Source organism: Neoarius graeffei, chromosome 18 (genome assembly GCF_027579695.1).
Source record: "Neoarius graeffei isolate fNeoGra1 chromosome 18, fNeoGra1.pri, whole genome shotgun sequence".
Classification (NCBI taxonomy): Eukaryota; Metazoa; Chordata; class Actinopteri; order Siluriformes; family Ariidae; genus Neoarius; species Neoarius graeffei.
The window spans coordinates 171,586-243,674 of NC_083586.1; the positions used below are offsets into that span (position 1 = coordinate 171,586).

At 42.6% G+C, this 72,089-nt stretch overlaps 1 protein-coding gene across 1 annotated transcript; it reads right to left on the reverse strand.

The window, feature by feature from the left end:
* Window positions 1-11,149: 11,149 nt before the first annotated feature.
* On the reverse strand, window positions 11,150-54,067 carry LOC132866551 (histone-lysine N-methyltransferase PRDM7-like). Its single transcript, XM_060899377.1, has 4 exons — window positions 53,919-54,067; window positions 25,609-25,780; window positions 17,382-17,653; window positions 11,150-11,224 (listed from the first exon to the last, which is right to left on the reverse strand). Exons 2-4 carry the CDS (start codon window positions 25,766-25,768, stop codon window positions 11,150-11,152), a joined length of 507 nt encoding a protein of 168 aa, XP_060755360.1. The 5' UTR covers window positions 25,769-25,780; window positions 53,919-54,067.
* Between the last annotated feature and the right edge of the window lie 18,022 nt (window positions 54,068-72,089).

The window sequence follows — 72,089 nt, forward strand, 5'->3', positions numbered from 1 at the left end:
TTAACATCAGCATGTCCGAATCTCATATCCTCGCTTTAAAACAGTGCACGGTTCAATTTGTAGAGTTTTAGCTTATTTGAGTCAGAAAAGCTGCTAACACATCCGGTAGCATGTATTCGTCATTCAAAACACAAGTGCATGCTCTAACCAGAGTTCAAAATAGGTTTATTTTTGGCTAAAATGAAATTATTCTGCATGTTCTCTATTCAATATTTTACATTTTCTAAAAAAATAAATAAACCAGTTGAACACCATTCATATCGATACAACCAGTGTGTTTATGCTTAAATTACTAAAGCACAAATTGTTTTGTACAAGTTCTTCATAGATCTAAAACTCTTACGGTAATTTTGCTCTCAAAGTGCACCAGTTTGATACATTTAACTTTAAAATAAACAAAATTATCTCACAGGGGAGCATGCCCCCAGAGCAAGGGCCACTGACCCTAGTTTCACAAAATCCTAAGGGAAACACTATTATTCTTTTTTTTTTTTAATAACTACTGCCAGAGGAAAAGCTACCGTACCTGTTCTTTTGCAAGTTAGGGTAGCTGTGAAAGAAATCTCTCTCAACTCAAATGTAGAAGTAGGTGACCGTGATTACGCAACATATCCTAGAAGCATGTTGATCTCGTCTCGTCTCGTCTTCTTCCGCTTATCCGGGACCGGGTCGCGGAGGCAGCAGTCTAAGCATGGAAGCCCAAACTTCCCTTTCCCCAGACACCTCGGCCAGCTCCTTGGGAAGAACACCGAGGCGTTCCCAGGCCAGCCGAGAGACATAGTCCCTCCAGCGTGTCCTGGGTCTTCCCCGGGGCCTCCTCCCGGGGGGACATGCCTGGAACACCTCCCCAGGGAGGCGTCCAGGAGGCATCCGAAAAAGATGCCCGAGCCACCTCAGCTGGTTCCTCTCGATGTGGAGGAGCAGCGGCTCTACTCCGAGCTCCTCCCGAGTGACTGTGCTTCTCACCCTATCTCTAAGGGAGCGCACAGCCACCCTGCGAAGGAAACTCATTTCAGCCGCTTGTATCCGCGATCTTGTTCTTTCTGTCATTACCCAAAGCTCATGACCATAGGTGAGAGTCGGAACGTAGATCGACCGGTAAATTGAGAGCTTCGCCTTTTGGCTCAGCTCCTTCTTCACCACGACGGACCGGTAAAGCGACCGCATCACTGCGGAGGCTGCACCGATCCGCCTGTCGATCTCACGCTCCATCCTTCCCTCACTCGTGAACAAGATCCCGAGATACTTAAACTCCTCCACTTGAGGCAGGACTTCTCCACCAACCTGGAGAGGGCAAGCCACCCTTTTCCGGTCGAGAACCATGGCCTCGGACTTGGAGGTGCTGATTCTCATCCCAGCCGCTTCACACTCGACTGCAAACCGCCCCAGTGCATGCTGAAGGTCCTGGTTTGAAGAAGCCAACAGGACAACATCATCCGCAAAAAGCAGAGATGAAATCCTGTGGTTCCCAAACAGGATTCCTTCCGGCCCCTGGCTGCGCCTAGAAATTCTGTCCATAAAAATTATGAACAGAACCGGTGACAAAGGGCAGCCCTGCCGGAGTCCAACATGCACTGGGAACAGGTCTGACTTACTGCCGGCAATGCGAACCAGACTCCTGCTCCGTTCGTACAGGGACCGGACAGCCCTTAGCAAAGAGCCCTGAACCCCATACTCCCGAAGCACCCCCCACAGAATACCACGGGGGACACGGTCGAATGCCTTCTCCAGATCCACAAAGCACATGTGGACTGGTTGGGCAAACTCCCATGAACCCTCGAGCACCCTATGAAGGGTATAGAGCTGGTCCAGTGTTCCGCGACCAGGACGAAAACCGCATTGTTCCTCCTGGATCCGAGGTTCGACTATTGGTCGAATTCTCCTCTCCAGTACCCTGGAGTAAACTTTCCCTGGGAGGCTGAGAAGTGTGATTCCCCTATAATTGGAGCACACTCTCCGGTCCCCTTTCTTAAAAAGAGGGACCACCACCCCAGTCTGCCACTCCAGAGGCACTGTCCCCCACCGCCACGCGATGTTGCAGAGGCGTGTCAACCAAGACAGCCCCACAACATCCAGAGACTTGAGATACTCAGGGCGGATCTCATCCACCCCCGGTGCCTTGCCACCGAGGAGCTTGCAAACCACCTCAGTGACTTCGGCTTGGGTAATGGACGAGTCCACCTCTGAGTCATCAGCCTCAGTCTCCTCAGTGGAAGACATGACGGTGGGATTGAGGAGATCCTCAAAGTATTCCTTCCACCGCCCGACAATGTCCCCAGTCGAGGTCAACAGCTCCCCACCCGCACTGTAAACAGTGTTGGCAGAGTACTGCTTCCCCCTCCTGAGGCGCCGGACGGTTTGCCAGAATTTCTTCGAGGCCGACCGATAGTCCTTCTCCATGGCCTCCCCGAACTCCTCCCAGTTCCGAGTTTTTGCCTCCACAACTGCCCGAGCTGCAGCACGCCTGGCCTGCCGATACCCGTCGGCTGCCTCAGGAGTCCCGGAGGTCAACATGGCCCGATAGGACTCCTTCTTCAGCTTGACGGCATCCCTTACTTCCGGTGTCCACCACCGGGTTCGGGGATTGCCGCCACGACAGGCACCGGAGACCTTGCGGCCACAGCTCCGAACAGCTGCGTCCACAATGGAGGTAGAGAACATGGTCCACTCAGACTCAATGTCCCCCGCCTCCCTCGGAAGCTGGGAAAAGCTCTCCCGGAGGTGGGAGTTAAAGACCTCCCCAACAGAGTGCTCGGCCAGACGTTCCCAGCAGACCCTCACCATACGTTTAGGCCTGCCAGGTCTGTCCAACTTCCTCCTCCGCCAGCAGCTCCAACTCACCACCAGGTGGTGATCAGTTGACAGCTCAGCCCCTCTCTTCACCCGAGTGTCCAAGACATAGGGCCGGAGATCAGATGAAACGACTACAAAGTCGATCATCGACCTCCGACCTAAGGTGTCCTGGTGCCACGTGCACTTATGGACACCCCTATGCTCGAACATGGTGTTCGTTATGGACAAACCGTGACTAGCACAGAAGTCCAATAACAAAACACCACTCGGGTTCAGATCGGGGAGGCCGTTCCTCCCAACCACGCCCCTCCAGGTGACACTGTCGTCGCCCACGTGAGCATTGAAGTCCCCCAGTAGCACAATGGAGTCCCCAGTCTGAGCACCCCTCAGTACCTCTCCCAGGGACTCCAAGAAGGCCGGATACTCTATACTGCTATTTGGCCCGTAGGCACAAACAACAGCAAGAGCCCTCTCCCCAATCCGAAGGCGCAGAGAGGCGACCCTCTCGTTCACTGGGGTAAACTCCAACACATGGCGGCTGAGCTGGGGAGCTATAAGCAAGCCCACACCAGCCCGCCGCCGCTCACCACGGGCGACTCCAGAGAAGTGGAAAGTCCAGCCCCTCTCGAGGAGCTGGGTTCCAGAGCCCAAGCTATGCGTGGAGGTGAGCCCGACTATCTCTAGCCGGTACCTCTCAACCTCCCGCACAAGCTCAGGCTCCTTCCCCCCCAGCGAAGTGACATTCCATGTCCCAACAGCCAGCCGCTGTGTCCGGGGATCAGGTCGTCGAGGCCCCTGCCTTCGACTGCCACCCAATCCACATTGCACCAAACCCCTACTGCTACCTCTGTGGGTGGTGAACCCACAGGAGGTCGGGCCCACGTCACCTCTTCGGGCTGAGCCCGGCCGGGCCCCATGGGCAAAGGCCCGGCCACCAAGCGCTCGCATACGAGCCCCAACCCCGGGCCTGGCTCCAGGGTGGGGCCCCGGCTGCGTCCTACCAGGCGACGTCACAGTCCTGGATTTTTTCTCCATAGGGGGTTTTTGGTGAACTGCTCTTGGTCTGGCCTGTCACCTAGGACCTGTCTGCCTTGGGAAACCCTACCAGGGGCATAATGCCCCCAACAACATAGCTACTAGGATCATTCAAGCACACAAACCCCTCCACCACAATAAGGTGGCAGTTCTAGGAGGGGAAGCATGTTGATGTTCAAAAATAAACTTGACTGGTAGTGAACTAATGTGGCAAGTGTGTGTGGAAGGAGAAATCATGAGACGGAGAGCTCCGCTTTTGAATATAAAAGTGTGTCATTGCATATCGTACAACGAAATTGGACGCCATCCTACCAGTGCAACATCTGCTTAGATTTAATTATTTATTTCGGTCATTTCAACTTTCAATAACATACACACTGGTTACATACATATCAGCAAGAAAGACCGAAAAGGATTAGACTGAAGCAAAAGCTAATTGCATCTACCCTCATCACATTTCATAAATTAATAAATCTTTTTTTTTTTACGCCAAAGGAATTAAGGAAAGAAACAAAAAGGAAAAAAAAATAAAATAATAGTAACAATAGTATATGTTACATTTTGTTCAATACAATTTTACAGCTTTCAATTTCAAATGAACACCAAAACATACACATTGGATTTTGACGTTTTCGTATTCTGTAGCGTTACATATCAAGTAGCTGGATCAAATTTAAATCAAACCATTTTTTTCCCAGACATATTTCATATCTCAGTTTTGTACTTACTGATAATCTTATACGTTTGTATGCTTTTTTAAGGCCTTTAAGCATGCTACACAGTTTTTCATTTTCAAGACCATTCCATAAATTAAACTCCTGTTATAGATATACACCTCTGTTTCACATTTGTTCTGAACTTTGTTTTAACAAACATATGAGTTCCTCTCAATTCATTAAATTCAAATTCATCATTCAAATCATCTCTCTGATTTGAAAAAACCTCTGAATACAGTCAGGGATAGTTTTGTTTTTGATTTTAAACATAAATTGAGCAATTTTGTAATCCACAAAATCACGAAATTTAAGGCCATTCAAGTTTATAAACAACTGATTGGTTGGTTCACTATAACATACGTTGTGTATGATCCTAATAGCTCTTTTCTGCAATATGAAGATCGGGTTTGTGATTGTTTTTCATGCATTTCCCCAGACCTCCACACAATAAGTTATGTATGGAACAAGCAGAGAATTATAAAGTGTGTGCAATGTTTTTTGCTTAGAATGTGTTTAGTTTTATGAAGTATTGCAATAGACTTGGACATTTTTGTTTTTACATGTTTAACTTGACAGGTAGTGAACTAATGTGGCAAGTGTGTGTGGAAGGAGAAATCATGAGACGGAGAGCTCCACTTTTGAATATAAAAACGTGTCATTGCATATTGTACAATGAAATTGGATGCCATCCTACCAGTGCAACATCTGCTTATTAAAAATAAAGAAATAAAATGTCCATATAATATATATTAACAACTCAAAAACTCTAAAAGACATACACGCACAAAACATTCACACACACTGCTGTTTTTTTTTTTTTTTTAAATTGCACGGTCCCTTTAAAACAAGCACTGTTTAGTGCAGTTATGGCTCTTGGGTAGAAGCTCTTTTTCGGTCTATAGACCCCTTACACTGACATCACATTTACGTTAGCAATGGTCACTACCCTACCCTATACCTGGGGGACAAGCAAACTTTGTTTACATACTGTTCACATACTGAAGCCAAGCAAAGATGTCAGATGTCCGTTGCTGTTGTCTGAAGAAAACTACAGCGAAAAAAGCTCTACTAACGGATTACTTGGATAATCTTAGTTATAAAGAAGTGAAGGATACATGGAAATTAGAGTTTATTAGTGGCTATGATCTGTACAAAATTCCTCAAAACCAATGGAGTGGCGGTGCAGATTTGTGGCCTAGTGTTAGCTACATGTTGGAATGTACTTTCTTTTTCCGGAAGAATCCGGACATGGAAGAATAGTTTAAAAAAAAACCCACTGCACACCCCACTACATAAACAAGAAAACCTTTGTGTAAAGAATTTTTACCGACATCAGCTTTAGGGAACAGAATGCTGCAAAAGCCTGAGCATTTACTCTCAAAGGACTACTACTTGAACTGTGGGCTAGATGGTATTCCCGGCCCGCCATGTCTCAACAACTTCAAGGACATCAAGTTACAGAGTTATTTGCACTCATTTATACATTGATATTTATGATTTGTTAAAAAAGAAACAAATCTCTGAAGTATTATTATTTGTAAAATAACGTTATCTTGCTCTAGACTTTCAAACAATGTTGTAAGATTTTATTTTAATTTTATCTAAAAGTGGATGGTACAATAATTACAAATGCAAACAGAATCGGCACATTCCAGTTGCAGCTGTAGTCATATAGCTAACTATAATCATATAGCTAACTATAATCAGAGGTGGAAAGTAACGAATTACATTACTCGCGTTACTGTACTTGAGTAGCTTTTTTGTGTACTTATACTTTTTCAAGTAATTTTTCAAGAGTGTACTTTTACTTTTACTTAAGTATGTTTTCTTTTAAGTAGTGTACTTCGGTACATTTTACATCACAACCGTTACTGAGTAAAATAAATAAATAAATAAAAAATAATAAAAGGCTAAAACGGAGAAGGGGAAATGCGTTCTGGAAATAAATCACGGGAAGGACAGTTGTCGCGCGCGCAAGAGTCTCACACAGACGATGGCGGACATACACCGGCGCTTTAAGGGGGGGGCTTCGGGGGGCTCAAGCCCCTGGGCCACAGCCAATCAGGGGCCTTGTAATATTAATAAAACAATAAACTGTCGGAATCGTGGGCCTACATTAACGTACAGATAGAAATAAGGTTAGAAATAAATGAGCGCACAGTAGCCTGCTGTAAGAGACATGGTGGATGTGGTTCGCGAAACGAACACCCACAACTGTACCAGAATAAAATGTAACAAAATGTAACGTCACGCACGAAAGCGCGCCAAAGACTGCAGACTACAGAGACACAAATTTAGAGGCTTTGAAAGATGAAGCGTTCACATGTTAACGGGGCGCATAAAAGGAAAAAAGAGAGAGATGCAGGTAATGATAGAATCGTTGCCTAAAGTCACAGACTTTTTTAAGGTAAGGATCACCAATCTGTTCAGAATATCAGCTACTTATCAGTTATCAGCCTACCAGCAGCTAGGCTATGTGCAGCTAGGCTAGATATGCTATGATCTGTCCAACAGTAAAATAAATCAGTTGTGATTTGAATACGTGTCGTGTGATTTGAGTTATAATCCTGTTAGTATAATAGCATATTTCGATGGGGATAATAAAATGTCTAAAACGGCATCTACTGAAGAAATTGATGAAAAGATTGTAGCCTATAATTTTCACAGTTCGGGCAGCAGACAGAGTAAGCATACTGAGGGGAATAGCAATACAAAGCTAGCGCATATCCACATTTCTCGCTAGCTGTGTTGGGTGTGTTGTTAACCTGTGTGGATTTAAGTGAAATACTTGAGAAGTTCTGTGGTCAAGACAACGTTTTAAGGTAAGGACACTTGATTATTAATGTTTGCCCGCCGTGGCTTGTTGTTGACGAAAGGCCCACATGATTTTGCCTTATGCAGCTACTGCTAGCGTCATGCTTTGAACTAGGTTAAGCTCATTTGCGCTAAAGGATGGGTTTATTGAAGGACTTTGATGTAGCTAGTTTCTTTTTAAAAAATCGTATGCTCAAAACAGTATGCCCGTGTTCATCATGTTCAACTTTTTTCTTGATGGAGTGCGTGAAATATTGTTGCAGGTGGTATTTCGATGCAGTCATGTCAAAAAGGCAGTTGAATGCACGGTCTTATTCAAGGAGAAGGAAGACTTGCATGATGCTTGAACATAGATCGGTAAAACAGACCCTAGTAGGACTTGGTTTCGTGTATTTCGGTCTGTAGAGTTATGAGTTTGGCCGCTGTCCATGGTGTTTACGTTTCATGTGGCCGCCGAGCCAAGTACTTTCATCATCATCATCATGTTCCCCTGTCAAAAGTTAAACTCTCTAGGGGTGCTTCTGCTGTAGCAGTTGCAGCAGTTGCTCAAAGTTTGATTTGTCCATCATCATACGTCTTATCTGTTGGGTGTCTATGCCCAGCAGATTTTCCCATTTCATCCATTTGTAACCATTTTTATTAAACAGGAGCTGCTTTTGCACTTGGTTATTGCCCATCCGGCAAACGAGCAATATATTTTAGTTGTTGTACGTAGCAGGATAGTTTTATATCCTGGGTTCCTGTCAGTTTCCGGAGGTCAGCATTGGACATCTTGTAGCTCCAGTCTGTATCTTCATTTGTAGTGTTCTTTTGGTCAGGGGCAATTTCGTTTATATCCACCTTTAATCATTTTCCTTAGGAAGCCGTGCCACACTACCTCAATTTTGTGAATTTCACTGGATGATAGTTGCCATGCCTGTGCCATGCCAGCAGTACAGGAGACGAGATCGAACGCATGCCACTAAGAACTTTATACGGGTTTTTAGTAGTATTCAGTGGTCGGTTAGAACGTGTTTCAGTTCATTCCATTTCATGAATGCAGCACTTATCCTAGCATGCAGGAAGTGTGAGGATTCATCACAGTTGCTGACATTATAACCAAGATATTTAAAGGTGCGGACGTTTTTAATATTAGTGCCGCCAAGGGAAATGATACTTGGTTTACATTTGATATCCTCATTGACGTTAAAAGCCATTGTTTCCGTTTTGACATATGATATTTGTAAACCAAAGCGGGTGTAGGTCTTATCATACAACTGAAGAATATTCTGAAGCTCCTCAATGGATCCAGCGAGTATGGCCTGATCATCTGCGTATAGAATCTCTGTTATGCAACCCTCTCCTGATGCTCGTGCTTTCGTACGCATTTCTCTTGTGGATACCTCATTTGGAATGCAATATCTGAACTTGAAGCCTGTATCTGGGTACAGTTTTGATATCTCATGCTGTGCAATCCTGACAACAAAGTCCATATAGATATTAAAAATTGATGGCGATTCTAGGGCACCTTGTCTTGCAGTGAATGTTTGTTTTCATGCCGCCGAGCTATTTTTATGTATTTTATTTTTTAAAAGGACTTGTCTGTAGGTGTGTGTGTTTTATGTTTACAACACATAGGTCTACATTAGCGCACGCGCGCTTGTGTGGTTATCTCTGGCCATGCCCCTGCGTGAAAGTTACGCAGTATCTCGCTCAACACATCCGACCACAGAGGGAGAGAAGGACGCGTGCATTATCATTACAGAGCCGGTTCTGATTATTACCACGGACAGGACAGTTCCTGTCCGTGGTAATAATCAGAACCGGCTCTGTAATGATAATGCACGCGTCCTTCTCTCCCTCTGTGGTCGGATGTGTTGAGCGATGTGAGCGTGGGCCTTGCGCAGCTACGCTGAGCCAAACGTAACCTATCGTAGGGTTCTAGGCTAATTATGCACTTACACTGTAAATGCTTGACACGTATTGCAAATAAAATAAGAGTGTTTTCCTGGCCAACGGTAAGGGTAGGGTTGACAGGTAGCCTATGAGGGGCCTAGCCCCTGGGCCACGGGGGTTGATAAAGCGCCCCTGCAGACATGGAGGAGACTGAGGAACCTGTGGTGGACGACCCTGCAGAAAACGCAATTTCTTCCAGTAATGAAGTGCACCCCTGGCCCTACATACGTGATCACTTCAGCTTCGTAGAGAAAAGGGGTGACAGTTTCATTATGCAATGCAGATTATGTGTGCCCAAGAAGACAACCATTGCGGCATACAAAAATTTGATGTCTAATCTGCGCAAGCATGTTGAGGTAAGTATTGTCATTAATCACGGGTGCAGATAGAGGGTGGGACGGGTGGGATTCGTCCCACCCAGATTTAAATTCACCTCGTTCGGTCCCCCCCACTTATAGAGAGGAAAAAACGTCTATGCTGTCTTTCTTTGCATAAGGCAAACCTCACGGAAAAATTAAAAGACTAATTACCATTCGGTTTATTGAGGTGCACAGCAGTGTATACATAGTTGCAACAATTCACATAAAACAAAACAAAGACTAATATTCGGTTGGTTGAGCTGCGCAGACTGCACAGGTTGCGAGCTCGAGCTTGGTTGCTATGGTTACCCACAACAAGTTTGACAGGCATATCGGGGTTGGGGTTGGTTTGCTGGCAGCTTTGTCCCCCCCAGTTTTTTGTCCCTCCCAGTTCAAAAAACGTATCTGTGCCCCTGATCATAATGTTTCCTTTCCATAGTAAAACCAACAATAGGCTGGTTATATTCCAAAAATAGTGGATGGCATTGCTAATGTTGAAGTAGCAACCTGTTGGTACTGTAACATAACGGTAACTAGTCTGTTATTTGGTTGGCTAATCATGCAAGCAAGTTAGCTCGCCAACCTGACGTGATCAGTCCTCCTACCATTCTACATGCAACAGGCCAGAAAGGAATACTAAGCAAAACAAATAATGTTTGAATTGAATTGTTCAATAACACACAGTGCACACAGGCAAGCTACGAGATTTCGGTGCAACATTTCACTTTCATATTTCGTGTACAATGCTTTGTGTGTGGTCAGGGCGATGTAAACGACATGTGTGTATTGACCTTTTTTGTTTGTCTCAGTTTTAATGCAGCATTATCCTAAGCATTCAATTTGATACACTTCCTTTAAATAAAACATCTAGGTTGAGATGTACATATATCCTTGTTTCCTCTTCTTTTTCATTTTTGCACAACACAATGGAGGCAGAAAACACCCATTGTTAAAAGTAACGTTTTACTTTTACTCAAAGTACATTTTAAATTATCTACTTTTTACTTTTACTTGAGTAGATTTTTTGTCTGGTAACTTTACTTGTACTTAAGTAAAATTTCATCAGAGTAACAGTACTTGTACTTGAGTATAATATTTTAGTACTCTTTCCACCTCTGACTATAATCACCCTTGTAATAATTTCAATAAACTGTTCATGTTCGGTTCCCTCTTCATTTATTCTCTATTCAAAAGGCACAACTGAGTCACACAGGTTGATAAGTGTGCAACAGACAGTAACAATTTTATCCAAAATAGTTTTTCCTGCCTTAGTCGATTTATTTCCATTTCGCATGCCTGCAGCTGTTGTAAAGTTCAGTGCGTTTGTGTAGAACTCTCTCAAACTGTAGGTTCATTACTACACTCTGGCTCCAGGTTGACATTTTGCACAGGACTGAGTTCCTCTGATAACAGAAGCAAAGCTTCAGCGCTTTTTGCTCTTAATCTTTTCTGTTCTTTCAGGATGCATCAGGAGCATGTCGCTCCTTGTTGGGTTCTTTAACGAATTACGTCAGCATTGTTTGTTTGGTGCCCAATCTGGGTTTTCCATGTCGAATGAGGAAGTTGGTTCATCTGGAAGAAAATAATTTGATTTTGTCTGAACACTTTCATGAAGAAGCTAATTCAAATGTGAGCAGAAATAAAAGGAGATTCTTAAACAAACTCTTCCATACTCTGCTGTGCCTGTCTCTTTTTAAAAAAATACATTTTAAATAGTCGCAAATTTCTCTGCAATTTTCAGGCTTAGCTCCTCTTGCTGTATTCTCTTTAACCACTCATTTCTTCATTGTTCTTGAAGCATTTGCTTCTCTTTGTTAACATTTTTCTTCATAACAGGGAAATGGTAATATCTTTTATCTATTCCTCGATTTAAATGATTGGAACAACCAAAAACAGCGCAAAAATGAACCATATTTAAGACTGGTTAAGCCTTGCTTACACGAAAACTGGTGTCTTTTCACCTGGGGGTCAATTATCATGTGATGCGTAACGTCATGTGCAAGGGGTCTATTTGTCCATTTCTTAATTGACCTGAACTGCCTGCCCAAGGGCAGCAGTTCAAACAGAGAATTTCTGGGGTGGGACGGATCTTTTAATATACTGAGGATTCTTTTGAGGCAGCAGGAACTGTAAAGCTCTTCCAGGCAGGGAAGAGGGCATCCGATGATCATCTGGGTGGTGGTGACAACCCTCTGGAGAACTTTTCTCTCTGCTCCTGTGCAGCTGACAAACCACACACTGATGCAGTATGTAAGTATGTTCTCTATGGAGCAACAATAGAAGGACACAAGCAGTTTTTGAGGGAGGTCGTTCACCATGAGGATCATCAGGAAGTAAAGTTTCTGCTGTGTGTTCTTTATCACTTGTGTGGCATTAGAGCTCCAGGTCAGCTCCTCCTCTATGTGCACCCCAAGGAACCAGAAGTCCAGGATCCTCTCCACATATTGCGCACTGATGAGAATAGGCTGAAAGTCCATTTTCTTTTTCCTGAAGTCTATGATCAGCTCCTTGGTTTTGGTGGTTGAGGACCAGGTTTGTTGTCTCAGCACCACCCAGACAGCTGCTCAACCTTGTGCTGATAAGCAGACTCCTTCCCCCCAGAGATGAGCCCCATTATGGTAGTATCATCCGCAAATATGATGTTGTCATTACGGGAGCGAGCAGGGTGCAGTTGTAAGTGTAGAAGAACAACTTGTTCAATCCTAGATAAAGCCGTGGCACAGCAGTTATGCTCCTATTTACATAGGAATAACATCCATGAAATGTACCAGTCAGGATTTAGACCTCATCATAGCAAAGAGACAGCTCTGGTTAAAGTAGTAAATGACCTACTGTTGGTGTCTGATCAGGGCTGTGTCTCGCTGCTTGTGTTGCTTGACCTTAGTTCAGCATTTGATACCATTGATCATTCCATTCTTCTGAATAGACTAGAAAATGTTGTGGGAGTTAAGGGAACGGCCCTCTCCTGGCTCAGCTCTTATTTAACTGATCGCTATCAGTATGCTGATGTAAATGGTGATTTTTCTAGACATACTACATTTTTATATATATATCTCAGGGCTTTACATTAGCACCCGCCAAATGCAGGTAAAATTCGGCTTTGGCGGGTAATAACTTTAGTCTCACTAGCCACTTTGGCGGGTGGTTTATTCTGTGGTATGACAATATATTTTAATTGTAGTTTTCTCTGAAGGCATCCGACATAATAAACACATTGCAATGTAATATTACGTGCCTACAATTCCCATGAGCACCTGCGTAAACATTCTGACAACATGTTAGAATTGTTCAGAATGTTCGTTAACGTCTCAGATAAAATCAAATGATACGGTAACCTGCGGTTAATGAACAAAGCAACAAAGTCACTGACAACTGACAAGCACACTGTGCGGCAGCATATAGCTGGAGTTTCAAACCCTGCTGCTCAGGAAAAAAGGAGCAGAAATGAGCAGGGCCAGAGCAGTATTTTAAAATCACCGCGGTCTGTGATGCGCAAAGCGCGTGCCGAAAAATGTTTGCCATATTTAAATGAGAGGGGTGAATTACACACCACACAAGAGATTTCATCTCATCTCATTATCTCTAGCCGGTTTATCCTGTTCTACAGGGTCGCAGGCAAGCTGGAGCCTATCCCAGCTGACTACGGGCGAAAGGCGGGATACACCCTGGACAAGTCGCCAGGTCATCACAGGGCTGACACATAGACACAGACAACCATTCACACTCACATTCACACCTACAGTCAATTTAGAGTCACCAGTTAACCTAACCTGCATGTCTTTGGACTGTGGGGGAAACCGGAGCACCCGGAGGAAACCCACGCAGACACGGGGAGAACATGCAAACTCCACACAGAAAGGCCCTCGCCGGCCACGGGGCTCGAACCCGGACCTTATTGCTGTGAGGCAACACAGTGCTAACCATTGCACCACCATGCCGCCCAGATTGGCTCGTTCATAGCAAAACCGAAAATACCCTGTACTGCAAAGACTGTAGAAAGTCTGGCAAAGACAGGCATCAGTAATTTTAAACTCGAAACTATCAAGGACCACGAAAAGTCAAATGCACTCATCGGTACTATAACATCAAAACCAGCGAAGACGGCTGGTTCAATACAGGGCAGCATTGCTTTCAGTCCCTGGCTGTCATGAAGTCGGCTGAGCTGGAGAGGATGGAGCTGCTGTTTAGAAACGTTCAAGTGATTGTAAAGAAGTTGATCCCGCCCCAGCTATCAATTTATGACCTGCTGGAAGCCTCAGGTCACGAAGACCATTTTTCATGGACCATTCAGACTCATCTGATGATGAATGTAATGAGGACATTTAATGTCTCTCTCTACACATGTTCACACACACACACACACACACACACACAATTAATAGATAATACATAATATACATAATAATACTTGATAATACACATAATACTTGCATATCAAAACATCAAATGTTTTTCAATGATAAATGTTTAGAATTGGACTTTTAATATTAGAATCAGTTCAGTTGTACTGAATGTTATTTTTCATATACGATATTTCATTTTGTAAGGGGCTTGAATTTGAGTTCAATAAACAGAATACTCTGCTTATATTTTTGTCTGAATTGGTTCCATGTTTTCATAGAGGGAGCTACCTTAACAGCACTGAATACTTGAGTGCTACTGTAGAGATACATTATACGTTGCCATTCATGATTAAATCTAGATCTTCCGAACTTTAACGTATCATGGTGAAGAAAAAACTGCAATTTCCTGGCAACAAAATTGTGGCTAGTGAAAAGGCTGAATGGTGAGTGACTCAGGAAAACCACTAGCCACAGTGGCTGGTGAGCAAAAAAGTTAAGGTAAAGCCCTGAGATATATATATATATATATATATATATATATATATATATATATATATAAAACCTCTGGGTGATATTATTCATAAACATGGTATTAATTTCCACTGTCATGCTGATGACACAGTTGTTTCTACAAAACCTGATGAGAGACACCAGCTTAATAGAATTGAGGAATGTGTGAAGGACATTAGACACGGGATGCTTATTAACTTCCTTCTGCTTAACTCTGACCGCATGCAGCTAGAAGTAAGTTTTCTGATTCCACAGTAACTCTGGATGGCCTTTCTGTTTCTTCACGTGCAGCAGTAAAAGACCTCGGAGTGATTATTGACCCCGGACTTTCATTCGAAACGCACATCAATAACATTACCCGGTTAGCTTTCTTTCATCTCAGAACTATTTCTAAGAGAAGAAATTCAATGTCACTACACGAAGCAGAAAAATTAGTTCATGCTTTTGTTACCTCCAGGTTGGATTATTGTAATGCCTTACTGTCTGGATGTTCCAATAAGTGCATAAACAAGCTCCAGTTAGTTCAAAATGCAGCAGCAAGAGTCCTTACTAGAGCTAGAAAATATGACCCCATCACCCCTGTCTTATCCACACTGCATTGGCTCCCAATCAAATTTCACATTGATTGTAAAATACTATTCTTGACCTTGAAAGCACTGAATGGTCTCGCGCCATAGTACCTGAGTGAACTTCTGCTCCTCTATGACCCACCACGCCTACTTAGATCAAAAGGTGCAGGCTATCTGCTGGTACCTTGTATAATGAAAAAGCTACATCAGGGGGCGGAGCCTTTTCTTACAAAGCCCCACAGTTATGGAACAGCCTTCCAAGTAGTGTTCGGGAATCAGAAACAGTCCATGTTGAAGTCTAGGCTGAATGCATATCTGTTTAGTCAAGCCTTTTGTTAAGAGTGTTTATGAGGGAAAGGAGTAGATCTGGAGGGTCCTCAGACAGAGTGTTTTGGTAAACTGGGATGTATGGATGCTGTCAGTTCCCCACTCACTTGCTCGCTCGAGTTTGTTGATCCTGTAGTGGCTGCTGCTTTATGTCCCGGGGCTCCCTCATGCCTGTGCTACCTTCTGGCTCTCCCCTTTTAGTTATGCTGTCATAGTTAGTTGCCGGAGTCCCTGCTTGTACTCAGTGCAAAATGTATACTGTTCCTACTCATCAGGTGACATTGGGCATACCCAACAACCTGTGTTTTCTCTCTTTCTCTCCCCCTCCCCCCATCTGAGTTACATGGGACTTCGTAGATGCTCTGGACTCTTACAGTAATGCTTTTATGGCTGAGGACTACAGCTGACTTGCTAACTTTAGGACTGCAGTTGTCATGAACAGTTCTGCACTCAAGTTTCCATCAATGAAGAGTTAGAACATCAACAAAACTGATTTCATGTTAAAAATGTTAGAATCACATTGTCTCTTATCACCCAAATTAGGGGTCGACCGATAATCGGCCTGGCCGATATATCGGGTCGATATTCTGCATTTTTAGGGTAATCGGTATCGGCCATAATTTCCACCGATATGCCGATAACATGCCTTTTTGCAGCCATTTCATTCCTAATGCGACTGTCACTGCATGTCCTTTCCTGCACTCACCTCTCGGAGTTCAAGAACACGGTCCCGCCCGCCACAACATCTGATTCGTTTGGCACAAAAGATATAGCCAATCGACACGTGTAGCTCAACGCTGTGAACTGTTTCAAGGCGGCCGTACGGGCACTCGGGCAGAAGCGGCACAAGGGATACAGCCAATCAACACGCGTAGCTAAACGCTGTGAACTGTTTCAAGGCGGCCGTATGGGCACTCGGGCAGAAGCAGATCCCACTTCAAGGTAAGGACACGCTGCTTTTGCCGCAATAAGTCACAAACACACAAGTTGCAAAAGCACAACATCATTATATGTTTACATTCTTCATCTACTACTCGTTAAAATTGTCCATTTGCATCTGTGTAGCCAGGCAAACTTAGCTTACGGAAGGAAGCACTTGAATTAGCCTACAACCAACTACTCTCGCTGAAACTACATGTGATGCTTCCTTCACTACAATATAATCCTCCTAAATTGGGAATATTAGGCTTGGGCATTAAAAGCATTAGAATGTAGATGGTTACTTGTTAAGTTGTTACATAATAGAGAGTGATAGCCTACTTTATGTTTGATTTTACTTTTTAAAAAATGCTGCAGGCAGCTCCCTACACTTGATTTGTTATTTAAAAACTACTTGAAGTTGGTAAGTCTTACTTAGTTCTTAGTGTAAAAGAATCCAGAGTGTATTTTCATTTATTTTCCACTGAAAATGGTGAGCTGTAATATTGTAGGGAGTGATTTATTTTTTAATTGGTGAATATTTTATTATTATTTTATTTCTCATTTTATTCTAACTAATGTTTGACTTTATTGTACAAATGCTGCTGGCATCTCCCTGCACAAAATTTCATGTTCAATTTTACAATTAAACATACATTTCATGGATATGAAGGTCTCATCTCATTATCTGTAGCCGCTTTATCCTGTTCTACAGGGTCGCAGGCAAGCTGGAGCCTATCCCAGCTGACTACGGGCAAAAGGCGGGGTACACCCTGGACAAGTCGCCGGGTCATCACAGGGCTGACGCACAGACACAGACAACTTGAGCACTGAGGTGTTACTAGTATTTTTATTAACAGGCAAGTTCCACCACACTGGCTAAAAGAACCGATGTCGGACCGCATTGTGCTCAAACTTGCGATTTACACCACATATGCGATATTACTCCACATATCATCTGCAAGAAGAAATTGATATTAATTGGAGCTACCTTCATCTAGTCATCATATTTTGTTACATAAAAAGATACACTCTTTATAATAAAATTTATGACAAACTCACAACCAAGGAGTCTCCACTGTTCTTGGCTTCCTCTCGGTTCACCAGCTCTCCCTGGCAGGGGCCGAAGTGTGCACCTACTGGAACAGTCTCCCCCTTATTAAACACTCCCAGGCCTGCATCAGGAATACTGGACTTCTGGATTTCTAGCCCAGGAGGAAGTGTTTGTCTGGCTCGGTCAGGGACTCCCATGGGAACAGGAGTATCGGGGATGAAGAGGGGTGGTCCATGAACCTCGCATTTGTTGAGGAAGAAGGATTTGCAAACTTCACAGTCTAGGAGTAGAGAAAACACAACAGGAAGAAATGAGGCCCAAATGTGTGTGCAATCTGTGTGTGTCTATCTAAGACCATATACGGTACAATAGTACTGTATAAAGATTATCCTAAGAAAGTTTGCCAGTAAGGTTCACTGAGCATCTGGTTGAGACTAGGTGTCCATCAGGACTGGGATCAAACAGGACACAACAAAGTACCAGTATTGGCAAAAAATATGGAAACACCTACCAAAATGACAAAACACCACAATTTGACCTTTTGTTCTCAAGTTCTTTTAAAGGTCTGATGACATGTTTTTGACATCTTTGGCGATGTTTTATAACATAAAAAGTAATTTCCGATGATCCATATATTAATTCACGAAGGCGCCTATTTTACAAGTTATGATAAAAAACGCGGCTATTTGGGCAAATTTGACGGGGCTGCAGCACCCAGGAGACGAATGAGGAGGAGGGGATATATGACATCAGCAAAAGAATCTTCCTCCTCACTTACCAGTTTGTTGTTGATGCGACAGGTGTTCAGTTTGTCATTTTTAGTACAACCCTGATTCCAAAAAAGTTGGGACAAAGTACCAATTGTAAATAAAAACGGAACGCAATGATGTGGAAGTTTCAAAATTCCATATTTTATTCAGAATAGAACATAGATGACATATCAAATGTTTAAACTGAGAAAATATATAATTTAAAGAGAAAAATTAGGTGATTTTAAATTTCATGACAACAACACATCTCAAAAAAGTTGGGACAAGGCCATGTTTTACCACTGTGAGACATCCCCTTTTCTCTTTACAACAGTCTGTAAACGTCTGGGGACTGAGGAGACAAGTTGCTCAAGTTTAGGGATAGGAATGTTAAACCATTCTTGTCTAATGTAGGATTCTAGTTGCTCAACTGTCTTAGGTCTTTTTTGTCGTATCTTCCATTTTCTGATACACCAAATGTTTTCTATGGGTGAAAGATCTGGACTGCAGGCTGGCCAGTTCAGTACCCGGACCCTTCTTCTATGCAGTCATGATGCTGTAATTGATGCAGTATGTGGTTTGGCATTGTCATGTTGGAAAATGCAAGGTCTTCCCTGAAAGAGACGTCGTCTGGATGGGAGCATATGTTGCTCTAGAACCTGGATATACCTTTCAGCATTGATGGTGTCTTTCCAGATGTGTAAGCTGCCCATGCCACACGCACTAATGCAACCCCATACCATCAGAGATGCAGACTTCTGAACTGAGCGCTGATAACAACTTGGGTCGTCCTCCTCCTCTTTAGTCCGAATGACATGGCGTCCCTGATTTCCGTAAAGAACTTCAAATTTTGATTTGTCTGACCACAGAACAGTTTTCCACTTTGCCACAGTCCATTTTAAATGAGCCTTGGCCCAGAGAAGACGTCTGCGCTTCTGGATCATGTTTAGATACGGCTTCTTCTTTGAACTATAGAGTTTTAGCTGGCAACGGCAGATGGCACGGTGAATTGTGTTCACAGATAATGTTCTCCGGAAATATTCCTGAGCCCATTTTGTGATTTCCAATACAGAAGCATGCCTGTATGTGATGCAGTGCCGTCTAAGGGCCCGAAGATCACGGGCACCCAGTATGGTTTTCCGGCCTTGACCCTTACGCACAGAGATTCTTCCAGATTCTCTGAATCTTTTGATGATATTATGCTCTGTAGATGATATGTTCAAACTCTTTGCAATTTTACATTGTCGAACTCCTTTCTGATATTGCTCCACTATTTGTCGGCGCAGAATTAGGGGGATTGGTGATCCTCTTCCCATCTTTACTTCTGAGAGCCGCTGCCACTCCAAGATGCTCTTTTTAGTCATGTTAATGACCTATTGCCAATTGACCTAATGAGTTGCAATTTGGTCCTCCAGCTGTTCCTTTTTTGTACCTTTAACTTTTCCAGCCTCTTATTGCCCCTGTCCCAACTTTTTTGAGATGTGTTGCTGTCATGAAATTTCAAATGAGCCAATATTTGGCATGAAATTTCAAAATGTCTCACTTTCGACATTTGATATGCTGTCTATGTTCTATTGTGAATACAATATCAGTTTTTGAGGTTTGTAAATTATTGCATTCCGTTTTTATTTACAATTTGTACTTTGTCCCAACTTTTTTGGAATCGGGGTTGTATTTTATATTATATATATGACGCGGTACGCGGTGGTCCGGATCACCGTATTTTCCATACAAAACGAGGGCATTAATTAATTATTTTTCCTGGATTGTGGTCCGGTTCACCGTATGCTGTATTATATTACGATATAAATAAAAACTTACCAAAATCATACTGTGTTTGTCATTTAATACGAGTTTTTTTACAAAGTCGTACATCATTTGTTATTTTTTCTCAAACCGGAAGAGAAATGCATGCGTAAAACACACGCGCAATAAAAGATACCAGTTCTAACGCATGTAAAAAAGCGGGAGCTGCCACGAGGGAAGTGAAAAATAATTTTACCAACTTTCGTCATTATGTCTCAGGGTGGTTATGAACAGCTTCTAAGGAATAAGAAAAAATGTGCTAGAGACTACAAAGCAACAGAAGAAAGGGCAAAGGAAAGAATTTATTCTAAATTAGGGGAAGAAGTAGCTGAAAATTTAAAATTTATTTGTCTTCTGAACTTGGTGGTCCGGACCACACCTGAAAACGGCGTGGTCCGGACCACAACGGTAGTCCGGACCACCGCGTACCGCGTCATATATATATATATATATATATATATATATATATATATATATATTAGTTATTATGCCTTCGCGTTGTGTTGCCGGCTTTTGCTCCAAAACCCACAAGGATGGGGTAAGTTTATTCAAGTTTCCCAGAAATCCCAAGCTGCATGCGAAGTGGGTGAAGCAAGTCAGGCGCACTCGTGACAAGTGGGAGCCCTCACCAACATCCGTCCTGTGCTCTGAACACTTCGATTTGGATTGTTTTGACACCCTTCCCAGCTTAAAAGAATCTCTTGGGTGTGCAGTTCAGCACAAACGTGTGTTACTACCATCAGCAGTGCCTACAGTATTTCGGAGGGGGTCTACTAGTAGCTATGCCGGATCCAGCAGTCGCCTGGGACAAGGTGACTCCTCCAAAGACAGTCCTCCTGTCAGAACATGTGTTGAGAAACGACATAAGATAAAGGTACGTAGAGCTATAGAGTGCTCCAACATGATACTAAAAATAGTAACACTGCGGTCTGTGCGGCCATCTTGGAAGTCACTCGCTCCAGAGCGCTCATAGAGTACACATCATGTGTTGATCTCTTCCGAATAGAATCTATGATAGCCTACCCTCTTTACCCTTTGCCTCTCGTTGCTAGGCGGCAGTTACATGAAAGCCAGTCAAATTTCTGCAGCCCCGTCAAATTTGCCCAAATAGCCGCGTTTTTTATCATAACTTGTAAAATAGGCGCCTTCGTGAATTAATATATGGATCATCGGGAATTAATTATTCATTCATGCCAGGACTTTGGGCTGGCCAATCAAGAATTGCCAAGCTGCCATCTTGTTCTTTGTTTTGTAAATACTGTTTAACCATCCCAGCTGTGTGTTTTGGGTCATTATCTTGCTGGAAGATAAAGTTGTTGCCAATGAGAGCTCTTCCAGAAGGCACAGCATGATGGATAAGGATTTGTCTGTAGTTGTCAGCAGTGAGGGTCCCATCTATTTTGTAGAGATGACCAACTCCATTGTAGGTGATGGCTCCCCATACTTGCAGGACCCCTCCGCCATGTTTTACTGTGGGAGACATACAGTTTGCCTTGTATCTTTCTCCCTTTCTGCACCTGACTTACTGTTGCATAGTGTTGCCAAATAATTCAAAAAATTTCTTCTTATCTGAGAACATGACCCTTTTCCACTGCTCAGAAGTCCAACTCCTGTGAATTTTTGCCCAGTTAAGTCTCTATTGCTTATTTCCACCTCTCAACAAAAGTTTTGCGCACTGACACGACCTTTGAGGCCTTCTGCTGAGAGCGTCTTCCTAACCAGGTATGGGGAGACATCCTTGCCTGTAGCATCTTGGAGGTCCTGTGCCAGTTCCTTGCTGGATTTTTTCGTCTATCGTAGGGATTTAGTCTTGAGGTACTGGACATCAGCTTTAGTCAACTTTTTCTTCCTTCCTCTGCCTGAAATGTTCTTGAAGTTCCCAGTCTTCTGGTGATGCTTGAGGCATTTCCAGACAGCACTGTGGGTCACATGCAGTTTCTTTGCTATGGCTCATTATGAATGGCCCTCCTCCCGCAAAACTTTCATCCTAATACGCTGCTCTTCTGTAGTTTCTCTCTCTGATGCCATTTCTGCCCGTTGCCTGGCTGTAGTCAGAGGATAAATACTTTGTCTAATGAATTATTTGTAGAGACCACATGATTTAGTTAATGGTTTTCACCTGTGGAATAATTAGCATATCATGGTAGGATTGCCCAACAAGGAGTGATTAAGGTGTTTTTTGGGGCTAAACTAAACAAAAAGAGATACTATTTCCAATATTTTTATTATGTTTAATCACACAACGATGGCCAAAACTGCTAGTATTTTCATGGGTAAAGTATAAAATTGTGGTTAAAAGGTGTCTCTGTATCTTCATAATGTATTTCAGTTGCCTTCAGTGCAGATTCTGATGTCATTTGCACGGATTAAGTATGCAAAATCGATCTTTTCCTAGGCATTTCCATATTTTGTGCCAGCACTGGATACGAGTATGAGGGTTTTTTTTACTTCCTTGTGGGAGTAAACAAATGGTCAGATACGAAGCTTGCAGGGCAAAATAAAATGAATGTTCATTAACATGACTGTGGCACTGCATGACGTATTTACAGTATTCTCTTAGGACTTGCCTGGTCAGGGTTGTTTTAAATTCAGCTACTTGTTTGCTTATCTTCTGGGCAACAGAATTTCCCAAATTTGTCATGAAAATCACATGCAGGTACAAACAAAATTAACTGCGGCACGGTGGTGTAGTGCTTAGCACGGTTGCCTCACAGCAAGAAGGTTCTGGGTTTGAACCCAGCGGCCGGCGAGGGCCTTTCTGTGTGGAGTTTGCATGTTCTCCCCGTGTCTGCGTGGGTTTCCTCTGGGTGCTCTGGTTTCCCCCACAATCCAAAGATATGCAGTTAGGTTAACGTGGGGCGGCCTTGGGCTGAGGTGCCCTTGAGCATGGTACCTGACCCCCGACTGCTCCCCGGGCGCTCTGGTGTGGCTGCCCACTGCTCTGGGTGTGTGCGCGCGTGTGTGTGTGTTCACTGCTTCAGATGGGTTAAATGCAGAGGATGAATTTCACTGTGCTTGAAGTGTGCATGTGACAAAAAGTTTCTTCTTCTTCTGTCCACACAGTAAGTAAGTAAGTAAGTAAATAAATAAATAGTCCAACGCGGTCCAACGGGGAGGAGAACTTGCAAAACTTCACACAGACAGCAACCCGAGCTTAAAATCGAATCCAGGACCCTGGAGCTGCGCCACTGTGATGCCCTGAAATCCGTATATTTGGACTCCTGTCTCTCACACCCACTGTCTCTTATTGAACATTCCATTCCAGAGGCATAATGAGGGGCATACTCTCTGTCCCCTATTAAATCACAGCTGGTTGGGATCTTCTGCGAGCTTATGCATGTGGGGGACAGAGCACATAACACTGTCCTCCAGGTGTGTTTTGCTATCATGTGACACAGCATGAGCTGCAATTGAAAAAGAGGAGTTTGATGGCTTTACATGTCTTGGAGGAAGTACGTGTTAGCCTTCACTCACATGGTTAGAGAGACCTGGCTAGTGGGTGGATACTAGCAGGTGACCACACTGGACGACAAATGGGTGGAAGAAAGAGGGGGGGAAAAACCTATAATCTTCTAATGTGGTGAAGACGTTACGACACATTTATTTAACATTTATGGAAGGAGACCCAGGTATCGGTCAGCAAGTTTCCCAAGATGGAAGAGTCTTCAGGACAGAGGACTTTGTGCTTTCTGGTTTCTCAGTCACACGACATCCCACATTTTTTTTTTTGTCGTCTCAGAATAAAACACAGGAGCAGAGCCTAATCTAGGAATTTGAAAATAGGGGACAGAAAATATTAACATGGGTAAAAATATCCCTCATTTGTTCCAGTTAGTGGGGACAGAAAAATAAGTAATACATTGGTAGATATTTTCAAGAGTACATCTATAAACAGAACAGTTTTATTAATAAAACTAAATACATGTAACAAACATTCATATCAGATGTTAATCTATATAATATAATTATGGCACTATACATATCCTTTAATACAGTGATATGAAAACCATATCAGCAAACACTTATCCACAGTTTATAGTATTGCACAAACATTATGATCAGATCTGAACTTTAAAAATGTAAAGATTTTAGATCAAAAACTATATGAAGAATTATATACTGCAAAACCTTACAAATATGACTAGTTTTCTGTTATATGACTAGGTTACTGTTTTACTAAAAATCATGTGACTAGCCTATTTTTACCAATTTGACCACCAGTAGTATGTTGCATATCAAATATGACTAGGTTAATATTACATCATTTGATATAGTTAAGTCTAAAATCCATGTAGTCTTGCCACTATTAATTAATAATAAGATGAAAAATCTGACTTTCTGAATAAAATAAAATCACTATCAAATATTTAAAAATGCTATCATATTTGTTTTGTTCAGACCACCTTTCATGAAAGTGAAAAACATTAAACAATCTACCTATGTTTAAACTAGATTGTGACATAAATGACTGGAGATAATCTCAAAATTCAGACTTCCTAAAAAGTATATAAACTATCATTTACAGTCTTACAGTACCTACAATTACACAAGAACAGATTAAATACATTTCATAATATTTTTAAATTTATATTTAAAAAAACTTACATAATACCAAACATTATCAAACTAATTGTATATTGGCATTAGGAAAATATCAAATTCAAACTTCAAAAACCATTATCAATCAGAATCAAATGACTTACCATGTCTTCACACTGTCATATAATTACTCTAAGATCATATTTGTACACAAACTTATGTTTGGATGAGACAGAACGATATGCCATGTGCTTTTGGGTATTTTTAAAACACTTCACACGACTGGTTGAGATACACTGTCTTCCGGTTCAGTGACCAATGATCATAGTTCACAAAACTGTTTTACCCGCTAAATAAACCATTCAGAATACTTCAGTCCTTTCCGATATTTTCCGATTGGTGTGTAAACAACGCTATATTTACCACAGTGCTTGCTAGCTGGTGCTGACAAATTGATACGCACAAGATTCAGTAAAACGCGACTACACGCTCTCTACTTATAAATGCGCGACAAAATGAATAGATAGGTGATATCACTCTCGTGCCCAAAAAGTGGATGTGCGACAGACAGATAAAAAATGTGTATTATCGCGTATTACGCGCCCTAGATTAGGCTCTGAGGAGTGGCTAGAGAGAATGACAGACATTCTGCAACATTAAATGTAAACAGAAACAAATTAAACATTGAATGTGCCATTCATAAATAAATTCAAAATTGCAATAACAAGCAAATCACTATGGTTTGAGGGGAATCATACATTTTGGGCCATGCTGTAATATGAAAATAAAACCATGCAGCATAGATTTTTTTTAATACACACCCATCGTGTAATATTCCATGCATTTTTTGTTCAGGTTAACATCCTCGGTTTATAACGACTAAAGTATTTTAAATAAATAAACAAATAAACCAACAAAGTTTCTCTCACTCCTCACTACCATGTTACACGCTCTATAAACAAAGTTCATACTTTAATCAATAAAAAAATCTAAATTTCAATGTCAAATTGTTGATTAAAATTATAAGAGAGACTGAGGCTACATCCCAAATGTACTGTATTGCACTTTTAGTGCACCAGATAGTGTGCAGGGTAGTGTAACAGTGTGTGTTACTGAGCACCAGAGTGGCCTAATGTCTTACAGAGATAGTCTTTATCGTCAGGATCTTCCACTTTAACGGAGAGACCTTCAGGTGGGTTGTCGAGATCGTCTCCATAGCTGTAGATATTCAGCTCCAGCGTCTCCTCTTTCTTCACACAGGCTTCTGAGGTCTCTCCATCCATGGATGTCTCTGTTTTCATGTCCTCACACAGCTAAAGATCAAACAAATCTGTTAGGGCAGGACGGTATCCATCCCACTCGGGAAGATACTGCTCTCATTTCTCACAGCATAGCTCATAGTCTCAGAACAGGCCTAGTTAATCCACGACAATCCAGAGCCAAGGACAGGGAGCAGACTAAACTGTCTGTCTGCTACCTGCACAGAATCATCACACAGGTTTCATTACATTGAGACTGTGCCTGTTCCCCGAGCTATACAAAAAAGTAGAAATACTCAAAGTTTGTTCTAATAATCTAATTAATATAAAATTAGATCATACTGACTGTACAGCCACTGCCAGCACCTTTGACCTACTGTAAAAGGTAAGACTTTTAAATATTTTCTCTGTCTGAAGCATGAACTGTTAATGAACTTCTTACTGATCAGCAGTTTAAATGTACTGTGTTTAAACAGAAACATGGATTAAACCAGGGGTTTTCAAAGTGTGGGAGAGTCAGCCCCCCCTCGGAGAGCAAATAAACAACAGCCCCCCCCCCCCCCCCCCCTTTACAATTTTTGTTGTTGCTATACTTAATGTTCCATTCGTATTTTTAAAAAAATGGTTGTTGTACACATTATTTTTTTCTTTTTCACATTTTAAACATCTGTGCTTTTTAAAACATCTTGTTTTACACATTTTAAACATCCCATAGCATCGTTAGCTAGCATCTCTTGGCAGACAACACACTGTGGCAGTGGAGCATCTTCAGATCCAGTCCATGAAAATCCAAACTTTAAATAATCGTGGTCATACTTCCTTCTTTTTCCAGTCCCCCAGGATTCCGCGGGCCTTTTTTGTGATTGTTGCGGGCTAAAATGTCTGATGTTGCGGGGGGTTCCAAAAAAATTGCGATGAAAATTGCGGTGTTTTTTAGGTTTTTGTTGCGATTACATTGTGGGAGGAAGTGAAAGTTGCGAGAAATTGTTGCGATTTTCTCTTTTTGTGATTAAAATTGAGTGATATGTTAAATATTAAGTTATTACTGAAAAACTATTGATTAAAAAAACAAAGAGAAATGGTCCTATAAACAACTTTACCAATATAAAAGATTACCAGGACTACAAAAATGCAGAAAAATAGGCTTTACTTATCCAAATGCACCTGTTGGTTCAAAAGTTAAAGTGCAGAGAACCTCACAGCACAACATGAAGTTACCTTAACCCTTTGATGCAAAACATGGGTCAAAAGTGACCCGGCTGAGTTTTTATCTTCTATATCTTTGCAATAAATTAATTCCATCATTCAGTATTCAAGGTATTCCTCAATTAACTTGTTTTTGATCATCATACATCCTTATTTTAATTTTTCCTTTCTTACTTTTTGAATAAAAACCCTTTTTGTATCACTACCCTTCTAATGCAACATGGGTCAAAAACGACCTGCATTCATTTTCCAGGTTATTTCATGTATGGCTGAGTGTTTCTATGATATACTTTTGAAATAAATTCATTTTGTCATTTACTTTTCCAAATATGCAGTAAATGTCTTGTTTTTGTTTAGCACAAATCATCATTTTTATTTTTCCTTTCTTAAGTTATGAACAAGCACAACTTTTGTAATTCTACATCAAGTTTACACAAATGGGTCAGAAACGACCCGCATGCATTTACTACAGCGTTTGGTGGGAACTGTGAATTTTGCTTGTGTCAGACATTTCACAGCTCAGCACAGCGCCCTTTGCCCATCTAATACATGTAAGTAATGTTTTTCAATTGTTCTAACATTACCTTAGAAAAAAATTGATTATGTTTAGGTTACCTTGAGAGTGAGTAGATTACTTGTCAGAAAGTTACAAGTAATTACTATTAGCTACCGAGCTGTTGACATATTCTACTTTAGTTAGCTAATTTTATTGTAGTTGGCTTAGCTAACTACATAGTTAATAAATAAATAACTGGCCCCATTCACTGCTAAAGTAATTACTTGAAACAAATTATTATTATAATATTAAGACATTTAATTTTAAATCACACTTGGATGACCCATGTGTAGTAATATAAAAAGTATTTTTGTTCATAAAGTAGGAAAGAAAAAATTAAATTAATGATTTGTGGTAATTAAAAACAAGATATTTAAAGAATACTTGGAATATTCAATCATAAATTGATTTCAAAAGATAGAGCAAAGAAAAACTCAGTCAGCTTGAAATAACCTGGAAAATGAATGTGGGTCATTTTTGACCCATGTTCTGCATTAGAAGGGGTGTGCATGTTTTGCATCAAAGGGTTAAAATATAATATAAATGCCTCAGCTTTTATGTAAGAAAAAAAAACCCTATTAATACTAGTACTGTGTGCAGGCAGTCTCTCCTGAAGACTAAATTAAACAATAATTATAAACTAATAAAATAAATGGCTCAGGCTTCATAGAAGAAAAAAACAATTTGAACAGAATCTCACAGTATGATGCTGAAGCTGCTTAAACAATGGAAAATAAAATACCATTTTGGCAAAAATGTTGGCATCCATTAATTTCTTGTATTAAGTAAAAAAAAAAAAAAAGTGCACACAGTCCTTCACTGTAAACATAACACACTTCAGTGTTGCCAGATACTGCTGACGTTTTCCAGTCCAAAATATGTTCAAAACCCGCCAAAATACACTTGAAATCGTCCAATCTGGCAACACAACGCACATGCTGCTTCTCTTGAACACACGGAAGTAAGGCGGAAGGTAGTTTGTCGACGTCACCTCAAGACGACGCCAACAATTGGTCAAATTTGCGGGAAAGTTGCGGTGATTGGATATAATTGCAACACCACCCTGAATTCGCGGGGATTGGTTGAATTTGTGCTGAAGTTGCAAACCGCAACATCCTGGAGGCTCTGTTTTTTTGCTTGGCCCAGACTTTGTCTCCTCACTCACTGTAGCTTTAGGTACTAAAAACCGATCCATTTTGTCTCTCACGTTGCGCGCCCCACACTTTGAAAAGCCCTGGATTAAACCAAAGGAGTCTGTAGCATTAAATGAAACTAGTCCTCTTGGTTGCAGTTATATACACCAGCCTCGTCTAACTGGCAGAGAAGGCATCGCGATTCTTTATAATGATTATCTCAGCATGACACAAAAACCTGGACAGTTAGTATGAAGAACTTCAAACGCATTTGTGGCAGTGGGGGCGTGGCTTAGGTGTCAGTTTGTGAATGTAGGGCGGGGCCAGGGAAGGTGAGTGGCAAAGTCAATGCACCTGTTGTCAATTAAATGTGTGTGTGTGCACGCGCATGTGTTTGTTGCAGTGACTGTGGAGAACAGAAAAAGAGGGAGAGAGCAGAGAGAAGAGATTTCCCCAGACCAAAACACAACTGTGTGTACGCACACGTCTGTGTACCTAAACAGACGTTAAAGCTGAAAAACAACACGAAAATAAAAAAGGTGTGTGTGAACGTCATCTCTCGCCTGCCATGCTTCTGTACTCCACCCACATGAGGGACGTATTAGAGTGGTGCCGAAACCCAGGAGTACAGAAGGGAACCACCACATGAAGTCTTCCCCATTGAAGGATCTCATCCATGCCCTCGCTACTGCCCAGCAGAACCAGAATCAAGCGCTGACCGCCCTCCAGAAGGAACAAGAGCAATGCTTTGAAGCCTTGATACTGGCCCAGCAGGAAGATCGCCAAGCGATCCGGCATCTGCTTGTGTTGTCGGGGACCTCGACCGCAGCGGACTAGGGATCGACCGATATGTTTTTTTTCAGGGCCGATACCGATTATTATGGAATTGGGATGCCGATAACCGATATGTGCAACCGATAAATGTAAACATTATAATTCACATGAAATTAAACATAGCACACACTGACACAGACCTTCATATCCATGAAATGTATGTTTAATTGTAAAATTGAACATGAAATTTTGTGCAGGGCGATGCCAGCAGCTTTTGTACAATAAAGTCAAACATTAGTTAGAATAAAATGAGAAATAAAATAATAATAAAATAAATATTCATCAATAAAAAAATAAAATCACTCCCTACTATATTACAGCTCACCATTTTCAGTGGAAAATAAATGAAAATACACTCTGGATTCTTTTACACTAAGAACTAAGTAAGACTTACCAACTTCAAGTAGTTTTTAAATAAATCATGTGTAGGGAGCTGCCTGCAGCATTTTTTAAAAAGTAAAATCAAACATAAAGTAGGTTATCACTCCCTATTATGTAACAACTTAACAAGTAACCATCTACTGTACATTCTAATGCTTTTAATGCCCAAGACTAATATTCCCAATTTAGGAGGATTATATTGTAGTGAAGGAAGCACAGTTGCTCTGCATGTTAAAAGCTCTGGTTAAAAGGAGCGGCTGCTCCTTTAAGAGTCTGTTCAGAGAACGGAAGTCGGAGTGAGGGGGCAGCCGCGGAGAATCACTTGCGCAAGAATTATAAATACTAGTGGAGTACATTACAGCGCAATGTGAAGTAGCATAAGAACATTTAAGTCAAGAGTTTAATTGATGCATTTCGTTCATCAGCGTTTATCCAAGCAAGTGTGCATCCACGACACAATTAATTACTGAGCCCACAACAAGCGTCCTGACAAACTCCCTACAGTATTACATAGCCGACTAGCACCATATCACACCTGGCTTGTTTAAATGTTCAAATAGCGCTTTATAAAGTTACCCAACATATACAAGTGCAATGCGCTTTTTGAGCACGAGTCACGTCATGAAGTTTACTCATCACCATAACAAATAGCCAGTAGGCTTGCGCTAGCCTACAGAGCACAAACACTACATTTTATTTCATCTTCCCTTGACCACCTCTCTGTATGGCTGTCATTCTACTGTTCGAGTAGAACTACTGACACCTTCACAACGTTTCCAGACGGGGATTTGAAAATGACTGCAGCCTACATTATGCTGAGGACTGCTTACTATGGACAACATTACATGTAGTTTCAGCGAGACTAGTTGGTTGTAGGCTAATTCAAGTGCTTCCTTCCGTAAGCTAAGTTTGCCTGGCTACACAGATGCAAATGGACAATTTTAACGAGTAGTAGATGAAGAATGTAAACATATAATGATGTTGTGCTTTTGCAACTTGTGCGTTTGTGACTTATTGCGGCAAAAGCAGCGTGTCCTTACCTTGAAGTGGGATCTGCTTCTCCCCGAGTGCCCGTACGGCCGCCTTGAAACAGTTCACAGCGGTTAGCTACGCGTGTCGATTGGCTGTATCCCTTGTGCCAAACAAATCAGATGTTGTGGTGGGCGGGACCGTGTTCTTGAACTCAGAGAGGCGAGTGCAGGAAAGGACATGCAGTGACAGTCGCGTTAGGAACGAAATGGCTGCAAAAAGGCATGTTATCGGCATATCGGTGGAAATTATGGCCGATACCAATAACCCTAAAAATGCAGAATATCGGCCCGATATATCGGCCAGGCCGATTATCGGTCGACCCCTACAGCGGACTCTCCCCACAGCACCCTCACAAAGATGGGCCCGTACAATGATCTGGAAGGCTTTAATTGCTCACTTCAAGCCAGCAGCCGAAGTGTGGGGGTGGCCAGTCGAGCAGCGCGCAGCATGCCTACTTCCGCTCCTGACTGGCGAGGCACAGCCCGCCACACAGCAGCTCGCTGCCGGCATCCAGCTCATATACACCGACCTGAAGAGAGCCATCCTGCAGTGTGTCGGCCACTCTCTGGAACAACATCGCCAGTGCTTCTGGACACGGACATTGGAGGAGGTCAGCCGGCCGTTCACATTCGACCATGAGGGTGAGGGTGGAAGACCATGACACTAACAGGATCATCGATCTGGTGACACTGGAACAGTTTATCGCTCAGCTTCCAGAAGGAAAGGCAGACTGGGTCCAGCGTCATCACTCAGCGTCCCTGGAGCAAGCCATCAAGTTGGTGGAGGGCCATCTGATGCCGGTTCCGACAGCAGGCAGATGGGTCGCCTCTTCTCCCTTCTCTTCCCGTCCCCACCACAGAGACGGGGGCTGGCTCCCCACAGCTGGCCCACCGCACCAGTGGTGTCCTCCCGTATTCTCCTTCCGCATCTGTGATTGAGGAATCACACAGTGACTGGAGCAGCCCGGCGGTCCTGGTACCCAAGACTGATAGATCGGTCCGGTTCTTTGTAAACTATAGAAAAAAAGTCAACATGGTGTCTAAATTCGACACATACCCAATGCCTCGCATTGATGAGTTGCTTGATCGGTTAGATGCTGCTCACTTTTATTCGACACTGGATTTAACAAAGGGATATTGGCAGATCCCATTGACTCCTCTATCCTGAGAGAAAATGGCCTTTTCCACACCGTTTGGATTACACCAGTTTGTCACACTTCTTTCTGGGTTATTTGGGGCTCCTGCCACATTCCAGCAGCTCATGGAGAATATCCTCAATCCCCACACTGCCTATGTGGCAATGTACCTTGACGACATTATCGCGTACAGCAATGATTGGCCTCGGCACCTTGAACACCTTAGGGCTGTCCTAGAGTCACTGAGGCATGTGGGTCTCACAGCTAACCCGAAAAAAATGTGCAATTGGGTGGGTGGAAGTACGGTATCTGGGTCATGGGCAGGTGTATCCCCAAATTGACAAGACTGCTGCGATTGCGGCTTGCCCGAGGCCCAAGACCAAAAAGGGGGTGAGGCAGTTCCTGGGGCTGGCTGGCTACTATCCTAGGTTCATACCCAATTATTCAGATGTCACCAGCCCACTGACTGATCTCACTAAAAAGGGAGCACCAGATCCGGTCCAGTGGACGGAGCAGTGTCAACAGGCTTTCACCAAGGTAAAAGCTGCAGTGTGTGTGTGTGTGTGTGTGTGTGTGGGGGGGACTTTTACACTCCCCTGACTTCTCTCTCCCCTTCATTTTACAGACAGACGCATCGGACAGAAGGCTGGAGGCCGTTTTGTACCAGAAGGTGGAGAGCAAGGAACTGTAAATCAGCTGCAAGCTCTCGATACACGAAAGTATGTACAGCACCATTAAAAAGGAGTGCCTGGCCATCAAGTGGGCGGTCCTCACCTTCCAATACTACCTGCTGGGGTGCCCCTTCACTCTCTGTTCGGACCACGTGCCCCTCCAGTGACTCCACCGCATGACGGATGCCAATGTGCGGATCACCCATTGGTATCTCACCCTCCAGGAGGTTACATGGTTACATTCGAGGTGGTCCACAGGCCAGAGCACAGATGGTGGTGGCAGACTTCCTGTTCCATTGACGGGGGAGTCCACTGCAGGATGGATGGCTCCCCGGCCCGAGTCGACCGGTGGGGGTATGTGGCAGTGGGGACATGGCCTAGCGGCAGTTTGAGAATGGAGGGCGGGTCCAAGGTTTCTTTATTTGTACCATACTATAGTCCTGGTAAATTCGTTGTGCAGGCAGGAATTCAGCGAACCCAATACAAAATAACAGCTACGTAAAATACATTGTAACAGACAAGACAACAACAGTACACACATCCTAACATATACAATCCTTAAAAGTGTGATCTTTAAAAAGTGCTTCATCATCAACTGTTCAGTATGAACAAAATTATTCACCTCTGGGCCTTACTGTTCAGCAATACAATTGCTGTTGGTAAAAAGCTCTTTCTGTACGGTTTTGTCCTTCCCTTAGGGACCCCAAAACGACGACCAGAGCAAAGGAGCTGGAACTCACCATGCAAAGGGTGTGAGCCATCTTTAAGAATACAGGTAGCTTTATGTTGTAACTATGTCAAAGAGAAGACATGGTGGGTTGAGGCTTCCCAATTAGCCACCCAGCCCATTTATTTGGTTCAGGGAGTTTTTGTCCTGTAGTGACAGATTACCAAACCAAGACACGAAGGCAAAAGAAAACAATGACTCAGTAAAAGCACAATAAAATAGGGTCAGCATAGTTTTAGCAATGTTAAAACGGAACAATTTTCAAAGATAAAACAACTGATGATGTCCCCTCTTGCATACTGTTGCAGTTCTTGTTAAAAGTCAATTTATCATCAATGACAATCCCAAGATACTTGTAATTATCCACGCGTTCAACAGATTGGCCCTTGATCTGTGAAGATTCTCAATCATCCAGGTCATAGTAAACTGTGGGTGGTAGAAATGGGCAACTGGACTTGCTTGAAGATTCTTGAAAACGTTTCACCTCTCGTCCAAAAGGCTTCCTCAGTTCTGTCTGACTAAAAATGGCTTCTTTAACTCCTCACTCATACCAATGATCCTCTCTGGCTAAAATGCGTACATTACAATCCTGAAATGAGTGTCCTTTGTTGTTAAGATGAATGTAGACAGCCGAGTCCTGGCCTGAGGAGCTGGCTCTCCTGTGTTGGGCCAAGCACCTGTATAGCGGTTGTTTGGTCTCACCAATATACGAATCCATGCAATTCTCACTGCACTGAATTGCATACACTACGTTGTCCTGTTTGTGTCTGGGTATTCTGTCCTTAGGGTGGACCAGTTTCTGCTTCAGGGTGTTACTGGGTCTGAAATGTACCGGAATGTTGTGTTTGTAGAAGATCCTCCTGAGTTTCTCAGATAGACCAGAAATGTAGGGAATGACAATGTTCTTGCATTTGTTCCTGTTATCATCCTTGTCAGTTATGTTCCTTTTTATGCTCTTTAGGAAAGCCCAGTTGGGATAACCGCAATTCTGAAGTGCTTTCTTGATATGATTCTGCTCCTTCTCTTTTCCCTCTAATGTTGTAGGAATGTTCTGAGCCCTGTGTTGCAAGGTCCTAATGACCCCCAATTTATGTTCCAGTGGGTGGTGAGAGTCGAAAAGTAGGTACTAGTCTGTGTGTGTGGGTTTCCAGTAGACCTCGATACTAAGGCTTCTGTCTTGTCTAATGTGTACATCACAATCCAAGAAGGCTAGATTATTCCCACTGACATCCTCCCGAGTGAAGTTGATGTTGCTATCCACTGCATTGATGTGTTTCGAAAAAGCTTCCACCTCCTGGATTTTGATTTTAACCCAGGTATCATCCACATATCTAAACCAATAGCTGGCCACTCCTGAAAAAGTGGTCAAAGCTATATGTTCCACTTCCTCCATGTATAATGCTTCTGTCTGTAGAAAGTGGTAGTCAGGCAGAGGTCAAGCAGGGTGCAAATCTGATCCGTGGTGAGTTTCGTTCTATCCAGTAAGGAGCTATCCTGAAGGAATCGTTTTCTTACAGATTCGACTGCTTCTGTGGTGGGAATGCAGGTGAACAGAGAAGTGACATCGTAGGAAACCATGGTTTCATCTGAATCTAGTTTGAGGTCTGCAACTTTAGAAGCAAAATCTTGGGAATTTTTGACATATGGTGTATTCCCAACCAGAGGAGCCAAGATGGTGGCTAGGTGTTTAGCAATGTTATATGTGACCGAGTTTATACTGCTGATAATAGGTCTGAGAGGAGCTCCTTCTTTGTGAATCTTCGGGAGTCCATATATGAGAGGCACGGCTTCCCCAGGGTACAATCTGTAGTAAAGAGATCGGTTGATAGCTTGGTCCTTTTCTAGTTGTTGCAAACAGCGAACAACTTTCCTTTTGTAACCACTTGTGGGGTCCCTCCTCAATGTTTCATAAGTGGTTGTATCACTGAGGAGACCGGTCATCCTGGAGTGGTAGTCCGCTGTATTTAGCACCACTGTGCATCTCCCTTTGTCAGCAGGAAGGATGGTGATGTTCCGGTCTCTTTGAAGCACTGTAAGAGCCCTCCTTTCTTGGCTGGTGAGGTTGGAGGGGGGTGCTTTCGCACTGGATAGAGCAGCTGATATCTTCAGTCTAAGTTGTTCTGACTCCGTGTTGGTCAGGTTGTTGTTCCTGATGGCTGTCTCTGTGGCTGTGATGATCACAGCCTCCTTTCATTTCCGTGTAAATCCCCGTTGTTCGAGGAGAGGGAACTCTGAGAAAAAGCACTCTTTGCTTGCCATATTGTGTCTCTTCCCTGCACCTGAGCACCGTTACCAAGGCGACGAGCTCCACTCAGGGAGCAGAGATGGGAGGGGCTGCTCTCGCTCTCTCACACACACACACAGGCTCACAGCATCTGAGCCTCATAGCCTGCGATAGCGGCTGCTATGCGCACTGCAGCACACTCACGATTTCCCACAGGGGAATTGTCGTCTCTAGTTTTGTGTTTACTCCCCCCCGCTGGCTACTTATTTGTCATGGCTGGCAAGTATGAGCCTTAGTGGAAAGCCCTGCATAGCAAGTCACACATTCACACAGTACAACTCCTGCAATAGCGACTGCTACGCCCACTGCATCACTCTCACGATTTCCCACAGGGGAATTGTCTAGTTAAACTTATTCATTCAGGGATGTGTTCTCTCTCCCTTACTTTTTATCCTTTATACAGATATGTGTAAGAGTGTCTATGAAAACAGGCACATTTTACAATTTGCAGACGATACCGTCATTGTAAGTTTGTTACACAGTAATGAATACAGCCATGGTCCAGTCGTGGAGGATTTTATTAGGTGGTGTGATCTTTCTTTCTTGGTGCTTAATAAATCCAAAACAAAGGACATGATTATTAATTTTAGAAATCAGGCTCCAAACCATGATCCCACAGTCATCAAGGGCCAATCTGTGGGTGGTAGAAATGGGCAACTGGACTTGCTTGAAGATTCTTGAAAACGTTTCACTTCTCGTCCAAAAGGCTTCCTCAGTTCTGTCTGACTAAAAATGGCTTCTTTAACTCCTCGCTCATGCCAACGATCCTCTCTGGCTAAAATGTGTACATTACAATCCTGAAATGAGTGTCCTTTGTTGTTAAGATGAATGTAGACAGCGCTACAAGGCTCCCATGAACACGTAATTTTTTGTCTCTAGTGTAAAAAATGTGGACAATAGAGCGAGTTGAAAACAAGTGATTTTGTAGTAAAATCGCTTTCAGGATTATAATGGGAGTCTATGGGGCAGCGCGCCTGTCCTCTTGTTACTTTCAGGCTTCTCATTCACAAACTGTAAATCCTATCGTTTAGGTAGACACATTGTGTGAATCAAGACAAGTGTGACTCCCACTTTTGAGAAAATTGTGTGTGTAGAGTGAAATTTGTGGCTGAAAACACAGTTTAAATGAGAAAGTTTGAGCTACTTTTTCAAGCTCTCTACACTCTAACTTAACGAGCTCCACTGAAGTGTAACGCCATAGACACTAGGGCTATAACGATACACCCAACTCACGATTCGATTCGTATCGCGATTTTTGACCCACGATTCGATACGCCCACGATTTTTTTAAAATGTTTTTTTAAAGTAGTAAATTTGACTTAACATTTACTTACTTACATTAACTATTTAATAACAAATAATTCAGACCACTGCAGAGAATGAGTAATATGTATGCAAAAATGAACAAATGTATATCCAAAGATTGTTTTAGTTCTCAAAATAATACTGTTGAGCCGGAAGCTCTGTTTTTTTCAGTTCTGAAAAAGTCATTTTTCCAAATCGTGTAAATCCGTTAAGATTTTTTTTGGGGGGTGGCTCTCTCACAGTCTCACTCTCATAGGGCCAATGATTTTCTGTGATCGCGGAAAACAGATGGAAATTATGGAATTTTTATGGTGAAACATTGCTCGCGTGTCAAAATGTAACTGCCGCAGAAGGCTTCCGCCCAAGCAGACATGCCTTCAGTGTTGCCAGATATTGCTAACGTTTTCCACCCCAAAATATGTTCAAAACCAGCCATAAAGCACCTAAACCTGCCCAATCTGGCAACACTGCATGCCTTTCCGGTCAAGTGATTGTGATTGGCTTGTGGCACACCTAGCCAGCCAATGAGCTGCTTGTTTACAGATTCGCTCCCCGCGTCGCAACCAGAATGGCGACCGCTTAAAAGAAATGAATGCTCTGCCAGTGGTGAGTGTGGACATTGTGTGACTCGCAGAAGATTGTCGCAGGTTGGCGAAAAAACGACTTACTAATAGATATAAAAAAAATAAAATTTAAGTAAGTTTAAAATGTAATTTAAATAAAAAGTATTCATAAATTGAAGTTTGGAAGCGCCTCTGTTTTTGGGCTGAGGAGAAGTTTGAAAGGGTGTACCACGATTCTGCCTTCTTGTATCGCGATACGGATCGTGGCTCTGCGTATCGCGATTTCGATACGCATATCGTTACAGCCCTAATAGACACCCATTATTAAAGTCTGAGTTTCTCCAGAATTGATCGGGAGTAAACACAAAAACTCCTGTGCACGCAGTTCCAAGGATTAAACGTATTTTCCACAGACCATTTATTTATTCACTTTACTCAAAGTAAAATGGCAGTAAATCTTCTTTCTTTTCTTGCGTATTGCATCATGAGGCGTTCCTGGCTTGTAAATCTCTTATTTTCGGTGCATGACACATTCACACAACTGAGCATGCTATGAATTAACAACGACAACGGTCTGCAGTGGGGCTACACAATTAAACACTCAGCGAACATTTCTCCATTTGTGTATGAAAATACACTCCAACCACTCAGTTTGGTTTCATTTACAACCAGCGGTGTCTTTTGATGCCAGTACGTAATTGAACGAGAGAAGACTAGTTTACCGGAGACAAAATAAGCGTTATCTCTGCTTCTGTTCCCTCCGATGTCGCCTCCGACGGCCCCGACACACTACTGCCTCCGCACACACACCGCATGTCGGGGCCACGGATGAGTTACTCTCCCTTGATCAACGAAGTCGGTGGGGAATTTGTGATTATCAGTACAAACAGCGCGAATCACAACTTAAATGAGTGCAGTTCAGCTTGACATTATTGTCAGTCCGTTAGATAAACATTTAAGTTTATTAAAATCGAAAATTAATATTTAGAGCCTGTGGGCTACAAAAATAAGTCATTAAAGTAGTCGGCTGTATGGCCGGCAGCCGGCGCTTGTGGAAAGCCCTGCTATGATGCTCAGATGCTATGATCATGTGTGTGTTTGAGAGAGAGAGCGAGCAGCCCCTCCCCCATCTGCTCCCTGACCGGAGCTGGTTGCCTTGGTGACGGTGCTCAGGTGCAGAGCAGCGACATAAGATTACAGGCAAAGAGAGCTTTTTCTCAGATTTCCTTCTCCTCGAACAACGGCGATTTACACGAAAATGAAAGGAGGTATTCACAAAATTCTTTCACATTGAGTGCTACAAGGCTCTCATGAACACATTGATGTAATTTTTTTTGTCCCTAGTGTAAAAAATGTGGACAACAGAGTGAGTTGAAAACAACTGACATTTCTGATTTTGTAGTAAAAGCACTGTCAGGATTATAATGCATACATGTCAACATATACGGAATGTCCGTATTTTATACGGATTTGATTCAATAAACGTAGTATACGGGCGTACAAATAAAGTTATACGGATTCTTTAAAAAAACTTCAATATTTATTTAGAGTTATAATCAATTCCCACGATGATAAAAGAGCGCATAACATTTACAAACGTACTGTACACCACAGAAAGCACAGACAGCCAGTAAAGAGTCTTATGAAATTGCACGTTATCTTGTGGTAGCGAGACTTCGTTCCACTTTTGATCATGCGCACACCGCATTGCGAGAATCCTGCCAACCGTGAAGTAACATTTTGTTTGAAACACGTATTTCCACCTGAGCGACTTTCAATAGCGACTGAAAAGATTCTGAATGAGCACTCCAGCAAAGAAATTCAAAACACAATACAGCGGTAGGTTTCTCCCTGTGTAAAGTCAAACTGGTTTTTAATGGTGTTTGTTTACATTTGGGAAACACAGGGGAAAAATGTGTTTAGAAAACTGGAAAAAAAGTGTGTTTGAAAGTGAGATCACTGCAACTCAGCTGATTGACTGGAATGAGCATTGCTAGTTAGCGGATTATCAATTGCAGCTGGGCTCGTTGCAGCTGAGCGTGAGCTGCAAACTGAAGGCTCATAGGTGTGTTAATCAGCTGATTAGTTGTGGGGTGGTGGGAGACTAGTAAGAGTTACTTTAAAACTGTTGTGCTTCTGACCTACTTGAGTTAACACTGTGCAAATGTGGCATTTGGGAAACTGGAGAGGCAGCCGGTAAGCATTTGTATTTTGTTCTGCTTTATTTAATGTTAAAATTTACTGTGCTGCATCTCCGTGTTTGGTATTTGCTTTGACAATGCGTGGCCATGCAACAGTGTTGGGCTTTCTATTTGAATACACGCAGTGTAGTGTTTGTACTCCATTGTTGGTGTCTTATTGTTGTGTGGTTAAGTATAAACCTGGGCACAGATTCCTTCATTGCAATATTTATCTGCATTATATGGTATTGGTAGTTGCAGTGGATTTGTGGGCTACTTAAAGCAGCTGTGAATGGCCAAATTGAGCGTACTGCTATGGCTTGTGTGGTTGTATTGGTTCTTCTGGTAGTTTATTTCCTTGTGATTTTAATGTGTATACTAAGTAGTTAAATCTTATTTTTCTACAGTCATATTTAAGTGTTATCTGGGTTGTAGTTTAAAATATTTATTCTCATATGTCTATTTTGCATAAGTATTTAAGGCATATTTGCATAGTGCATTTCTACATGTGTATTTTGCAAAGAAGCATTGCATTTTTGCATTTTAACTGTTAATTGTTGTTGTGGTTTTTCTATTTTTATATTTTCAAAGGTTTTTCACCTAAAGAGAAAATTAAAGACAAAGCTAAAGGAAAAGTGTTAAGAGCTAAAGAGAGAACTAAAGACTTAAAAAGCTAAAGACCTGTTAACTGTTTCTACCATCTACCTGCCATTGCAATTTTATAGATGTGCCTTGAACTTTAATAAAAAGAAAAAAAAAGAGGAAATGGAAACAGTTGTCTTGTCGAATCCTTTGAGTGAAGTCCAGTTACCCTAAACCTCCACCAGATGCCACAATCCTTTATTCAAGTTGGGGAAATTGCACAGAAATAACCAAACAAAACCGACACGGCTTGACACCCTGAATGGAAGGACCTTTTCAATGGCATAATCCAACCGGCAGCCTCCAAAAACAACGAATACGCACACTGCACACTGTGTGCGCGTGACATCAAAATTGCAGCATCGGGAGTGTATGATGTGAAAGAACATTTCAAATCGAAACTAAACATCGGCGGAATGCAAGCCAAAGGCAAAATCAGCCACTGATGACAGTATTTGCGCGCTCAAAAACTGATATGCCAACAACTGGAAAAGACAGAAAACACAAGGTAGTGGGAGTTTTAGTTCAAGTTAGGCAGTGCTCTGTTTACCCCACAGTAATGCTGACTGTGAGAGAGTTTTCTCTCAAGTCAGGAAGATACACACAGAGAGCAGAAAGAACCTGAATGCAGACACACTGACCTGGCCTACTGCAGTGTAGGATCAACACAGCTAGACACCTGCTGTGACATGCAGCCTAGTGAGGTATTGGTGCAGAGTGCTAAAAAAGCTATCATGGAGTACAATTCAGAACATTAGAGTGACACTTTATGTTTTTGTCAAACATTGGAGCTTTGTATTCATTCTGAAGGTTTATTGTTATTAATATTGAATAAAAAGTAACTGGGATATATCATTGCTAATTATCATTCAAATTTTAGGTAAATTATTTTAATTTGCATCTTATAAGGATTTTATAAGGGAAATAAGGATTTTGGAGGTTGGTTATACAGGTTTGATTGACCAAAGGTTGACATCAGGCTTGTGCAAAATTCAGAATTTCAGAATTTAATTCAATTCAGGAAGTGAATTTGAATTGAATTTGAATTGGCTCCACCCCCATAGGATATGGAATTGAATGTGCATTGGAATTACAGGAAGTGGAATTTTAAATTCATTGCAATTCAGAGAAATTCATTCTAACCACATATCAGTGAGAATGTGATACTTAGCATGTGTTTTTCTTCCAGATTGGAATAATTATATCGGAAACACAATAAATGCAATACAGAGACTATTATTAAGCATACATTCTTATATTGAAAAGCAATATTTTCATTTTAAAGTAATCAAATAACACAAAGCTGTGGTGAATGCAATTATTATTTTATTTACTTCATGGGCTAACAGTGTTTCATTTAATGATCATCAGCTCTTCAAACGTTTTATCATTGAGGCGGCATCGCTCTGGTCGGAATATCTTTCCACCAACACTAAATATCCTCTCAACAGGTGCAGAGGAAGCAGGTATGGCCAGATATATGCATGCAAGTAGAGCAAGGTTTGGGAAACGATTTTGGTTTTCTTTCCAGAACAACAAAGGGTTGGTACCCTCTGCCAAACATGCGACACTCAAGTAAACTGGGAGCTCATGTGAGGATGCATCAATTGGCACAGAAGTTGTTTGGGTATCCATGTAGGAAAAGAGTCTGGGACATTTGACATTTGCGTGGTTGGGTATTCATGTCAGAAGTGGCTTTTGGACGTACAGAATCAACTTTTGCAGCGAGGAGGTTTCTGATTGTGTTCTGTTCTTCACCGTTACACCAGTCTAGCTTGAATCTTGGATCAAGAGTTGCAGCCATCTGGAAGCACTCCATATCTTCATATTTTCCAAGTCGCCTCTCGAGTGCGGTTTGTAAGGTGGACAGAAACTTCTTGTTCCCAGTAATTTTGGCATCTTTAATGGCATGTCTCAGTCCTCTCACACAAGGAATAACATAGCTTGATGTTACAGCTTTCTCTGCCTGACAGCGGTCTGTGACCTCCTCAAAGGGTTCTAAAACCTCAGAGTTCCTCAATGATTTTAAGTTCGTATGGTGATAGCTGAATTGGGCAGTGGAGCTCAGCAAGGACATCATTTGGAACTTTAAGAACTGACCTAAGCATCTTCAACTGGCTATTCCAGCGTGTGGCATTGGCAGGCTGAAGTTTGTGCATTCCCTCCAGGGCCTCTGCAGCATGAGTGAATTTGTGGCAAAATGCAACAAACTTCTGAACCTTTCCTAGGAGGCTTTTTATGGAGGCAGTATCATCCAAAGCATCGGACAGTACCAATTGGAGAGTGTGGGTAAAACATGGTAGTCTCTCAGGTGGAAAGTACATCATTTCCTCTTCTACATTGACCACCTCTACACTGGCATCATCCTCCTCCTCATCTTCTCCATCACTCTCACTGTCACTCACATGCACTGGTGGAAAAAGACTGAAGGCCTTTATCATGTTGGACACATTGTCCGTTATGATGAAAGACACTTTGCTCTGAATGTTGAAACTGTGCAGTACTTGATCATAAACCTGGCAAATATTTTCTGCAGTGTGCCTACCTTTAAATCGCTGAGAGCTCAGCATCACACTTTGCAGGTTCTAATCATGAAAGAAATGGCCAGTCATTCCTAAAAATGACCTCATTGATCTGTTGGACCATAAATCAACTGTTAGGCAAATATGGCCAGCATTTGTCATGGCATTTGTGAGATGGTCTTTCACAGATTGTGCACGCTGTGGTATGAGGCTGTCTCTGAGAGCTCTTCAGGTAGGCACTGTAAATGCTGGTTGTGCAAGCTGGAACATGCCAATGAAGTCCTTATGCTCAACTGTAGAGAGGGGGAGGAAGCCATTGGAAATCAGACTAACAATGCTATCTCTCAGAGCCATTTGATTTGTATTGGTTGAGGACCACTTGGCTGATGTTGATGGACGGTCTTGGTGTGTTTGACTCATGCCACTGCTGGATGCAGACCCCATCTCCAAGACTGCAGGGTGTTTCTTCTGAAAGCAGAAAAGCCAATCAATGTTTAAGAGTTTTTATTCTTTGGATCTGTATATTATGGTACAATTCTGTATATTTCGCATAATTGTATCTGTTGTAATCTGTATGCTGATAATTCCATATGTATAGTGCCATCTGTTGATCATACTAATTTAAACTTCTTTCCCCCATTGTCCTGAGTGCATTCTGCTCACATAACTTATTTGTATATATGCTGCACACAATGACTTGCCATAATTATCCATACAAGCTGTAAAAATGTATCTATTCTGTAAATACTGCATTTGTTGGCAAATACTGTACATTCTGTACACATGCACTGTGACTTTTTGCACTTCTTATAAGATGCAGAGATGCCTACCCCAAATTTTGAATTTCGGTATTCTTGAAAACATTTTTCAGTATTTTGGAATGACTTTCAGTAACATTAATTTATGCTTTAATTATTTATTAATTATAAATTAAGCATTAATTTATGCTTAATTTATAATTTATGCCATTATAAAGGAGGTATATATATATATATATATATATATATATATATATATATATATATACCAATATGTTGAACATTTAAATTATTAAAAAGAACTGTTTTGTGTGAATTGAATAAACAAAACGCGAGCAGCCATCTCAACTGAATTTCCACTCAACAAATTTCTAGACCATACAATATATTACGGGTCCCAAGAGTGGTACCAGCAGTAATAAAGATAATGTACCTGTAAAACAGGTGGATAAAATGACGAGATGACACAGGCTGCTGCTTTCACATACTTCATCCAAAGTGCATCTTTTATTTACTTCCAATCATGTTAGAATATCAATGTGCAATAATCTCTTATAAGTGTGGTTAATCACCAAACATGTTCAATACATTCATATTGTCAGCACTCATTAAACATGCTCACATATTCCAAACATACATTCACAGTCACCTTTACACAAGCAATAATATGGCTGAATTAAACTTGGTCTTCATTTCTTTAAATACAGGCTACATGTAGCTGCCTAATAAACCAACTGGCTGAACAGTCATACTGGATAGAATTCCATTTCATAGCAAGGACTAACACAAAGATTAGAACATTCAACCATTCAAACTTACTTATCAATGACAATATTAATGTATCCAAGTGATTACAGTTACATACTTTATACTCAATCAATTATTCAAGATGAAAACCATTCATTTCAGTGTCATATCTCAGTATTTACATTCATTGCTACAGGCTAACTGTATATCAAAACTGTATTCTGTGTCCATACTTTACAATATAGCATTCCGTACACCAGCATATTTAATCCTCTATCCTCGTTTAACTTATTAAAATAATCATGTCTTATAACCAGTGTGTATTTATCCATTTATACTCTTGAAACTTTGTTAGATTATGTATCTTATCTCCAGTGTGTCTTAACTTATTTATACTCAAAAAACATTGTATATTATCCATTTCATACAAGCAGTGGGTGAACATATTTATACCCATGAAATTTCGTGAAATAACAGTGTCTAAAAAGTGTCAACAGTGTTCGGAGCTCACAATGCTAAGTTAGCAGTTGCTATATAAATGAATAGGATCTCAAGGAATCCAGCTAGCTCGTAGACGGCAGCTAACAGTCTGAGGCACTTTAGTTTACCGCCTCGGATAGCTCGTGAGACGGCGGCTGAACATTTACCTCAGCTAGCCGCTTCATACAATGGGAAACTTTCTAATATTACCGTATTGGCCCGAATATAAGACGACCCTGAATGTAAGACGACCCCCCCTTTTCCAAGTTCATCTTTGGGGAAAAAGTTTTTTGAAGACCAAATGTTCATTCATATAAAGCGTATTTATTTCAAAATTCTGTTTAAAATTAGAGGCTTTTGTTTTTCACATTTAAATAGAGGTCATTTCAGTCTCATTTCCGTGAACACTTTTCATAGAAGTAAAAAAAGAGGCTAAACTGCAGGCTACTAGACAAGCCAAATTAAAACATTTAAATTGCATTAATTCAACAAATTTGTCAGGTTTAGATTGAAAGTTCATAAACTTCAGAATGTCAATGCATTAACTTCCCATAGCCTACGGGTATATGGAATAAATTTGCAGAACAGTGCAAATGCTTTAAACAATGCATTAAACAATACATTAAGGTTTACAATAATAAACAACTGAAACAATGGAAAGGGTAGTTTGCTAAATTACAGCTACTCAGCACAGAGATCCTCAGCCTCACTTTGCTCACTCTCACTGTCCTCACTTTCGTTTTTGGCGGCATTTTGTCTAGTCCGCGAATTTAAGACGACCCCCCTTTTTAAGAGCTATTTTTTTTACAACAAAAACACCGTCTTATATTCGAGCCAATACGGTACTTCTATATTTAGAGTTCGAAATCACACAAACAAATGATCAAACAAACAGTCATGAGTTACAGGCACTAGCACAATGACGGGGGGGGGGGGGGGGGGGGTGTTTACCCAGTACTAACCTGTAAAAGAGGTGGATAAAATGACGAGATGACACAGGCTGCTGCTTTCACATACTTCATCCAAAGTGCATCTGACGGCTGAGCAGTGGTCCGCCCCCTTAGCAACCCAGACGCAACTGCAGCACCTGTGTCACGCGCTTATGTTCCTACTAGGCACTAGGCCGTTCTAAAGTAATAATAGTTAAGAAATATGAAATACTAAACAAAAGTAGTAATACACTTAAAGACCTGTGGTCACCTATTTTGGGTGCGCCACAAATATATCACATTTTTATAAATACAATAGTGTTCCCTGTTTGCAGACATTACAGTTGACTACCAATCATTGGTATTGAATGTAACTCCTCAAAAGTATTATATTGCCTGGCAAAATGTTCTACCTGTTAACGGATTCTAATAAAATTAAAAAAAAAAAAAGTTCTTATTTCATGCCAAAGAGAGTCCGACATTGTTATCTTAATGTCCCAATATATAAATACTTCAGCATAATGCTTCAGATGAGACATTGAATAAAATGACACTTATAATTGTATTTAAAACAGTGGAATGATCAATTTTTTTGCCACAATCCCAACAGCACTAATCATAAAATTCTGTTTTTGATCAGACTACATGTACATTTGCACTTGCAACACTGAAAAGACTTTGAATTAAAGAAGTACAGCCAGTGTTTGATATTTCAGTGAATAAAAATCAGACATGTAAAACGAAACTGAATACGTTTAACTCACATTTCATGGCACTAATTGGCAAGTTCAACTCCAAGCATAGGTCAACCATCACCGCTTCAGCACGTGTCACGTTCCGTGTCTTTTCATCCACAGATTTCGTAAAAAACTGCTGGATACCCCCAGATTTACTTTCCGCCTGACTCGCCATTTCAGCATACTCCATATGTTTTATTTGTAGTTGACATGCCGCGTGCAGTCATCGCGACCACCATGAGTGATGTTAATGTCAGTTCTACACAGTTTGCAGTGCGCGTATCCATTGCCCTTTTGACTGGGTGTAATGCACGGCCATTCTACCGTATCGAAAATAGCGCGAACAAATGTGCGGAATCTGCGCATGTCACACACAGCATGTGCGGAATCTGCGCATGTCACACACAGCATGTGTGGTTGTCGTAAAAATAAATAGCCTAGCCGTGAATCGCGCATGGATTGAAAAAGTCGCTTGGACATTTAAAAACAACTCACTGGAATTTTTTAAGACTTAATAATAATTCCGTACAGAATAACACTGCTTGCCGTAACATTGTATTTACGTAACTTTTCCGTACAAAATACGGCCAATCCATACTAGTAGGCATCTCTGAAGATGGTTAACTGCATTTACTCTTGCTCTGTATCCTTAAATGTGGAATGACAGTAAAGTTGAATCTAATCTGAAAAAATCCAGTCAGCAAAGTTGCAATACAACACTGTTACATCTATGTATTCTCTGCTTCTCTATAATGATGTGCCCAGACCCCTTATTATGTCATGGTCATAAAAAATACATTAAAAGATTACAAATCTGTTACTTTACCTGGAGGTGTCGTTTGAAATTTGAGGTTGCCTTTATGGAACCACAGACTGGAGTACTGCAGTGATTGCAGATTGCTCTGTGGTTTCCATTTGTTGTAGGAATTGGCTCACCAAAATGAATGAGCACAGATGTCCTTTTAGTTGTGTTATCATTTTGCATGTTGCTGTCATCAGAAAACTCAAAAGTACAAACCAGCTATAGCCCTTAAATAGGGTAGTACACAACAGTCTACCCAAAACAAAATGTCCGAAATGTCTGGACAACCATTTTGAAGACTAGGATAAAGTAAAGCATTCTAGGAAACGAAGTCTTGTCTTTTCTAATTTCACACCATTTCAATGTTTACAATTTTAAGGATCAGTTTTATGGAGTATATATTTGTAGTGACAAATTGTGGTACAAATGGGCCTATTTTCTGTTAAATATAAAAAATTGTGCTGTGGACATAAGGTAAGGCCCTATATTAATACACTGTGTATGTATTAAATACATGTTGCAATCATAAGTCTGTACAGAATCATTGTTAACTGTACTTCCATTATCATGAATTTCTTTGAATTTCATGGAATTCCAATTCTACTTCCTGCAATTCGAATTTGAATTGCAATTCCACTTCCTGTTTTGAATTTCAATTCAAATTCATATTGAAATTCAAGAGTTGAATTGGAATTTGGGGGTCATTCTCAATTCAATTCAGAATTTCGTACAAGCCTGGTTGACATGTATGATAATGGGAGTCAATGGAGCAGTTGGGCTGTGAACCTGTCACTTTGAGGCTCCTTGTGCGAAAACTGTAAATCCTATCGTTTAGGTAGACACATCGTGTGAATCAAGACAAGTGTGACTCCAACTTTTGAGAAAATTATATGTGTAGAGTGCAGAGCATTTTTTAAGGATTTTCCACTAGGAGACCAACTGGTCTGGGCAATACAATCACAGGCCCCAGAGTCCATGCGGCTGCACCGCTGCAGCATATTCTGTGATGCAGAATGGTTCACCAATCACCATACAGACAGACAAACACACTACAGTCACTACGTTTACATGCACATAGAGAGAATCGAATTTCTGCCGTTGCTCGACTGAAATCGAAGTTCAAAATGCCATGTATACACCTTAATTCGGCTGAAATTGAACCGAACTTGATTTCTCGGAATCGAGCTACACGACCTAGTTTATGGGCAATTCCATGTAAATGTCAACCTCACCATGCAAAAATAAAGCAACATGTAATACATCAAAACCACTCCCAGAGATATCACCTAGGCCTGTATTTTACAGATGTGAATAAGTTGAACCAATTTGTAACCAACCTAATATGTCACAGTCAGTCTTTCTTTCTTATAATGTAAAACCCAAGCTAAAATCAACTTTGATCATGTACAATTCTATATTATTGCCACAAGCCACAGAAATGTATGCTAAAATCCACAAAACAGCAAAACAATAGCCATCCTAAATATTATTTAAGAACTTTGATAGTTTTAGCTGATATTTAGAGAGTTTTTCAAAGGGTTATGGTGGCTAAATTGCTGATTTTCTAAACATATGCCATGTCTATTTCAGACGCGTCACATCCATAACGGAATTTCGTCACATCCATAACGCTGACTTTTCCTTCCGAAACTCTGCATGAAATACAAAATATTTTAAACAAAGATTTTTTAATATTCACCTTGGACCCCTCTATCAAATGGATATCTCCATTTCGACATTAGGTTTACAATTTCACAGAGTTTGATAAAAATGTACAGTCACCCAAGAAAAGTGATACTTTTTCTGTCACATCCATAACGCATCTTTTATTGGCATTTTCTGGCATGCCCTAGATGTACTATGGGAATTGTTCTTGTTCTATCACTTCTCCAGTATGGTACAGCCTTAAAATATGCAACACCTGTTTAAATACTGGGAGACAATAAAACATGCACTGGGTCATTTGTTGCCATTTTGAGTTCAAGTGTCACGTCCATAACGCTGGAATTGCTCTTATGCGATTTCTGCCGAGCTACTTAGTGCATGTATACCCTATCGAGCTAGTTGTCGAGCTACTTCCGGAAGTGACGAGTGACGAGACCACAAGCGGGAAACACAACAGCCTCGGTCGGCATGACAACAGTAGTAGCAAGCAGCAGAAGAGGTCAGGAGGAACAAACGAAGAAGAGAAAATGGCAATGTAGAGCTCTCTGAAGTGTGGGTGGAGCACAGAGGACGGCAGGGCAAAGCTTCTGGTACTAATAGGCTTTTTATTGTCAGACTTTTCAGTTTAACAGCCTACTTTTATTCTTGAGAGAAGCACACGCGCGCGCTGTGTTCTAGTCCTGGGATGAGCTGTCCCCTCTGCTCTCCCTCTGCCTCCTTAAATAGCGCGCGGTTACTGGGAAGACACACACAAACATGTTAATTACCGTCAGGTGTACCGTCGTTCTGCCACTCACCTTCCCTGGCTCCGCCCTCCTGTCACAGACCGGCGCTTGACCACGCCCCCACTGCCACAGGCAAGCAGAAACGTGCACTTCTGGAGCAGTGAGGAGAAAGAGTTCATGCTCATTCAGCTTAAGGAGCTGAATATATTAAAATTCATGGACGGGAGAAAAACGCGCAATGGAGAACACGGAACTGATAACTTTGTTTACACTCTTGAATAGCTCTTCTTCATGACGACAACCGGAAGTGTACCAACACGATGGGGCGTGTAGCGCCACCTGTGGCTCGGGTGCACAATGCACCTCACACAATAGCCCGATTTCATTGTGTGCATGTAGGATTGGATTTCTCTGGCACCCTGCTGGGACCTTCAGCTCGATTACCGACAGCAACTCGATTTGGATGTGCATGTAAACGTAGTCACTGACTACACAGCTATCAAGAGCAATTACCAAGCACAAATGTTACAGGGGCAAAGACAGGTTTTTAATTTGGGCACCATGGCGAGCCTAAAATTTTTTTTTTTTTTACTATTTTCGCGCGTAGCGTGCTGAAAATTTGACGTATCATTTTTAGTAATTTTTTTAACCAATTATAAATATATCGAGCAATAAAAATAATAGAAATTACATAATCATGTGCAAGTATAAAGTAGTGCTGTATCTAAAAAGTCAAAAGTTTTCCCCATCATTCTGAATAAATAAAAAAGATAAAAATATTTTGTAAGCCTAATTATGATCACAGCATCTATTTGGGCACACATCTATTTCAATTCAACTTCCAATATAATTTGGTATAAATTAATTTGGGCATAAATGGGATAAAAATAATTTTCACTTAAGTTTAAAAATAAGCTGGTACAAAGCAGATTACATAAAAGTCTTACATAAAATGTCATAAAAATCCATAGTGTACCTGGCAACTGTAAGGCAGCTGTTGCAGACAAGTCAATGACCTCGACCTTGTCAACAATGTCATCTGATGTCTTCTGACTGTTCTGTCATGTGATAAACCTCCCCATTCCCCCGCCTGTAGACTTAATAATGCCATCGATTGTGCATTTTCCATGAATATATGAATTGCTCTTATTATGTGATTTACCAGTTGTCTTAGGTCTACCACGACCCGGCATGATGACCACTTGTCAATCTATACTATCAACAGTATCACAAACCGACAGCCACGTGTTATCATGAATCGTTGAGAATTTCACAACATAAACAAAGGAAGTATATTTTATGACATTCAGACGTCAGAGACTCCGACACGGTTTACGGTAATCGCTAGACGCATTTCATGTTCACTTCATGTTATGAAGCGACTGAACAACAAATTGAAATATATATGCCAAAAAATGACATTTAATAATAATTTAAAAATATTTTGGGTTCTCCACCCTTATGAAACAGGATATTTTCTTCTAATTTGGGTGATTTTTGTAAGTTCTATTTTTGACCTTTTGACAAGCCCGTAATTTGGGCGCCATTATACGGTATGTAATTGGGGCTGTATTTGCCCTTGTGTTATGTCAAAGGCACTCAAAGTTACACAGTAATGACATCGGATTCTGACATCAGCCATCTCAGTAACCAAATTTTAGCTTTGTTTTTCTTAACCAACATGATCTTATGTGTATATCTTATAACATAGATCTTCGTTTTCCTTGTTAAATGTATACTTACATGGTACTTGGTTAATTAATTGCAACTGATTGAACCAAATGATAAGACATAACTTGGTTTAAAATTTGGTCTCCCAGTGAAACTGGTTTGGCATTGACTAGGAGACCAAATCTGGCCACTGGGAGACCATCCCAGTAACTACGTTAAATGTTAAAAAAATGCTCTGGTAGAGTGAAATTTGTGGCTGAAAACACAGTTTTAATGAGAAATGTAGAGCATTTTTTTAAAGCTGTGTACACTCTAGCTCGACTGCATAGACACTCATTATAAAGTCTGAATTTCTCCAGATTTGATCATGGTGTTTGATCTGTGACTGATCAAAAAGTATAGAACCTAGCAAATAAGTTGAATGCCAGATCCACACAGGAGAAGTTTGTCTCCGTTTTAAAGTTTGAATCATGTCTCTAGGTGAAAGCATGCCAGAGCAGCGGATGTTTGAAAAATGTTGAAAATGTGCGATTTTTTTTTTTCATTGATTCCCATAGAAATGAATGGGAAATTTTGCGTGATTTTTTTCGCGACTACGTCGCAAAAAAATCATAGAATGCTGAACAAAGTAGGGGTGGGTATTGCCAAGGACCTCACAATACGATACGCATCACGATACTTGAGTCACGATACGATACGTTATTGCGATATCAAAATTTTGCGATATATTGCGATATTCTACATAGTTCACTGAAAAATGTAAACTGCATTATGCATCTTAAAATCCGAGTTGTATGTACATCAGATGATAGTGATAATTCATGGGACAAACTGAGTCAACACAATGTAATTCAAATTATCCATGCCATTTTATTGTAACTATACAAGCGCAAGTTACAACATATTTGCAGGAACAACAAACTGTCTGAAACACATTGAAAAGTGCAGTGTGCATCTTAGTCTCCCTGAGCACGATTGTGAAACAAAGTGCAGTGTGGGTCAGTGTCCACACACTGAAACTGAATTGAAACCTCAGTGAATCATGTTTCCTCTGAACTTTGAGTAAATACTCAAAATAAAATGCAGTGTCTCTCAAACACTAAAATTGAAAATGCAAAATAAAAGTGCAGCTTCTTGCCTTTGGCCTTAAATGACAAAATTAAGTTCACAGTTACAGTAAGTCACATCACTGAAGTAGATGGGAGGACTTTGGCGCTATCCAGTGTACTGTAGTTTGCTTCGGGTCGGGTTTCGGTGGCTCCAGCTGAGCTAATATGTCGGGGTGGTGTCGTGCTAAGTAAGTTCGCAAGTTTGTTGTGTTACCTGAATATCTAATTGGAGCGAAACAGGTTTTGCAAAGTACGTACTCTTTGTCCAGCTCACTGTTTTTTTTTTCTCCTTTCCTTTGGAATCCAAAGTGCCTCCAAACATCTGCCTTAAAGTTCGGCGGCGTCTCTAGGTTTACATTAACAGCTATGCTTGCTTGTTTTTTTTCCTCACTGCAACCACCGGGAAAAAAAGAGAAGACGAAGAATGCCTTGCAGTGAGGTAGCGGCACAGCGACACCTCGTGGAGCGGAGGTGCGGAAGTCGTACTGGATTTACAACCCGTCTGAAACATGATTTATTATTTGAAAAAATATCGATATTGAATCGGAAGACAAAGTATCGCGATATCGCCGTATCAATATTTTTGCCCACCCCAGAACAAAGTAATGCACAGCGAGTCCGATCGAGCCGCACGTTTTGATGTATTGTTTGTCTGTGTGTGATGTACGGTTATTGGGTTATTCGAAATCGAAATTTGTACAGAAGATGAATAAGTTTAAGAAGAAGAAACACGCAGAAGAAGAAGAGTTTGCAGTGCCTAATGAAGCCCTGCGTATAAAACCAGCCCTGAGTTAAAGTAAGAGGTTTCATTGCTGCCAGAGCTAATTGTTAGACACAGTTCTCTCTCTCCAGGGATCAGAGGCTTCGAGCTCAACACCATACGATTCTTCCAACAATAAGACCTCCCGGTTCGGGAAACCATGCCTAAAACAGTCCCCTATGATTTCATCCATTTTCATTTTCAGTGTGTAAAGCTTTCTGCTCAACACACTGCAGAGGGAATGATTCTGCCTGATTAGCTTAACAACAACAATAATAATAATAATAATAATAATAATAATAATAATAATTTAAAAAAATAAATAAAAACCCCGAGGAAAAAAGTCTGTGAGAAAACAAGTTGAAATTCAGAAGTAAAAAGTTGGAATTGCGAGGAAGTCGCAATTTAGAGAAAGAGAAAAAAAACAACAACCCGTGATGGAAATGAACTTGCAGTGAAGATTTAAATACTTTCAATATACAACTAAACAGGTTAGCCAAAATACAACTCTCTCCTGAGTGGATAAATAGTGCACTATCTAGGGTGCACACGGCATTATTTCATACTGAACGTAGTTCCTAAAACAGTAAAGTGGAGATATATTTGGGATTCGACCACACACCTTCAGTTTAACTTACCTCAGGGTTTTAAATCCTCAGCGCCAGACACAATAACGTGTTTTTATTTTTATAACTCGAGGGGCTAAAGGGTTTTAAATCCTCAGAGCCAGACACAATAACGTGCCTTTATTTTTATAACTCGAGGGGCTAAAGCGGCTGAGACAAGCAGCGGTTTTTTTCTTCTCCAGTGTTTTCTGGCGGTTGGAGAAGCAGCTACTGGACGCGTTACCGCCACCACTTGGACTGGAGTGGAGTTTCAGGGTGGAGGACGCCTATCCCAGCCCAAAAGCCAGTATCTCACTGGGCTGCGAGAAATTGCGAACGTCATGCGCGAGAGAGTTTCAAAAGTGTCTTGAAACATTCGCGGGGCTTCTCAATTTCCTCACATGAGTCGCAAAGTGTCGCTCCTTCATCGCTGATATTTTGAACATGTTCAAAAAATTAGTGCGACAAAATTTCTCTCAAAATAGCCTCAAATGCATCGCTGGTGTCGCAAAGCTGTAACGAACCCTTCTCAAGTCAGTTTCCGTGAGACAGGAAGTGTGAGTTCTTCAGCCAGTATCTCACTGGGCTGCGACAGCCTGCGGCTAGTTGGAGACACAGCAATTGCGATAAAATATGTGAATATCAATTCAGTGTGATTCCAAGTGAAAATTGTCGCTAATTCCTATATTTTATCACAATTGTTGTGTCTCCAACTAGTCGCAGGCTGTCGCAGTCCAGTGAGATACTGACTTAACCCTCACACACTTCTACTAATAACAATTATAATGTAATTTTAAAAAGTGTAATGTTGCATGCCTGGACCCATTTGGTTGTTCCGAACATGTCCGGATTGGGGTTTTTTGTTTGTTTTTCTGCCAGAAGCTAAAATTCTCTGGGGCTGGAATAATAAAGACTCTGGGGCACATAAAGCCAGCATCTATTTGAACTGCTGCTTATTTGAACAGCATCACACACCTGCTGTCTACCCATTTCTATATGTAGGAACTCATAGACATTTGGCTAGTGTTACTTGCAGTTGACACCTCTCCCTTCCTGACTTTTGACAACATCAGGATTTGGACTCTCAATCTCTAGATGAAAGGGGTGAATCAATGCTTTTCTGTTGCACCAATTAGGCACCACTGCCCAAGAAGCTCCATCCATCCATTATCTGTTGCTGCTTATCCTGTCCTACAAGGTCGCAGGCAAGCTGGAGCCTATCCCAGCTGACTATGGGCGAGAGGCAGGGTACACCCTGGACAAGTTGCCAGGTCATTGCAGGGCCGACACATACAGTAGACACAACCATTCACACTCACATTTAGAGCCACCAATTAGCCTAACCTGCATGCCTTTGGGGGAAACCGGAGCACCTAGAGGAAACCCATGCAGACACAGGGAGAACATGCAAACTTCACACAGAAAGGCCCCCATCAGCTGCTGGGCTCGAACCCAGGACCTTCTTGCTGTGAGGTGACAGTGCTAACCACTACACCACCATGCCGCCCCCTGCACAAGAAGCTTTCTGTCAAAATCTTGTTGATGTCTACAAAAAGTGTCCGTCCAAAGGGAAATTCAGTGTTGGGCAGTAGCGTCACTACAAGTAGCATCATGAGTAACTTAACTAAATTTCTCAGTAACATCACTATTTACTGAATCAAATAGCTTTTCAGTAGCTTAACTCTTTTATTGATCAAGTAGCATGGCAATGGCCATACAAGCTACTTTTTTATTGGGTATTTCTGTGATAAACACAGTGGAGCAGCTGCCTGCAGTCTAAAATTATCCCCGCAACACAAGCATTCTCTCTTTTTTTATCTTTATTGACAATAACAGCAACAAAATATAAATACAGTTATTAATACACACACAAACAACAAACCAAGAGCCAGGGGGAGTTTTCAAATAAAAATATAAAATAGTAAGCACAAATGAAAAAAATTAGCAGCTTTCTTGTTTTTGGAGTTAGAGATTATTTTGATTTCCTGTTCAGTTTCCTTTTTGAAGGCTATAAATGAAGGTTTTGAATGACTAAATGAATTTAGTTTATAAATATGGCATTTTCCTAAAATGATCAACAAATTTATATATAATTATTTTTATTTTGTTGTTATAGAAACCAAACAGTATGTATTTCCAACACAGAGAAAAATCAGAGTCAAGTTTGGCTGTAATGTACCGGGTTATTTCTGTCCAGAATGTGATGGTAAAGGGACATTGCCAGAACAGGTGCATTATTGTTTCCGGGTCCGTCTCACACAATGAACAGTCCACACAAATGTCTCTCTTAAACTTAAGCATATAATGCTTGGCAGGATAGTATCTATGAATCAGTTTGAAAGACACCTCCCTTACTTTGTAAGGAAGTATCTGTATGGGAGGTTCCACACACTGCTCCAGTTCAGGTCACCAACAAGACCAGTCCAGTATTGCACCACAGAGGGGATAGTGGTGATATCTGCCTGGAATAATGCACAAATATTGTGATTATTGTCCTTGGATGTGACAGAAAAGCATACCTGACCCACTGAGGTCAATATGGGGTCCAGAGATGGTAAGCAAACTGGTTTTTCAGCCCCTCTGAGAAGAGTTAGGATACCAGAGGGAATGGCATCCATTACAATGGCAAACTCTTTTGGGGTAATAGGAATACCAAATGTTTGGAGGAACTCAGTAATTTTGCAGATTTCTCTTATCATTGAGTAGTTGGGTTACTAGTTATGTTGTTGAACCAGGATTGAAAAAAATAAGGATTTATTTTTATATTTAATGTGCTGATTATTCCAGATGGAGCATCTATGTGGGGAGAAGTTGTATTTATAAGTTAGTGACCATACCAAGAGCATTTGTTTATGGAAATTGGACAGGATTAGGGGAAGTTTCTCTATTTTATAATCACACAAGAGTGCGTATTCAAGGCCTCCAATCATAGAGAAAATGCACAAGCACTCAGGATTGTATGGGAGAGCAAAATATGCACACAACTGTGTGCATCGCCAGTGGAAGCACTCTGTGGCCCTTTCCAAAACTAGCTACTTTGCCCTCCCCCTACTCACTTCCACTTTATTGATGCATTATAGTATAGTAAACTTTATTATCTCTGTGAGGGGCAATTTGTTGTACAGCCAGCAGAGAATAAAACTGTTAAGGGTAGCAAGATGTGGTGAGTTAGGATCCAATAGCAGAACACAAACCAGAAAATCCAATGAATAAAAAATTATTTAATTAAAGTCCAAAAAAGTCAGTGAACAAAAATAGCAAAATAATCCAGGCAACAACGAGGTAGACAAAGAGCTAATATGAAAAAACATGAAAAATAGTTCTGACAAAAACTGGAGACAAAAAACATAGTGCAAAAACTGTGACAAGACTAGGCAAAACAGAGAGCAGAAATCTCATCTCATTTTCTGTAGCTGCTTTATCCTTCTACAGGGTTGCAGGCAAGCTGGATCCTATCCCAGCTGACTACAGGCGAAAGGCAGGGTACACCCTGGACAAGTCACCAGGTCATCACAGGGCTGACACATAGACACAGACAACCATTCACACTCACAATCAATTTAGAGTCACCAGTTGTCCTAACCTGCATGTCTTTGGACTGTGGAGGAAACCAAAGCACCCGGAGGAAACCCACGTGGACAACATGCAAACTCCACACAGAAAGGCCCTCACCAGCCACAGGGCTCGAACCTGGACCTTCTTGCTGTGAGGCGACAGCGCTAACCACTACACCACCATGACACCAAGAGCAGAAATCCAGGAAGTACAAAAATGGCACAAGAAACAAACAAGACATTCTGGCAAAGTCCCCTTCTACACAGCAGAGCAGACCAGGAAGTGAATGCCAGCAAGATGGAAGTCCTGTCCCAGATTGCGCTCACCAACTTCTACCAGTGCACCATAAAAGTGTTCTTAGCTATGGATGCATAGTGTGGTTCTCCAGCTGCACCTCAGAGGAGAGGAAAGATCTGCAGTGGATCATCAGGACTGCATCTAAAATCATTGGTACCCCTCTCCAATCCCTGGAACAGATCTACTCTGCCAGGCTGAGAAACAGAGCCACAAAGATTAGGACTGACTGCATTCACCCCGGACAATGTCTTTTTGACACTCTTCCCGGAAGGCTTAGGGTTAGAAAGTCACAAACAGCAAGACACCAAAATAGCTTCTTCCCCAGGGTTGTAAAAGCTCTGCTGGAGGCTTGATCTGGACTTGGACTCACACTCTGCACCTTACTGTGTTTGGCTACATTAAATAATTACATACTACAATTTATACTACTACAGTGGTAGTGTGTCCACCTCTCGATCGGGAGATCGGGAGTTCTATTCACGGTCGGGTCATACCAAAGACCATCATAAAAATGGTACCTACTACCATCTGGCAAGGCACGCTGCAATACAGATGCGAGTGGGGAGTTAAACTCTCGTGGTTACCAGAGGACTAGCCCCCCACTGTAACCCTAGCTATGTGAGAGGCTGTGGAAATGGAGATCGGCGCCACACAGCACGGGAAGGACTTTAACTTTTAACAATTTATACTACTGCTTATATGCCATTATGCTGCTTTTAAAAGGATATATATATATATATATATATCGTATATGGGCAGCACGGTGGTGTAGTGGTTAGTGCTGTCACCTCACAGCAAGAAGGTCCGGGTTCGAGCCCCGTGGCCGGCGAGGGCCTTTCTGTGCGGAGTTTGCATGTTCTCCCCGTGTCCGCGTGGGTTTCCTCCGGGTGCTCCGGTTTCTCCCACAGTCCAAAGACATGCAGGTTAGGTTAACTGGTGACTCTAAATTGACTGTGAGTGTGAATGGTTGTCTGTGTCTATGTGTCAGCCCTGTGATGACCTGGCGACTTGTCCAGGGTGTACCCCGCCTTTCGCCCGTAGTCAGCTGGGATAGGCTTCAGCTTGCCTGCGACCCTGTAGAACAGGATAAAGCGGCTAAAGATGAGATATAATTATTTATTGATATGCTGCTGTGATCTGAGCCCTCAAACAGTGTTTTGTTGTATAGTAATGTGCAATGACAATAAAGAATCAATCAATCAATGTTGTACCCCATTTGTTATAGAAATTGCATCTTACAAATTTACTCAAAAATAACTTCATATTTTACAAAGAAAATATGTACAATTCCTGATAAATCCCAAAGCCAGAGAAATACATTTTCAAACTCTAAATGGAGTGTACCATCCAGTGATCTGTTGCGACAATGGTTAATTATTGAAACCAGGAATTGTGTGTTTTGTGAAAATAATGAAACCTCTGATCATTTATTTTTCCAGTGTATGTCTGCAGAAGCCTTGTGACTGGATGGACATGACTGGCTTGACCTGAAGGTTTTTCAGTTGGAAAACTTTATTCAAAAGGACATTGTTTATGGACAACAGGAAAAATGACTTTTTGGTGAATGTCATTATTATCCTTTGTAAATTCTATATCCACAGATGGAAGTACATGAAGGTGAAACCCAGGTGTTGTGGATTTCATAATGAGTTTCTTTCTTACACAAGCCATTCAGGTCACGAAAACGAAAGATGCAATTAAACTTTTAAACATAATTGAAGAGCATGATTTACAAGAAAAGCCTGAGCCTCATAAATGTGTTTTACTTTTGTTTGTTTTGTTGTAATTTATATGCACCTGTTCTTTATGATCTGAAGGAAACATTAGTGCCAAGTAGTTTGTATATGGGTCCGTCTCAGAAACTGGTCTCTCATTTGGGACATTATGGTCAAAAAATACATTTTCTAATTTTAATTTTTTTTTTGCATTTACTTAACATTCAATGTTTCTTTTGTCATGTTTAATAGGAATAAAGATAGCATCTTGCTTTATCTGGCCTCCACTGTGAAAAATTTTAATGATGTTCTGAAGTTCACTCGCATAACATGGAAACATGTATGCATTTAAAAACCCTCTTTTATAACCAAGGAATATTTTTTTCTGTGCATATATTTGTTTCTTTAAATGCAATTTGTGGCAGCGGGGGCGTGGTCGAGCGCCGGTCTGTGACAGGAGGGTGGAGCCGGGGAAGGTGAGTGGCAGAATCGCGACACCTGAGGATAATTAACCTGTGTTTGTGTGTGTGTTTTCCCAGTAACCGCTCCCTATTTAAGGAGGCAGAGAGAGAGGAGAGGGAGCGCAACCCGGGACCAGACGAGTGTGTGTGTGTGAATAAACAAACAAACGAATAACTAAGATTTGTAGACTGAAAAGTTGTAAGAATAAATCACCTTGTCTGCCTCCAAACGCTGTCCTGCCGTCCTCTGTGCTCCACCCACACTCAATACGCGCTACAGTGGTGCCGAAACCCGGGAAACGGTGGAGCACCAACACAGCAGCCCCATGGAATCCTCCCCGTTCACGGACTTGGTCCACGCCCTCGCCACGGCTCAGCAAAGCCAGCACCAGGCACTTGTCACGCTCCGAAAGGAGCAGGAGCGCCGCTTCGAAGCCCTGGTGCTGGCCCAGCAGGAAGATCGAGAGGCGTTCCGGCGTCTCCTCGCGTCGGCGGGGTCCACCAGCGCCCCGGCCGCGGGCCCGTCTCCCCTCACCGTGACCAAGATGGGCCCGCAGGACGACCCCGAGGCTTTCATCACATTGTTTGAACAGGTCGCCGAAGCCTCGGGGTGGCCGATGGAGCAGCGCGCGGCGCGCCTCCTCCCCCTCCTGACGGGAGAGGCGCAGCTGGCCGCGCTACAGCTCCCCGCCGATCGCAGGCTGGCCTACGCTGACCTTCGCCGGGCTGTCCTCCAGCGCGTGGGGCGCACGCCGGAGCAGCAGCGCCAGCGCTTCCGCGCGCTGCGGATGGAGGAAGTCGGCAGCCCGTTCGCGTTCGGCCAGCAGCTCCGGGACGCCTGCTGGCGGTGGCTGAGGGCCGAAGATCGCGACGCCGAGGGAATCATCGACCAGGTGGCGCTGGAGCAGTTCATCGCCCGCTTACCAGCTGGAACCGCGGAGTGGGTCCAGTGCCACCGCCCGGCGTCGCTGGATCAGGCCGTGGGACTGGCGGAGGATCATCTGGCGGCTGTTCCTGCAGCAGGACAGCGGACGACAGCATCTTCTTTCTCCTCTTCTCTCTCTCTTTCTCCCCCCCCTCCTCCCGTGTCCCGTCCTCGCCCCATTCCCCCACCGCGGAGGCGGGGGCCGGCTCCACCCCAGCCGGCCCGCCGCCCCCGTGGTGCCCTCCCGTTTCTCCCTTCTGTGTCTGTCTCTCCCCCCCCTCAGGTGAGTGAGCCCCAGAACACAGCTGCAGAGGGGAGGCCCGGGCCGGTTTGCTGGCGCTGCGGGGATCCGGGCCACCTGCAGCAACAGTGTGCAGCGATGGAAGTGGGGGCGGTGGTGCGGATCCCCGACGCGCCAGAGGCTGCCCTCGATCGGGCCGGAGCGTATCGCATACCGGTAAGTGTACAAGGGGCTACATATCAGGCGTTGGTGGATTCAGGTTGCAATCAGACCTCAATCCGCCAAAGCCTGGTGCAAGGCGAGGCATTGGGGGGAGCACAAGGGGTGAAGGTGTTGTGTGTGCACGGGGATATTCACAGCTACCCGTTGGTGTCGGTCCACATACATTTCAGAGGGGAGAAATCGATAGTGAAGGCGGCGGTTAATCCTCGCCTTACCCACTCTTTGATCTTGGGGACTGATTGGCCGGGATTTCGGGGTTTAATGGCACGCCTAATAAAGAGTGGGTCCTGCCGGTTAACAGGGGAGGGTCCCGGTGTCGCTTTGGCTGGAGCTGCGGTCGCAGAGCCGTCTACGTCATCTCCGCGACAGAGTGAGGAGCCACCGGCCCCTCCTCTTTCTATTGGGGAATCCCTCGCGGATTTCCCACTGGAACAATCGCGAGACGAGACTCTGCGACACGCGTTTGACCAAGTGAGAGTAATCGATGGTCAGACGCTCCCGCCGGGCGCCACCCCGTCCTTCCCCTATTTTGCCATTTTGAAGGATAGGTTATACCGAGTGACGCAGGACACTCAGACGAAAGAGCGAGTCACCCAATTGCTAATTCCAAAGAGCCGCCGGGAATTGGTATTTCAGGCGGCTCACTTTAATCCCATGGCTGGACACCTCGGGCAGGATAAGACACTCGCCCGGATAATGGCCCGGTTCTATTGGCCGGGGATTCGCGGCGACGTCCGTAAGTGGTGTACGGCGTGCCGCGAATGCCAGTTAGTAAATCCAGCGGCCATTCCAAAAGCGCCCTTGCGCCCCCTACCATTAATCGAGACCCCATTCGAAAGGATTGGGATGGATCTCGTCGGGCCATTAGATCGGTCAACACGAGGGTACCGCTTTATATTGGTTCTGGTGGACTATGCAACGCGATACCCGGAAGCGGTGCCTCTTCGCAATATCTCAGCACGCAGTATTGCGGAGGCCCTCTTCCACGTCATCTCCCGGGTTGGAATCCCGAAAGAGATTCTGACTGACCAAGGCACCTCGTTTATGTCACGGACACTGAGCGAACTGTATGGGCTACTGGGTATTAAGCCGATCCGCACCAGCGTTTATCACCCACAGACGGACGGTTTAGTTGAACGGTTCAACCGCACCCTCAAGAATATTATCAAAAAATTCGTAAGTGAGGACGCACGTAACTGGGATAAGTGGCTCGAACCCTTGTTGTTTGCAGTGCGAGAGGTCCCCCAAGCCTCCACGGGGTTCTCCCCATTTGAATTATTATATGGGCGTAAGCCGCGCGGCATCTTAGATGTACTGCGGGAAAATTGGGAGGAGGGACCTTCACCGAGCAAAAACGAAATTCAGTACGTTATGGATCTGCGCGCAAAACTCCACACGCTCACCCACCTAACTCAGGAGAATTTGCGGCAGGCCCAGGAACGGCAAACCCGCCTGTACAACAAGGGCACGCGCCTTAGAGAGTTCACTCCGGGAGATAAGGTACTCGTCCTGTTGCCCACGTCGAGCTCCAAATTAATCGCCAAGTGGCAAGGACCCTTTGAGGTCACACGGCGAGTCGGGGACGTCGACTATGAGGTTAGGCGAACGGACAGGGAGGGGGCGCTACAGATCTACCACCTCAATCTGCTGAAACTTTGGAACGAGGAGGTCCCCGTGGCGTTGGTGTCGGTAGTTCCGGAGAAGGCGGAGCTGGGGCCGGAGGTCCAAAAAGGGTCATTGGCATCGCGTACCTCTCCGGTCCCCTGTGGAGACCACCTCTCCCCGACCCAACTCATGGAGGTCGCCCAGTTGCAGGCCGAGTTTTCGGATGTGTTCTCGCCCCTGCCCGGTCGCACTAACCTCATAGAACACCACATAGAGACGCCCCCGGGGGTGGTAGTGCGGAGCCGTCCTTATAGATTACCCGAACACAAAAAAAAGGTGGTTCGGGAAGAACTTCAGGCCATGCTCGAAATGGGCATCGTCGAGGAGTCCCACAGTGACTGGAGCAGCCCGGTGGTCTTGGTTCCCAAGGCCGACGGCTCGGTCCGGTTCTGTGTGGACTATAGAAAAGTCAACGCGGTGTCTAAATTTGATGCGTACCCAATGCCTCGTATTGATGAGCTGCTCGATCGACTAGGCACGGCTCGCTTTTACTCGACACTGGATTTGACGAAGGGATATTGGCAGATCCCCTTGACTCCATTATCCCGGGAAAAAACGGCCTTTTCCACACCGTTCGGCTTACACCAGTTCGTCACACTTCCTTTTGGGCTGTTTGGGGCGCCCGCTACATTTCAGCGGCTGATGGACAGGGTCCTCCGGCCCCACGCCACCTATGCCGCCGCTTACCTAGATGATATCATCATTTATAGTAATGATTGGCAGCGGCACCTACAACACCTGAGGGCCGTCCTTAGGTCGCTGAGGCGGGCGGGACTCACTGCCAACCCGAAGAAGTGTGCGATTGGGCAGGTGGAAGTACGGTATCTGGGCTTCCACTTGGGCAACGGGCAGGTGCGTCCCCAAATTAATAAGACGGCAGTGATTGCGGCCTGCCCGAGGCCCAAGACCAAAAAGGGGGTGAGGCAGTTCCTGGGGCTGGCTGGCTACTATCGTAGGTTTATACCTAATTATTCGGACGTCACCAGCCCGCTGACTGACCTCACTAAAAAGGGGGCGCCAGATCCGGTCCAGTGGACGGAGCAGTGCCAGCGGGCTTTCTCTGAGGTAAAGGCTGCACTGTGTGGGGGGCCACTTTTACACTCCCCTGACTTCTCTCTCCCTTTTGTGTTGCAGACCGATGCGTCGGACAGAGGGCTGGGGGCCGTTTTGTCCCAGCAGGTGGAGGGGGAGGACCGCCCGGTCCTGTATATCAGCCGGAAGCTGTCGGTGCGTGAGGGGCGCTACAGCACCATCGAAAAAGAGTGCCTGGCGATTAAGTGGGCGGTCCTCGCCCTCCGTTACTACCTGCTGGGGCGCTCTTTCACTCTCTGTTCGGACCACGCGCCCCTCCAGTGGCTCCACCGCATGAAGGATGCCAACGCGCGGATCACCCGTTGGTATCTGGCACTCCAACCCTTCAACTTCAAGGTGGTCCACAGGCCGGGGGCGCAGATGGTCGTGGCGGACTTCCTCTCCCGTCAAGGGGGGGGGGAGTCGGCTGCCGGCCGGACGAGCGCCCGGCCTGAGTCGGGCGGTGGGGGTATGTGGCAGCGGGGGCGTGGTCGAGCGCCGGTCTGTGACAGGAGGGTGGAGCCGGGGAAGGTGAGTGGCAGAATCGCGACACCTGAGGATAATTAACCTGTGTTTGTGTGTGTGTTTTCCCAGTAACCGCTCCCTATTTAAGGAGGCAGAGAGAGAGGAGAGGGAGCGCAACCCGGGACCAGACGAGTGTGTGTGTGTGAATAAACAAACAAACGAATAACTAAGATTTGTAGACTGAAAAGTTGTAAGAATAAATCACCTTGTCTGCCTCCAAACGCTGTCCTGCCGTCCTCTGTGCTCCACCCACACTCAATACGCGCTACACAATTATTGGACAGAAAAACAAAAACATATTTGTTATCATCTCATTATCTCTAGCCGCTTTATCCTTCTACAGGGTCGCAGGCAAGCTGGAGCCTATCCCAGCTGACTACGGGCAAAAGGCGGGGTACACCCTGGACAAGTCGCCAGGTCATCACAGGGCTGACACATAGACACAGACAACCATTCACACTCAATTTAGAGTCACCAGTTAACCTAACCTGCATGTCTTTGGACTGTGGGGGAAACCGGAGCACCCAGAGGAAACCCATGCGGACACGGGGAGAACATGCAAACTCCACACAGAAAGGCCCTCGCTGGCCCCGGGGCTCGAACCCAGGACCTTCTTGCTGTGAGGCGACAGCACTAACCACTACACCACTGTGCTGCCCTTCATCAGTTATTATACATTTTATTAAACTTTACTTTGTTGTGCCTGCAGGATATCATGAAGATACACTCCTTATTTTGTACTAAATTATCAATTAGCATAATAGTAATACACAGACAAAAGTTTGAAACTGTCACACAATATCCCACTGATTTATTCAATTATTTGCTTTTTCATCACTCACATAACATGGAAATACATGGGTTTTTTTCTTTACTAGTTTCTTTTTACAGTGAAGATATCATTACTTATATCACATCTGAACAAGTTGCAGATTTACACTCTGCATTAAAATGTAATCATTCTCACAACTTAAAGTTAAATTATATTTTGATTACAACCAGGTCAGAGGGTGCTGGTGTTGTAGGAGGCGCGCTGTGTGCTGCTTCAGTGTCTGGTCTTGGCACTCTACACACTCCCTGTATGCACACTTCTTTTGCCATATTCCGTCATCCCGATCACAGGTCAGGAGATCAATGGCATGGTAGCCATGCCTGATGCGAGCAGCATTGTCTGTCCTTCCAGTGATGGCATTTAGGGTACGAAGCTTCAGGTCAATGTTTGTGCAATACTCACACAGACACATTCTCAGCTGCCAGTCTTGCCGTGGATACCGTAAATGTACCTGGGTTTGCACTTGGCAAAGTGAGAGAAGCTGACCTTCGTTGACCCTGCTGGTTGTGTGGCAACAAAGTCATCGTAGACTTCTCTCAAGGGCTTCGTCAACAGTGATGCAGCCTGGCTGGTTTTTGATGAGACAAGCTTTTTGTCAGGGATGGGGTAGGAAACACTTTTGTAATATTCCTCAATCTCTTTTTTCATCTTCTCTCGTTTCATGTGCTTTGATGCAGCCAGTGACAAAATGCTCCCCTTGCTGACTGCTCGGATGCTGCTGGATCCTCGAAGATTCAGGTATTTTTGACAGGTATTGAGGAGAACATGGCGAGTGTGAAGCAGATCTTTATTTTGCCTGGTGTTGTTCTTTTTCAGCTCAAATATCACAAATTTCCCGATCCTGTGTTCTAATGACTCTGGCTGGAGCGTTTTGAATAGCTTCTTCTTACGAGGTGCAAGGGAATGTACAATATCATTCAGAGTCTCTATGAGTCTGCAAGGACTGTGTGGAAAAGTTGCATAGGCCTGAGCCTTTGCCTTTCTTCTGGCTCCTTGACTCCATGATGACAATGGGGTGCAAGTGGAAGCCTGTGGTATGCTGCTGGATGGCTGGGAAGCAGCAGCTGCAGATACTGAAACAATAAAAATGATTAAATAAACTTGTAACAATTTTTGAAACACAAGTGTGTAACTTGTGAAAAATATATTTTCAATAATACTATTTAAATATAATGATCATCAATATATTTCTATTGTAATGTTTAATTTGCAGTGTACATGCAGAATTTCACAGCTATGATTAATTTCATAACCAGGATATAATACAAAGTGACAATTCTAAAACATCCATCAGTCTACAGTTTATAAAAAAAAATATGATAATCATTCACATCAACATCTTTAAAAATCTTTTTTTGACTGCATGCACTTGAACATTCAAAGAAAAATCATTCAATCAATATTTTAAATAGAAAAAGTTTATTATGTTAATATTATTATCTTTCTTTTCACTGCCGGTAAACACAAATAGATGGGAGATGTTTCCAGAAAGCAGCTGAACAATGTCAGTAGTGGCCATGACATTCAGATTAAATGGCTTTATATTTTAAGTGTCACATAAAATAGAGAGCTCTGAGAAATTACAACTTACACCAAACATTATAACTAAGTGGAATTTACTTCCCACTTTCCTAACTAGATTTAAGTTTGTTATTACTAGACAATACGTGGTACCTCTTTTGTTCGCTCGCTTTTCTCTTTCCGGCTGGGCTCCCTCTGACGGGGTTGTTTCTGGGCATGTAAGCTCACCCACCACTTTGCCTTTGCCTGCCTCCACTTCTCTCTCTGCTCCTCTTTAGCAGCTCGAGTCAATCTAGGTTGCTCTGGCTGCTCTGCTTTTTTTCGGGCTCTCATCGCCTGCATCTGAAACCTGCTTTATTCTCTCTGAATGGCCTGCACACACACACACACACACACACACAAGTCAGCTTTGTATTTGGCAACTTTTCAACACGTTATGATGAATAGAGTAGAGTGGGGTAATACGCCCCTGTGGGGTAAAAGGCCCCCGGCCTGTTTTACCCAAAATAACCACCAGATGGCGCAAAGTTACATTTCTATTGTTGCTATGGACTGGCTTAACAACGGGTATATACAAATATCCACTGTGGATCGCATATCAGCAACGCAGCGGAGAGAAATCAAATTTCATGGTAAGTGATATAATTTTCAGATATCAGTAAAACTGTATTTAGATAGCTGCTATTTCATCAGATATCACAGCTGTGTATGTGGTATGAGTAGACAAGTCAGTATGTTAAAAAAATACATTAGGTATAAAAAGTTGAATCACATTTTGAAAGTAAGACCCTTTTTTGTAAAAGTGTAGTCTGTGGGGTAAAACGCCCCCTTAATGGCGGGGTAAATGGCCCCCAGGGGGCATCATTTCCTTTTATCATAATTAGAGTAGAGTGGGGGGAAAGCCCCCCTTAAGGAAAATTCAGTTTTTCTCCAAGTTGAAATGAACCATGTGTTTAGTTTTAATAATAGTTTTTGACAACAGTGACATGAACAATAATGCCACCTAAAGTTTGCCTAAAGTTAATACTTAAATTTTTTTTTTTAACAAAAACAAACATTGTGCCAAGGGGGCCTTTTACACCCCCCCCCCCCCCCCCCCCCCCAGTGGAGTAAAAGGCCCCCTGAGGTGGGGCAATAGGCCCCCTCACTCAAAAAAAACAAGAAAATATCCCTGAATTAATGAATAGCTTGTTCTTTGTTAATTCATGTTCAATCCACACAAAATTATATTGAAATTAAAATGCAAAATATAATAAAATAATGCATCTATTCATTAATTCAGGGATATTTTCTTGTTTCTTTCACATTATAGGCTTAAGTAAACACTTTTGCTATCCAAACAGCTTTTTTTGAGTGAGGGGGCCTATTGCCCCACCTCAGGGGGCCTTTTACCCCACTGGGGGGGTAAAAGGCCCCCTTGGCACAATGTTTGTTTTTGTTTAAAAAAAAATAAGTATTAACTTTAGGCAAACTTTAGGTGGCATTATTGTTAATGTCACTGTTGTCAAAAACTATGATTAAAATAACACATGGTTCATTTCAACTTGGAGAAAAACTGAATTTTCCTTAAGGGGGGCTTTTCCCCCCACTCTACTATAACCCTGTTACATAAAAATGAAACTTGCACTAATTGCAATATTCAGGTGCTTCGCTTCATTCATTCCATACACACAGGGGCGCAGATAGGATTTTTGAACTGGGGGGGACTGAGCTGTCAGCAAATGATTCCATTTTGTGTGTGTGTGTATATATATATATATATATATATATATATATATATACACACTACCATTCAAAAGTTTTGGGTCACTTTGAAATGTCCTTATTTTTGAAAGAAAAGCACTGTTCTTTTCAATGAAGATCACTTTAAACTAATCAGAAATGCACTCTATACATTGCTAATGTGGTAAATGACTATTCTAGCTGCAAATGTGTGGTTTTTGGTGCAATATCTCCATAGGTGTATAGAGGCCCATTTCCAGCAACTATCACTCCAGTGTTCTAATGGTACAATGTGTTTGCTCATTGCCTCAGAAGGCTAATGGATGATTAGAAAACCCTTGTACAATCATGTTAGCACAGCTGAAAACAGTTGAGCTCTTTAGAGAAGCTATAAAATTGACCTTCCTTTGAGCAGATTGAGTTTCTGGAGCATCACGTTTGTGGGGTCGATTAAATGCTCAAAATGGCCAGAAAAATGTCTTGACTATATTTTCTATTCATTTTACAACTTATGGTGGTAAATAAAAGTGTGACTTTTCATGGAAAACACAAAATTGTCTGGGTGACCCCAAACTTTTGAACGGTAGTGTGTATACATGTTATTTCACCTCCCTCACTGCCATCACCAGGAACTACCTGCAGGCCAGGACAATGATAACATTTTAACATAGCCTATGGAAATCCAAAGTTTACACATTATCATCACGCACAGAAATTGCAAAACTGCAAAACTAGTTTTAAAACCGCTAAGTTCCAACTGTTAACCATAGCGAGAGGCTGGGCTACGTGTGTGTGTGTAAAGTGTAAACCAGTGCATCCTGACTTTCTAACTATGCCTGTGTGTTGCGTGAGCGGCAGTCAGTCAACAACTCTTCGCAAAGTTTCCTTATGAAACAATATGCTCGCTGAAATTATGGCAGGGAACGCCAGATTAAACATTAAAACTGCCTTCTGAGCACTGTATCTACAGGCTACCACCGAAAGGCATCTCTACTCCGTACGATTTTTCTTTCACTACGACATTACTTTGAACAGACTATCAAAAATTTGCAAGGTGATATGATAAAGTAAGGCACAGTTTAATTACAGTCGGGTTTTTTTTTTTTAAACGATGCAATCGTTTTCTGCCTTTTGGCACCCTTCATCATGCCGTGTTGGGGTCCTGAACTAGGAGGCGCTGTCCCCGATATACCTGTCAAACTTGTGGGTAACCATAGCAACCAAGCTCGAGCTCGCGCAACCTGTGCAGTCTGCGCAGTTGCAACTACTGTATGTATGTACTGCTGTGCACCTCAATAAACCGAATGGTAATTAGTCTTTTGATTTTTCCGTGAGGTTATGATATGCAAAGAAAGACAGCATAGATGTTTTTTTTCCTCCCTATAAGTGGGGGGGGACCGAACGAGGTGAATTTAAATCTGGGTGGGACGAATCCCCCCCCGTCCCCCCCTCTATCTGCGCCCGTGCATACACATATTCTTATTGACAAATATATCAACAATAGATGCATTTGCAAAATATGTCTAATGCATACTTTGATTTAGGTTTTTGTAAAAAATGTACCTTCTTTTCTTCAGAACAATTTTTTCTGTAGGCTTTTGTTGCCTCTCTGCCTCTTTGGATGTATTCAGCCCATCTCTCAGGTTCATTTTGTTGCAGTCGGTCTTTCCAATCGCGTGTCGCCTCAGCGGCAGTTTTCCTTTTTTTGAGCGGTGGGGATGGAGTAAGGCGGAGTGTGTGTCTCTAAAAGACAGATCCTTAGCCTTGCACTATGGCGTGAAGCCATTGACCTGATTAAAAGTAAAACAGCTTAATGATTTTTATTAGAAAATTTAGAATAAATTTAGAATCAATCCAGAGCTATAGAAGGTTGTTTTAAAAAAAGTATCAGGATAGTTAATTAAAACAAGAAATGGTAGCAATGCGTATACCAAAGCTCATCTGAAAGATTTAATACAGTCACAAAGCATTCTCAATCTTCACAGTGTCACGCCCGGCTTTGCTTTGCTGAGAGTGCTCACTCCTTCCCCATATATTGAACTTGAACTTGTCCGGGTCTCCCTCCAGTCCAAAGGGGGAGCTGTCTGGTACTGCAACCCCTGGTCTAGACAGCCATGACAGTTCAAATATATGGCCATTCAGTGTTCGCTAGCTGGCTATCGGGGCTTTTGGTTTGGGTAACTCTTGCTTTGCGCCATGGAGGCCCTGCATGGGCCAACCAGCGCTTTATTATTTTCCTTTAAATGCTTATTATTTGTTAATTATGTTTAAATAAAATACTATTTAACCTGAACAACGGTGTGGACTCCCTTTCTGTTGTGCTTATTTTGAGCCAAGTAGGCATGACATATGGGGGCTCGTCCAAACCTTGGACAAGCCGGTGAATTGGATTGTGGCATTTTGGTAGTGTAAACTTCCTGTGTGTGTTTGTGGGGAGTTTCACATCGTTTGAAAGGTTCGGGGTTAAATATTGTAGTTGTTTTGGTAAACTTCCTCATTTTGATAATACTTTTTGGAATATTGTTTTGGAAATTTGGAGCCTTTTGGCCTATTATTTTGATTGTTTGGAGTGGCAGTGTGTTTGTGCTTGCGCTGCGGTGGCATATTGTGGAGCTGCATTTTCCCCAATCAGAACGCGCTGCGTTGGGTTTAGGCTGCTGTGGCACTGAAGCCTGGGTGAGGGGACCGCCTGGGAAATCCGGCTGAATTGGCATCTGTCGGGACAGTACGGGTCCAACGGTATTGGTGAGTAAATGATCCTTGCTCTGGGGCCCAGTGTGAAGACAGGTCAGTTTAGTGGGGGGTAAATGTTTAGGGGGAATCTCCGCTGCTGTATCGTAGCGCGAGTGGCATTCCACTTTGCCAAAATAATTTGGATTTGATTGTGTTTGGATATCTACGGAAGTGTATTAGGGCCACTTGGAGAAAATATTTTTTTTCAAAATTCCGAGATTAAAAGTCGGAAATTTCAAGAAAAAAGTCGAAATTTTAGAGACAAAAAAGTCGAAATTTTCGAGAAAAAAAGTCAAAATTTTTGAGAAAAAAAGTCGAAATTATGACATACAAAGAACGCATGCTCTAACTGCTGCCATGGCAACGAATGGCCACCGGAAAGGGAAGTTGTGGAAAGTGGCTGCCAACCGGCCTGGCCATGAACATGTGAACTTAGCGACGTTGACTCTGAATGCAAGACACAAGGGATGCAGTTGAAAGGTAAGATTATCATTCTGTTCTGTTTGATGTTACATTGCATTGCGGATATGGTTAAGGGTACGTAATATCAATTAGGATCAGAAGTGACACTTACTACCATGCAGGCTGCATGCTACAACCACAAGGTGTACTGTCTCTGCTAGTTTAGAAACGCTGCACTCACAGTGATCTTACAATTACCTAAAATTTAGTTACATTATACAGATTTAGCAAAAGTGTTTGACCATTGAGTAATGCGG

Excerpts from the sequence above, each read along its gene's own strand:
- LOC132866551 (XM_060899377.1), bottom strand. The coding sequence starts at position 25,768 with ATGAAAACAGAGACATCCATGGATGGAGAGACCTCAGAAGCCTGTGTG. Across the intron at positions 17,654-25,608 it reads TGACGATAAAGACTATCTCT|ACTGTGAAGTTTGCAAATCC; the intron begins GTAAGACATTAG and ends CTCTACTCCTAG. Across the intron at positions 11,225-17,381 it reads ACAGTGGAGACTCCTTGGTT|ATGAACCAACTTCCTCATTC; the intron begins GTGAGTTTGTCA and ends ATTTTCTTCCAG.